At 43.8% G+C, this 50,935-nt stretch overlaps 1 protein-coding gene across 2 annotated transcripts; it reads right to left on the bottom strand.

Annotated features, from left to right (window-relative positions):
* Nucleotides 1-1,207: 1,207 nt before the first annotated feature.
* Nucleotides 1,208-49,658, bottom strand: DISP1 (dispatched RND transporter family member 1). Of its 2 annotated transcripts, XM_053460019.1 has the most exons (9): nt 49,535-49,658; nt 48,634-48,734; nt 20,665-21,188; nt 11,232-11,261; nt 9,955-10,078; nt 8,096-8,223; nt 7,017-7,114; nt 6,279-6,376; nt 1,208-4,602 (listed from the first exon to the last, which is right to left on the bottom strand). In XM_053460019.1, the coding sequence occupies exons 3-9, from the start codon at nt 21,156-21,158 to the stop codon at nt 1,975-1,977; spliced, it is 3,600 nt and encodes a 1,199-aa protein (XP_053315994.1). In that variant the 5' UTR covers nt 21,159-21,188; nt 48,634-48,734; nt 49,535-49,658; the 3' UTR covers nt 1,208-1,974. The 2 variants fall into 2 exon arrangements, with proteins under 2 accessions (XP_053315994.1, XP_053315995.1); XM_053460020.1 differs by lacking the exons at nt 48,634-48,734; nt 49,535-49,658 and adding an exon at nt 26,706-26,845.
* Between the last annotated feature and the right edge of the window lie 1,277 nt (nt 49,659-50,935).

Genomic DNA, 50,935 nt, shown 5'->3' with positions numbered 1-50,935 from the left:
GTTCCAAAGGCCCTTTATCACTCCCATCACTCCTGTGCTCCAATGGCCATTTATCACTCCCATCACTCCTGTGCTCCAATGGCCCTTTATCCCTCCCATCACTCCTGTGTTCCAATGGCCCTTTATCACTCCCATCACTCCTGTGTTCCAATGGCCCTTTATCACTCCCATCACTCCTGTGTTCCAATGGCACGTTGTGTTCACTGATCCAAGAATAAGTTTAAAAGGCCGATTGATGGTTAGAAACCCCTTTTGTAATTATGTTACAGCCAGAAATGTCCTTGTTTTCCATGAAAACAGGTGAGTGACCCCAAACCTTTGCACGGTACTGTATACGCATAAAAAATGGGAATGTCTAGATGTCTATTCCTTATACCTACCTCCAGAGTTATTTCCAGTAATGCTGCATTTCATAATCCTAATAGAAGGTTGTATTTCACAGCCTGATGCCCCCTGGACAGTACCGAGTGACTCCGGTGTCTTATCTCCCAATTTGAACTATAAAGGGGAAAAATGGTGGATCTCTGGTGCTTCTAGAATATTATTATTATATTAAATTTATTTATAAAGTGTCAATCACTTAGTGATCCATTCACCATCATCTCCACCGATTAAAAAACTGAAATATTTGAAACAAATCATGAATTCAGTGAATATCTTTAAAAACCCGGGAATCTGAACGTTTATGCCTTTTATGTTTTCAGGTTGTGCGCTCCCGTTTTCGTATACGATTTTTAGCGTGAGATATAAATGCCGGGCTGCAGAGTTCAGCTAAAGGATCCAGCACCGGATTTAGGATAGTTTCTACTGCTCACCGAAAAGTCTAATTCAGAATTTTGCATCTGACCCGCCACCTATTGCTAGCGAAAAAAATAAAAAGTTCTTCATGCGCTCCCTTAAGGGTTAAAAAATGCAATTCCTAAAAAGGGCATTTTATGGTGGTGAAGGGAAGCAAAGTAGAATTGGGTGACTAAGCTGGCACGCCATCCGCCAGGAATTTCGGTTTAAATGTTTACAAATGATTTGCTGGTCATCAATGTATTTGGCTTTAAAAATGGCAGAATAAACAATTCCCAGACTGTGTCACTTTCTGAAGAAGAACAAAGCCCGACGCGGGCATCAACCCCAAGTCACTGACCTTCTGATGCCCTTCTGCACACACTAACGACATTAACGACTAACGACATGAATTCACTCATCCATACCATTTGATTGGCGTAAGTTTTTTATTTAATAGATCTAAACCTCTTAATACAGCAGGCACATCGGCTTCAACGTTTGGCATAGAACAATGCAATCAATTGCACGTAACCATCAGTCCCACCACTAGGCGGCGCCGTCCACTCACAGGCTTTACGGTTTAGCGTTAAAGTTCTCGTTTTGGTTTTTCATAATAAATCAATTAGAACACAGGTCACTTATTATAGTACAGAAGTGCTTTTTGATTATTTGTTAATAATCTTGTATCACCCATATCGCTTGATATAACGCTGTGCAGTCCTGACTTTTTTTATTTATTTTTTTTTAGGTGCAAATTAGTTTTTGTATTGAAAAAAGAAACGGTTTTGTTCAGCAATTTGGCAAATATTAAGTCGATAAAAACGTTTTATGCCATTTTAGTCCGTGCTATGGAGGCTGTGTGGCAAACGATGAATGAAGAAGGTTCCTCGTGGCGGATCAATGAAAGATCTCATTCCGTAAGCAGGTAAATCGGACCGTATGGCATTTGGTAAAACGTTACACGGTATTAACAGCCGCCGTAAACAAAATAAAACACGCTTAATATGTCAGGGCAGTACAGGCGGGACACGGACATTCGTCGGAAACACAGGTGGCTCGATCTTGTCCAGTTTTACCTTGGAAAGCGTTGAGCGGGGATTTCGGTCGGTCCACAGGTATAAGCGTGTGTAAACGGGTGTACTTCGTGACACGGAGGTGCAGGTGCTTTCAATGTCTTTTTATATAAAGTCAGTGTTAGGAGGTGCTGCTGTTATGAGACGCCAAAGGCTCCAATTCGTAATGCTCATGTTCAACTTCGTTTTTTGCCCCCCTTGGATCCAGCTGGTATTTAGAGTGGTTGGTTTTGTTCTGCCCTCTTTCTGTAGCGCTTGACGACAACGCCTGAGAAAAGGCTTTGAATTGCAGTCTTTTCGGCAGCGGTATCTGGCCGCAGGTCCCCTGTGGGCCGAGGCACCTGCACATACATTGGAAGAAGAAGGTGGCAAAAGCCCAGCTGATGCACATAATCAACATCATGAAGGTGCCCAGTTGGGTGTAAGCAAGAACCGTAGAGGGCATCATCATTGCTCCTGCCACAAAGGTGGTTAGAGCGGCCATGGCGATGGCAGACCCCATACGGCTCAGAGAAAAGACCACTTTTCCTTCTCGGTCTGGCTCTGGCGCGAGGCGATAGGCAACACCATAGTGCACGGCAAAATCCACAGACAAGCCCACGGCCACAGATATAGTGACCGATTCTAAAACGTTTAACTCCCACCCGAGGAGGACAAGAGAGCCGACCGTTACGAATATCGTACCGGCTATCGAAACGATGGCGTAGAGGCTTATAATTATGTTCCAAGTGGTAATGAGCATAACGCTAAATGCGACGGCAACCGACAATCCCATGGCAATGAGGGTCCCGTCAGAAAGACTGTCCTGAAGGTCATAGAATTCCAGGTTGCTTACAAACCATCCATTGCTGAGGCCTTCGGGAGCAAACTGAAGCTCGTTGGTAATCCACGCGTCGACCTCCTTATAGAACTGGTGCATCTTTTCGTAGGCCAGGGTGAAAAGGTAGGTGCTTTGAAATTCGAGGACCACAGCCCGGATCGTGTCGTTGATGTCGAACCTCGGACCCGGGGTTTTGCTGTCCAAGTGATAACCGGTGCTTCTTTCGAGCTCCATAATGGCCCTTTTGATGCAGAGCTCGAAAACCTCTTGTTTGTACGGAAAGCCTGACTGGCTGCAACAGGGGTACAGCAAAGGTTCGTCGCAGTCTTGGTTTTCCATCCATTGTTTAAACGTCTCGATAAAACAGCTGGTGAAGTCCTGCTCGTCCGTTTGGTAAAAGAAAGTCTGGTTTTTCAACTTTTGGCAGAAATGCAAGAGCCACCTTTGCGACGCCGGGCTGGCAATATTAAAGCTGCTGTCTAACTTGAGTTTGCCTTTGCTTTTCGGATTAAGCGGATCCCCGTTGTCTTCCGGCGACACCCCCCAGACTATAGTAATGGGCATGTGAAGTTCTTCCCCGTGGTGAACGCGCTCGAACATGAAGATCTTCTTGTACTCCGAGTCGTAACGTTCGAAGGGGTGAGAGGACCTGAAAACCTGGAACTCCGAAAGCTCCAGCGAAGGGAGCTTCATCTTTGGATTGACGCAAACGATATACGCTCCGCCGATCGTCATGGACAGGAACCAGAACACCCAAACGTATCGGAATTTTATGACGATGCACGGCAAAACTTTCTCAAAGAATATCCTCGAGGCTTCGGAAATCGCAAAGAGAAGCTTGCGCACTTTCTGGCACGCTGCGCTCCAGCAGCTGGTCTTATCGAAGTGTTGCTGCTGGGTCTTGTTAAAGCAACCGAATATGTTTTGCAGATATCGCTCGTGTAGAACAACTACAGCGGGCAGCCAGGTGACCATCAATAAATAATTAACCAATATGGCGGTGCCGGCATAGACGCCAAAACACCTGATCGCGGTGATATTACTGACGTAATTCGCATAAAAGGCAGCAGCGGTGGTGAAGCTGGTGACGAACATGGAGAGAGCAGCATGTTGGAGGGCGACGCTGACCGTCTCGGACGTTTCCGCGTGAGGTTTGTCGAACTTCGTGTAGTTCCACACGTCGCACAAGACGAAGGCGTCATCCGCCCCGATTCCGACGAGGATTATCAGTGCAGTGAGGTTCATGAAGGGGAAAAACTCAAAGTTAAATACCACACGATAGAGAAAATACGACACGATCAACGAACTAATGATGGCGAACATGGTCATCAGGGTAATAAACATCGACCTGGTATACACGCACATGACCAGCAGAACGATTACAATGGCGATGGCCGGATACACGGTATCCATTAAGAGATAGTCTTGAAATAAACTGTGTTTGATTCCAAACTCGATTCCCGTGATGGTGGTTATACCATCGGAGCAGTTCCAGTTCTCAAAATGATCCAGATACACGTTCATCATAGATTCCCCCTTTTCAGTCGGGGAGAAAAGCATGCTGTGCTTCAGAGCTGGTATCACGTTTTCCGCGGCCTTCGGGCCTATAAAGTCTTTATCTACTAAGTAGTGGAGAATCTGGTAAACGGCGTTATACTTGGTGCATTTACGAGGCACGTTCGTACACTTCAGCTGGTCCTTCCTCTTGGCCGCCATGTCCCAGCAGTCCGGCCCCAGCGTGCCGTTGTGATAGTATTTGGCGCACGTACGAACGAGCTTCAGCGTGTGGGAGACGTCCCGCTCTACAATCTTCTGACACGACGATCGGTTATTGAGGATCGCAATGTAATTTCCGAGAGTCCAGCTGGGGCAACAGGAGTCGGCAGTGGCTCTCTGGCACAAATCGGCAAACTGCGGGTGAGATCTGATCTACAACGAGGGTAAAAAAAATAAGAAAAATATAAATATATACACAACCCGAAAACCGAGTTAATTTGTCCGTTTCCAGACACGCCTGTCTTGGCGTATAATTTTGTGACCACCGGTCCTTTGAGAATTTTCATGTTAATTAACGCAATTATAAAACGCCTGAACTTTCTCCTTACCGAGACCGTGTGATTTATTCCTCAGAGGCAGATAGCTAAGCAGTGTCGCAAATTACCTCCGGGGGTCTCTGATAGAGGGATAGTGGGGTAAACAAGCTACGGGCTACCTCATTAAAGTCTCCTCCACAACTGGAATTATGACATCATCACCCATCTCCCTAATATAAACCAATAATTATGACGCAACTGCCCTGAAGACCGGCAATAAGCTCTCAAACAACGAGGTCTTCGGAGCACTGCTGGAGTGAAACAGGCATGAAGAGAACGTATGGTTTTATCCTATAGATTTCCCCAACACAAGCCGCTCCGACGCTAGATGCATTAGAAATAAAAAAAAGGATTTACAGTAAAAAATACTCTATATTCAGGCCAATACTGTTCGTGAATTGGGGGGGGGGTTAGAAAATTAAAGGAAGGCGATGCCTTACGGGCAAAGGGGGTTGGGGATGAGACAAACCGAGAGACGGGGGTGGCGACTGCCTGCGGAGGTATTGTGCACGCGCGGAACGCCCGCGGCTATGTATATTACTGTCCATTATTATACGGAAACGGTAAACTATTAATGGAACTTCTCTTTTCCTTTCGGTATTATACCTTCACTGTTTTTTTGGCCCCTTCCTCCTCTTCTATTTAGGATAAAATAATTATACGTTAGAATCGGCAAACTCGAGGTTTTAAGATAAATCCGGTGCCGTTTTAGAAAGCAGCGGTTATCGCTGTTACCGATCGGACGGCACGAAGCCGTTCTCCCTCTGTGACGGATTATAATTCAGCCGCGCTCTTTAATGAGGCCGTTTTTATTGCTTTTTCGTGAACCATAACTAAAACGCCCGAGCAGTTTGTATTTCATGTTTAATTGGCTGTGTGTCCTTCAATAATCTTCGGACATCTGAGTTCCATTAGCGAGCGCACCACAATTACCTTTAATATACAACCCCTAACAAGGAACGCCTGCGGTGAAACGAGACGCACTCCTTCCGCGGGAGTCATCCTCGCCGAGTAACCGGACGTGACTCCTAACGCCGTGTTAACCCTTTCCGTACCGGGGGGGGGGTGAACAAGCAGGCCGGCAAATCGCTAAAAGTGTATTCGTGTACGTGGTCGGCCCAAAGCGATTTCCGAAAGTTTTTTTCAGCTAAGAATCTAAATATCTAAACTGGAAAACACAAAAAACTTCAGCGACATCTCTCTGACCGAATTCTGGGTTTCGGGAAGCCTCATTTAACCCTTTGAGAGCAGGGGGACACTTCTCCCTCCGAGAGGGTGGGCCAGTATTTGTACATTTTTGTATTTAGATTAAGGAGACAACCTTAGAAATAAAATTTTAACCAGAAGAACAGAGAAATATGCAAAAAAACACCAATCAGTAGTCTTATCTTTGTGAGAAAGCCATGTTTCTGCCGCTGGCACCTTAGGGGTTAATGACTGATCGGAGATATGACCCGCGGACAAACTCCACCATCACGTTTCAAACAAATATTTGTGTTCTTCGGTACTTACTCTTGTATTATCTATATTGCACATGGACTTGATCGCCCTCAGATTCCAAAGAGACTCCCCATCCACGGACGTAAAGACTACTCTGGAATAATGATTACCTGCAGGTCAAAACACAGGAAAAAATCAACCGCGGACATTATTCCTTACATGGATTCATCACACACGCACGTATATATACACACACAGTAGAGTACATACAAATGTATGCGTGTTTATGACGTGAAAGATGTTGATTGTACACATGATACACGCCTCTATATACACTATACCTCAATCGAGCCAGAAATAAAAAAAAAAAAGTCTTCCTACCTCCAATTATGGGGTAAATCGTGTGTTTGCGGATAGGACATTGGGGTTTAATAACTTAACAGCAAGCTGCGCGCACTAACGTGAGTGTTGTCAGGAGAGTTGTGGTTTTAACGCCCTCACTTTTGGCGTGAGGGTCAGCACTATAGGTTCCCTTGGTGTAAAAGGCTGAGCTGACCGCTTATAAATGCATGAATCCATGAGCGAGGAGACTCACTCGCTGATTCAACTATACATTATACAGGGCTAGACAAGCGCTCCCTGCAGCAGAAGCTCACTGGAGCCGTCTGCAAGCTCTCCCTTTAATGAATAGACCCAAGAGAGTCCATCCATGCTGCAGCGAGATTTTTAGTGCATAAACCCAATACTCATCATTGCAGGGTCTCCATATAAAACGACGAACGCAGGGAAGCCAGTTACAGGTCGACTTACTCGGGACGGCACAGAAGAAGCTGTCCTTGTGAAAGTTCCAGTCCGCCTGTCTCTTCTCCCTTTCATAATGATCTTCCGGCCACCTGCCGTCTTGATGGCTGAAATAAAACGTTTAACGTGATTCACTTCATAACTAAATCAACTTCACGAAGTTCCGTCCTACGGCGTTCAGCCATACTTAGGAACACTTCCAGGATTGCGCAAGTCCCATGCAAGAAGTGTCCCATTCAGTCCGCCAAGGTCCCTTACCCTGTCTGAAAAACCCAAACTGTATTTCAGTATGGATCTAAAAGGGAGTCTCTCCATCCGAACAGTAAAATCACAGTAATACGATCCAGCCGGAAGGCAGAGAGCCGACACGCAAGAAAAAAAAAAAAAAAAAGCGTGCCTTTGATAAAGCATTATTAATGAATTTGTGAGATTCCGCGCAGCGAGGCACTCCGAGTCGGGAGTGGATTTATGAAACATGAGGACGGTGAGAACACTTAGAGAGTAATTCCAGACCCACGCGGTCAAACAGTTTACAAACTTTGCAAAGCAATGCCTTTGACCAAATGCCCTCGGGGACAGACCGCGTAAGGGCGCTAATCCCCGGTCTCCGCCAACATTTGTTCTTTTTTGTTATGGCCATCAGATGCACTTTAATTCATATGGTAGTTGTGCGGCTGCTTCGGGGGAAGGCTGTGGGTCGGGGGTCTGCCCGGACCCCTGTGGGTGGAAAGCCCTTCCATTGACTACAATGAGAGCACCTTCACTGATTGAAGCAGCCAATCAGTGACGAGAACCGTCGGACCACGGAGGAGGAGAGCGGCTGGAGCAGGACTAACATTTGCGTCAGGTAAGAGGGTTAGGGATGCCCACAGAGTTCTTTAATATGCATATCGGGGGTGTCAGGGGCAATTAACTGTCCCTTTAAAGCGGACGGCAACGCATTGATTTTTTAGGCTTTTTTTTATTTTTTTTTTTTTAAACACACACTGAATTTTATTAAGTAATCGAACCGGGACGTACAATTACCACAAGAAAAAAATAAGTAAATTAAAATACAAGTAAACGCTTAGACAATACAAAGGAATTACTTTTTTGCCTGCTCGTCTGCGTATTTAAACGGATAATTGGCCAGCGTTGCCTTGTAGCCCGTGTTTTTCACCATGTTGTTCCAGGTCACCAGTCTCTGGCCGATCGCTGTCCCCCTGGGCTCAAAGCCCTTCAAAAAAGAAAAGGAAAGAATGTAATGGATCCCGTCTTCTGTGGCATTAGCGTTAACAAAAGAAGCACAAATAACAGCGAACACACCGGCCCTTACTACAAAACAAAAAGGTCAGGTCGCAGGGGTCAGGGGTGACTGCTTCTTAACAGGTGGATGACAAGTGACGGCCTCAGGCTGGGTGTAGATCCCCTCTGTGCCGTAACACGCCTGGGGTTACAAATACCAGAGCCCGATTGTCATCTCATGTGTCCATTTACCCTTTCAATGCCAGAGGCAGGCAGGCAGGCTCACTGCTCCTCTACGGCACGGACTGGTCCCCGAGACCATATTTTATCCCTCTCTATGACGATTGCCTTTGGAGTATTTAAACGGCGGTTCTGCTCTGCAAACTTAAATCTATTTACTGTCAAATATATAAGAAGGGGGAAAAAAGACAAAGCAGACTTGTCACTTTAACGTCCAATAATTTAGAGATCGAAAAGGCACTGGACTGAAAATTAACGTCCATGAAACATTTTCTGAATATTCCAGTGCGTGATAAACCCTGAAGATATCCGACTACCGCTCTACCTGCCAAGAATTAACGCAAAATTCAAGATTATAATCTGAAAATTAAGTCTTTTTTAATCATGTTAGATGACTTTAAAATAAAAAATACTGATTTAAAAAGTTTTTTTTTTTATCCTAAAGAATAAACTTTTATATACATATAAAATACCATCCCTCTTCTAGTGAATATATATATATATATATATATGAATAATATTATTTATATAATAGAATGATATTATATATATAAAAAGGATTATATAATATATTTTAATATAATTTTTTTTATATATATATAATTATATATATATATTATAAATAGAAAAAACTTAATATTCCTCCACAAAAGGCGCTGCATGTGTTTCTCTTGTTCTGATAAAAGGGCGCCTTCTGATTTTTAGATTATCAGACATAAGGAATGCTGAGAAGTTTCATTATGAGCACAGCAGAAACATTTTGAAAAATTAATTGATCTCATTATTCCGCACTAAGAGGATTACTCTTGACAAAGCCCAAAGTACTCTCAGATTGTGTGAATTAAATACCCCGCGTAGCGGCTTCCTGGTTGCCATGGCAGCGCGGACGCTCTCAGGAACGGACTGAAAGCCGGAAAGGTTTTTATTACGTTTCATTATGACATTTCGAGGAATTTGGAATTTAACAAGCAAGCTTTGTCTATTATGTGAATCTGATCTCATTATGCAGATCTGGCAAAAATAAATCTTGTAAATTACACAGAACTGATTTCTGATCAAAAATAGTTTATTATAGATTCACTTGATACATAAATAGAAGTCTCTAGTCTATTTGAAGAGCCTTTCGACGTCCGCATATAAATAAAAGTATTTCCCAGGTATGTATTTAACTTCCACGCTGCCCTAGGCATGACCCGGGGGCAGCACCCTCAGCCACCCCCCCTCTGTGGTGCGCCGCGTCTTCTAATGGAGTCCGTGCTGAGCCCGGACGGCCTCCATAGAATAAATGGGCCAGTTGGGGAGCTTAAAGATCCCATCTGTAACTGGCCCATTCGGCAGCAGACCCCAAGGGGGGCCTGATCATCCAAGCGGGTCACCGGTTTTGCAGCAGGACTGCTGCCCTAGTCTAGGATACATCACTGGTACAGTCAGCAGGAACGCACAGAAGAACCGACACGGATACGGAACCCGAGATCCTACTTACCAGAAGCGGGTCAGAAAAATCCGGCAGATCCGGCACTAAAATTCCAACCAGGGCACAGACGACTATCAGTACCGTGCACATGCCCAGGACCACCACCGGCCAATCAGCTATCAGAGCCGCGTAGCTGCAAAACAGGAGAGGAAATCACGCTTAGAACACGGATAATTCATACTAAACATTCCACCTTCATAATCCGCAGAGTTCCCGTTCACGCACAATGGGGGTATGTACTTATTTTTAAATATATGTCTTCAGAAGACACCTTTTGAAACTGGAGATGCTCCAGAAGCCCAGTAATTTCCCCGAAGAACTATAATTTTTGTATTAGTGCTTTTGGAGTCTACAGAACGACTTCAGTCAGGAGAAGGAATGGAGACGAAGCGCGAGAAGCTTCTTAACAGACTCCAAGAACTTCAAAGAGACCCTAATTTAACGGCGTGAACGCGAGAGAAAGGACGGCCCCGCCGGTAGATTAGACAGGAGCCAAAAATGATATCATTGATGGCTGAACGAGAGGATAGTATTTTTTGAAAGCCTTCAGGACACGGATGTCTCTTCTTCAGGCATAATTAAACAAATAAGACGAAACATGGCGCATAAATGCAGATTATACAAAAACATATTTAATCGGGATACTCCAAGTGAAAAGCAGAGGGTTAAATCACATAGAAAGCCCTGCCTAGGTGATATTTCATATTAATGTGCATATGACGGCTGGAGGGTCCCTTTAAAGTTTTGTTACCAGTTTGAGATAATATGAAGCCATCGTGCTACGGGTTCTAGAAAGGAAGGGTAAAGATCTCGAGGCGATGTGATTTACAGACGGTTTCTGCGCTCATAACTACATTAAGTTATATAAATCTGCCCCCCCCCCGCCCGGATCCAGTACAAACGTAAACCAAGATGCCCTTACTGCTGTCAATGAGCCAGGACCGCTTATCCAAGCCGAGCCAGGAATGCTAAACTTTCCATAGATTATATCAATGTGTACAACGCAGAGCTATGCCCGCGCGTCCTAAACTTTCCGAAACACAGGCCTGGCGGACGCCACTCCGAAAGCCAAGAGACATTCGCTAAACAAGAGACGGACCCCCCGCTTCTCCGGCACCGGTCACAATGTCTTAATATCTGTTCGTGTTCCTGTTCATTTTGTATGGTGTAAATTTCAACATTATAGCCAATTCTATATTCTCCACTTCAGTAATAACGCTACGGAAATAAAACGCAATACGTAAAGATAAGAGCCCGGCACCACATCCCAGAAATACTAGTCTTACCTTTTGGGTAACTGGAATGGTTTGGTGGTCCTGCAAATAAAAAAATACATATGGATTAATAAAACGAAAGCAACAGCAATAGCTACAGAAAACATTTAACTCTACTAGCCGAGAAGACAAGGACAATAACGAAACGGAGCCGATTATATCGTTCTATATCATAAAACAGCAATTGTTTATATAATACCATAAAGCCGGTCATAACGTTAATGTTGGGAGGAAAGGGATAATGGAGTTTTGTTTAGTGAGACTCGATAGAAAATATACTGGATATGCCTTGGTGGATACTCATCTTCTCCGAGGGCCATATTTTAACCCATTAAAAACAATACATGTACGGGCTTTGTCATGAAGGGGTTAATGGTTACAAGAATGTTGGAGAAGGTCCGTTAGCATTGGGGTTCTATCAATCACTACATTGTCTATACTTCTGAGGTTTTGAGCTATTATTACCATACGATCAATAGGAGGAAAAAGAATAAATAAGACCACGAAACATCTTCTCGTCTGGCTACATTTGGATGAATTCTCGAGGCTTTATGATCTAGCCGATGCGTCTCATGCCGCAGGCGGAAATAAACCACCTCTAGACACATCTAAGCCGAATCTAATTCCTGCCGTGAGTTAATATTCTGGTTTTCATTTAAGCCGAGGAAGGGCTCGGCAGCCCCGACCCAGCATGAGCAGAGAAGCTGAAGCCGCCCTCCGTAGGACATGAAGGCCCGGGGCAGGACGGTGGTGGGAATCCATCGGCAATACGGCAGACACGAAGCTTTAGAAATAGAATAGCTTTTCCAGATAAAGACCCTGGAAAGGATCCTTCGTCAGATGCCACTTTGCTAATCCATTTAGACATGAGATGCTAAACCACAAACGAATGCCTGCTTCTAATTACCCAGGTAATAAAACAGATAGCACATCTGACAGCCATAGCGGCCGCAGAGACCGTTTCAGGAGGGGCCGGAGATTCCTTTGAAGATTTGGGAGAATGTGCCAACAGATGCTGAACAGCTTTAGGTCATTTCTCTTTTTTTTTGGATCTGATTTCTTCCAACCTAAAACACGCCATAGATATTATTCAGGAGGTTTCACCCCCCTCCCCGCCTTTCCTCTCATGGAAAAGAGCCGTAAAAAGGTGCTTAATTATGTTGTCATTGGGTTCGCAGGTATTTTAGTGGGAAAAGATTGTTAATAAGATAATGGACTGGAATGAACTTTGACATGCGGGGGGGGGGCAATGGCTGCTACTGTTCTCCTCTAGATTGAATTACACGGAAGAAACGTGAAAAGGGCAGGGAAGAGAGACGTCCGAATACAAACTATTATAAGTCTCTATTATTCGCCGGTGCTGAGCTACGGGAAGGCGACACGCAGTGAGAGACCAAAGACGTCGGACGGACATCATAAATAATATGTAAAAATATAAAAACTTTGACGCTTGTCAGTTTTGCCTAAAGCGAGAGAAATAATCAACCATTTACGTGAAACTGTGCAGCAATGAACACTTTTTCTTGCCAAAAGTCTGGTTCCTTCTTAAAAGTCCCCCCCCGGAGTCCCGGTGGTAACAGTGTCTGAAGACGGCGCATTCCGCAGCTTTATAGCCCTCGCTGTGAAGAACGCCGCGCTCTGATTATTAAAGGGCAGCACCTCGAATTGTAAGGGCTTGCAGAAAACACGAGTCCGAGACGCTCCAGCCATCAAATGCCCTTTAATGCACGTGATTTCAATGTTCATGGCCTGGAGAACACACTGGGTGGGGGTCTAACAAGACCCTCGTGCTCATCTCTCTGCGGTTGTGTTATCGAAGGTATGGGAATCGTCAGAGCTCCGCGATGTACCCCGAGAAGCGGACAGTCCGGGAAGCGACTCCCAACGTATCCCCTGCGCTTTTTGGGATCTCAACCTGTACTTTTTATTAAGTAAAACAGGACCTGAGACTTAAAGGGAGGTTAAAGGTCACACCTGCCATCATGAAATATTTTTGCTTCAAAAAGCATGCGTAACGATCTGCATACTCCAAAGGCATTCCAGCCGGGAAAGCAATACCCTGCAGCTGTTACGATGATGACTTTATTACGCTAGTCAATAAGCGATATTATCCCCTGAAACCTCCACCAAATTGTTTTGCTATGCTATTAACTTCAAAAATGCAGGGAAATCTTTCACATAGAAATGCGCTTATTTCTAAATATATATATTTACACGCACCCAGGAATTTTTCTTGGAGAAGTATAATTTTAGATTTGTGGGTTTTTTTAGTTGATCTCAAAATAAATAATAATATTAAAAAAAGACAGGGAAAAAGGAGAAATTGTGGAGCTTCCTAAAGAACACCAAGAACTAAATTTGAAATTAAAAACAGCCACTTGTAAAGTAACCATCTATACATTACATTTGGGGGGGAAAAACTAAATATAATTAGAAATAATAATAATAAAAATCTTTTATACGATTAATAAGCACGGCAGCGGTTTTAATCTATGACGGCACCGTACAATTTCCGTAATTGGGTTGTAAGGGGCGCGTCTGCCCCTCCCCCGCAGGCGCCATATAACCGCGGGGAGCTTCGGCGGATTCCTGCAGCCGGAATTCTATCGTTTTAAGGAAACTTGTCATGTTTACTCAACAGAAAATTACACTTTACTACTTAAGGCGCTGTTTAAAAAGTAAATTGGATTACGTAAAGGCTTCACGACAGATGCCTTCACATAACATTGACACTTAAAAGGCTAACACATGCGCACGCACACACACGCGCGCGCACGCACACACCGAGAGATTAATAACATGCCCGTCGGCAGCAGGGTTCTAGCGAGCGTTCACCTCATCCAAGCGCCCCTAGACACTCTACCGCTTCTAACCCCTAGGAAGAGGCATTACGGGGTCTATTCACTAAAGGCTTATCACGTGTGGTTTCAGCTCCTTCGCTTTAATATACATTATGAATGGCAAAACCCAGGGAGCTTCTGCTGCATGAAGAGCTTGGCTGGCCCCGTACAATGTATTGTTAAATCTTCCTCCATTGGATTACAGGAGGCTAGCTCAGCCCTTCTTGCTGGAGAAAGCTGCCAGCGACGGACCTTCGTAACGTATCGTGAAGTCAAGGAGCTGGCTGATGTCTGATGTTTCCGTTTAGTGAATAAACCTCTATGTAATTTCGAGGTATGGGGCAGCCCGGCCAGCACGCCGGATCCAGAACGATATTACCGGGAAACCATAGACTTAACCGACGGCTTACATAGAATTAGCGTTATGCCGCTCTGTTCCATACACACAAAATAAATGATAAGAACATTCCGTTAACCATGCGCGTATCTCGCCTTTTAGTTCTGCGATGAAAGAAAACAGACGCAGAGCGTTACTCGCCCTAATATTCTGTGCCTCACAACGACCGGATCCCCGGCTCCACAAATAACCCGGCCCATGGCATCTAAATCGTTCACTCATCGCCAACGCAGGCCTGAGAACGTCAGCTAAAGCAAAACAAACGCCGGGGGTCTCACGCCCGACTTTGGGCTCCCCGTTAAAAGCACCGGGTACCCCCACTTGGCTTACTCTAAAATATAGGAGAGAGAGTAACCGCCCCCCCGATTTATAGGCTTCCTGGGGAACCCAATTATTTAAAGTAATGAAGGGGTTAATGGCAGGTTACCCGCTGCCAGCGCAGACGTAATGAATCCTCTTGACATCTCTGGCATACAAAAAACGGCGCATAATATGACTGCAGTTGTATGCAAACTCTGAGCACCCTCAGCCAAATTTGTTGATTTTCAGAGTGAAAAGAAGTTAAATCGACTCCCGCAAACCATTTAATTCTCCTGCTGTAAAGACGCGGACCTTTAATCAGTCGTCGGTCTCGTCGAGCCGTATGTCTATCCCACGCATGTTTAAATTCCCTTACTGTATTAGCCTCTACCACATCTGCTGGGAGGCTGTTTCCACTTACCCACCACCCCTGTCATCAGCAAAATTGCATACTCTCACCTCCATATATCTCTAAGCTTTGCACCTTTGTTGATGTAACAGAACGTAGAGCCGCTTTACAGGCATGACATCATACCGAGCCGAGCCAAGTCTGCAGAGGTCGCATTGCGACATCTCACACGTTTTTACGAGCTGTGAACCCTCGCGCTCCGCATAACGTTACATTGTCCCGGGGTCTGGCCCGCTTTCAGCGTCTCGGGGGCCCCGCACCTGCTCTCGGCTGATTAAAATCACGGCGATGTTTTTAAACACTTTCAGGGGCTGTAAAGCTGCCATGTGCTTCGCTCGGCAGTCCTGACATCAACCAGTTTTATGGAACAGTCCGGGACGGCGAAACACAGGACTGTTTATTCAAACTGTACCAACGCGCAGCGGGCGGCTTTGGGGGGTCTTTGGGCGACCAGATAAAGCAGGGGCTGCGTACAGACCGCTCTCTGATCACCCGGCACTTCAGAAACACCCCAATAATTAAAACATTCAGAACTGAAACAAAGTTATTTCCACGTGAAAATAATTCCTTTCAATCAATCAGAAAGTTAAAGGGACGCTCGGCCATCATGTGGATCGCTGCATGGTCCCTTTAAATTCTCATGCCCTGCTTGCAAATGCATGCAACCCCTCCTATATGCGTTTGCCCCTTTCCCCACCCCCCACGATGCCCCTACTGCCGCTCAGCCCCCAGCGAACACTCCGAGCCGGGTCTGACCCAAAGTGCGGAAAGAGCCCCCACTGAGGTCAATAAGAGCGTCAATGCTGCGGATTGGGTGCTTGCAGCAGCCAATCAGTGTGAAGAATCACTTGGCAACGGAGAAAGGAGGGCAGCTGCAGCTTCTGCCTCAGCCAAGTTGTTAAAGAATACATGTTAGTATACTCAGATCTGGATCTGCACAGAGAGTCCTGTCGCTATGACTTAATACTGAGCCCAATAAAGCGGCTTGATATAAAACGATTGGGCGAGGACACGGACTGCGGGCAGCGGATCGCGCACACCGGTCCCTTATTCAGAGCGAGCTCCATAACTCGGCTTTAACGGCCTCAGACGCTCCGCAATGCAGCTAAGCGAGCGAGTGAGTGGAGACGAGGACACGATGACATCATAACAGAGGGAGAAGGCAGCCGAACGCCACCTGCTGCCATGTAATGCATTCAGTGAGATCACCTCGTCTGAAAACGTTCTACTAAAACCTCAGAAGGCCTCGTCTGCAAAGAATACAAACAGAAAAAATAAACGTTTAAAATGTTTCAGGGGAATCGGCTCTTTGGGGATTATTCACTAAATGGAGAGCTGTTCACTATTATGAATTAGGGAATTTTCTCCAGCGCAAGGTCAAGATGGCCCTGCATAATGTATACGTCAAAAGGTGAGGAAATCTCACTGATTTAACTATACATTATACAGGGCCAGTCGCAACTTCCCAGGAATGCTGGGGGGGGCAGATTTTGGGAGGTAGAGTGTCGCTCAAACTGGGGCACTGCTGCGCACAACTCTGCGAATGAAACGGGGGCCGCAGGATCGCTGCCCCGAATTCCGCAGCGCCACGGAGCTCTGTCCTGAAAAGCGACACAGTGGCAGAGCTCACCAGGAGACAGACAAAATTGGGACTGTCCCACGAAAAGCAGGACAGTTAGGATGTATGCCATGTACACACACTATAGATATATATATATATATAAGGTCGGTACTGTGATACGATGCAGTACATAACGCGCAGAAGATCTGGCCACAGATGTCCTCATTTCGTAACCTCTCAACGCTATAAAAAGGTCCAGACAGGAATATTTCTCGAAGCTGCTTAGTCCTCCCCGGTGGAGGAGTGCAAAGCTCCCATCAGGCTTTTGAAGTATGGAAGGAGGACAGTAAAAAGCTTTTTCCTGACGCTGCGTGACTCACTTGCTGAAAACGCGCCAGAAAGCGAACACGAGCTCTTTGCTGCGTGAAGATTCTCGTAATTTACGATCCCAAATCCTTGCTTTATTGGACCGATCCCAAAGAAACGCAACCCCCTGCTTGAGAAAAGGTGCTCGCTCGGCTGCGGATGGCTAGCGGATTCTCTCAGGTGGAGTTTGGATCTCACGCAGAGAATATTAACTCATAAAACAGAGTAACGTGTCTATGTGCTAACAGCGCAGCTACGATGACATCATCACGCAAACGTTTCAATAAATGACTTTGCTTTGAATGCACTGCAAGAATCCAATGATGAAACGGGGAAGACTGACCCCCCCCCCGGGCGGTTATTTCCCCGTCATTTACTTTGCATCTCCTCGGTAGAGTAAAACTAGTGAAATAACAGGCATTTACCCCGATATGGACGCGTTTAACGCAGAAACGCACGCAAGAAGGTGGAATATTTACTGACGGGAGAGTTGTGGCTTTAGCGGGCCCTGTATAATGTATAGTTCACTTACTGGTTTCAGTAAACACAATCAGCGGCGGGGAAAATAAGGCATAAGTCAATTTCTAACCCAAAACATCCTCCAAAAAGGATCCATTCATTCACTGAAAACACACATTTTTAGATGTAATCATCATTACGTCGGTTTGCTTGGTGCGCAGGAGACGGCAAATGCGGGATTTAGGAAAAAGTTGAATTTCCGCTTTAAATTGCCCACGGTTCAGGCAGGATTGGTTACAGGCGGCTGATGACTTCAGGTTCAGACATTTGCCACATTCAATGCATGCAAGTTTATTGCCCCCCCATCGATCTTTATCTCCGTCGCTAAATCCCGAGTTCGCACGAGGACGCGATATTATTCTTGTTTCTTGTCCAATTTTTACACCCACAGCACTAAAAGCTATCGATCTGTTTCTTTTCATCTTGGTTCTGCCGGTTCAGTCGGATCCTGGCGCGCTTTAAATCCATCAGCCTTATTAATAAACCTCTGGTAATAAACCTCTCGTGATAAACCTCTCGTATTCGATCAAGTCTAAATAATGCCCCCCCAAAAAATATACAATCCTGGAGCTTCCGTATGATTGGATAATATAACGCGGCAGGCGCAGTAGAGAACGTTCCGGACATTTCAGCGCAAGGAAGCGTATAAGATATGAATAATAAAGCGAGCTTCTTAAAAGTTTATCGTTTTGGGTTTCTGGCTGTAAGGCTCCGTAGCAACCAATTTCTCTGTGTTAACCCATCGACGGCCACAGACACACGGATCCGGGTGACAAAAGCCCACGGCGCCTCCGCCTCGTAACCGGTCTGAACACATTACGGAGCACAGTCTCCACGCCCCGTACGCATCACGCCGGGAGTATGACATCATACCCCGTCACTCAGCGCGGTACATGGCTGCCACGGAGGTAAGTCGTTGGCAGAGGCAGTACCAAGCCAAGATACGTCACCGTTGGAGCCGATACAATCATATAGACTTGTGGATTTGATACATATTGCACTTTTTTTTACCACTGTTGAATTCAACATTTTGATCACATAATTAAGCGCCTGAATTAACTGTAAATCCTCGTAACACAGCTTGACTTTATACCCAGCACCTGACCTCCACGGATCAATACCCAAGGAGATATTATCTCACGCATTACCCTGCAGGTTAGAAGTAGATCTGATTATCCGGATTAAGGTAATGTCCCCCCCCCTCCCCCGCCTTATATCTCTAATACCCCTAGGAAAAAAACACCAACAAAAAAAAATTACGCCTGAAGCATTAAAGGTCAAAAAGAAGTATTTAGACTAAAGTGATTAGAGCGCTTTACCGCCCCCCCCCAGTATGACAGATTTGACTTTGTTTCACCTTCTGTCATCTGAAAGCCTAAAGCCGTTCTTTTAAAGCACAGAATATGACAAGGAAAACAAGCGTTTAAGAAGTTTTATGGTTCCATAATGGGAGTTGATCGGCTGTCAGGGAAGAATGCGCTGCTGTGAACACGCGGGGTAATATTTCGGAGATCGTAAGGCTTTCTCTCACTCATAAAGGATCGCTTCATTTCAAAGAGAGCTCATTACGGAGAAAACATTCAGCTATTATTGGTTTTGTGATCTTTTCAGCGGCGAGCAAACAGCTCATTCATTCGCTTATTGTGATAAAAGTCGACGCGCAAACCTCAGACTCCACAAGCACTTCATTGTTTGCGTCGCCACAAACGGCTACTCGCCCCGAAGCAGCTAAAAGAGCGATGTTTGCCTAAAGCTACAAAGAAAAGGGATTTCAACAAAGACTTCAACTCAAAACCGTCTATTCCTGATACGCCGACGGTAACGATTTCAAAAATAGAAGATATTTAAAGCGTTCCTGTATTTGGGAGATCGGAATAAGTGCTGTATACAGTAATATAACCCCCAGCGCTGTATACAGTAATATACCCTGCCCCAGCGCTGTATACAGTAATATACCCTGCCCCAGCGCTGTATACAGTAATATAACCCCTGAGCGCTGTATACAGTAATATACCCTGCCCCAGCGCTGTATACAGTAATATACCCTGCCCCAGCGCTGTATACAGTAATATAACCCCCAGCGCTGTATATAGTAATATAACCCCCAGCACTGTATACAGTAATATAACCCCCCAGCGCTGTATAGTAATATAACCCCCAGCACTGTATACAGTAATATAACCCCCAGCGCTGTATACAGCAATATAACCCCCAGCGCTGTATACAGTAATATAACCCCCAGCGCTGTATACAGTAATATAACCCCCAGCGCTGTATACAGTAATAACCCCCAGCACTGTATACAGTAATATAACCCCCAGCGCTGTATATAGTAATAACCCCCAGCGCTGTATACAGTAATATAACCCCCAGTGCTGTATACAGTAATATAACCCCCAGCACTGTATACAGTAATATAACCCCCAGCGCTGTATATAGTAATATAACCCCCAGCGCTGTATACAGTAATATAACCCCCAGCGCTGTATACAGTAATATAACCCCCAGCGCTGTATACAGTAATATACCCCCAGCGCTGTATATAGTAATATAACCCCCAGCGCTGTATACAGTAATATAACCCCCAGCGCTGTATATAGTAATGCAAAATCTCATTTTGTTCCAATCTTCACCTGCAGGCCGCCATTGACTTTCTCAGCTCAATCACCCCACTAAGCTAACTCTTTATGCCAACGCTAATAAAGTCTGTCGCCCCAATAAGTGTCTGTCTGAGCCTTATCTATTCTCACAGGCAGTATGATAAGGAGTCGGGGGGGGGGGTTAGTAGATTGGGGCTCAGATAACAGAGCGAGAACTCGGATATGCAGCTGCCTTACGAGCCAAAAACAGCCAAATATTTTCCAACACTCAATTTTAGGGAGATCACCTTTAAGATGAAAATAGATGAAAATACATCAGAAAGTACGACTAATAAATAAAATCAGAGCCGGGAGCCGCGCTTTTCTGTTGAAAAACGAAACCAATAAGATAAAAGACTGAAAAGATAACGGATGAACAAAACTGAACGTTACAACAGGACGTTACTCACTGACCTCAGGTTCACTAAGTGGTGCGGCACTTGCTGATGCTGGAAATGATCACTCCACTGATGAAGGCAAAAGGGCTGGGGGGGCTGCACGCAGCAGGCCGGGTGGTACATGGGTGGGTGGCTCTGACAACCCAAGTTCGTGGGGAATTCGGTATGCAGCGGCAAACAGGCAGGACTGCCGGCTCCACAAGTCCGGGGAACGCAGTCTTGCTGGTTATGTGAGGGATGATGATGGTGGTGGTGGTGATGGTGGTGGTGGTATGAGCATGGCTGGCAGCACTGGGAGATAACTGGAGCTCTTTGGTTGTCGGGAAACGAGCAGGGCTTGGCCGCCCCGTTGTGTGAAAGGCATCCGTTGGGACTCACTTTGATCCGCGGCTCGTCGCTGGGTGGAGGCTGTTGGTCTCCATCGGTTGGGCGACTTGTGGCGGGAGCGCTGGATGGGACGATGCCATTGCAGAGAGCCTCGCATCCGCTGCTTCTGCTGTCCACAGCCATCCTCCAGACCTCTCACATGCGCGGAAATGTCTAGGAGAGAAAAACAAGCATAAGATGATGTTACAGATTCTCATTAAATGTTTAAATCTGGTTAAAGACGCATAATTAGAGCATTTAATGAACAATAGCCATTTGCAGTTAGTCGGCCCTACAATGCTTGGAGGGGTCCTGCATTAAATGATTGGGGGAAAATGTAAATTACAATCATGGCGATTCACCGGTGGGGTGGCAATCATACATTTCTTCAATGATCCCGATCTCAAAAGGGAAGCCCAACTCTTAAATCTGCTCCTCGCTAATAGAGCGTGCGCGAGTTCGCTCGGTCCCCGTTATTTATTGGATTATATAGCGCCATCATATTCCACATCGCTGTACAAGGGGCGTACAGGATACAAGCATCGAATCCCGTAAAGATTTGGACTTTTAGAGAAAAACGCTACGGAGGGCGCTGTTCGAACGAGCTTACATCTAGATTGTCAGCCCCTGCGCTAAAACAAGAGGAGGCACCAAGATCCCCCCATATGTGCTTTTGCCCCTCCACTCGCCGTGTACGAGATGGGTTGGGATGAACATCTGCCACACGCCGGCTCGCTGAGTGTTGAGTCTGATGAGTGCCCCCTGTGCACGTGGAACACGCTCCTACTGATTGGCTGATTGAAGCAGCCAATCGGTGTCTCAAATCCTCAGACCATGGAGAAGGCAGGGAGCTGCAGCTTCTCCCTAAACTATTTACTACTACTAATAAAAATTAAAAGAACGCATCTCAAACTACTAGTGTAATATACATTCTTATTTGGTGAGGTTACATTAAACTGACCTAAATTTTAACCCAATAACAGTATATTTTTGGGACACTATTTTAGCTGGCATATTTAAAAATAAGTTATTTGGGGGGTAAAATGTAACATTTACTACTTATTATTCATTAATGGTGCATATGTTTCGGGACACTCGTCCTCACGATCAGGGCAGAAAAAAAGAAAAAGCTCATCTTTCAAACCGACTGGGGTGGAATTTTAACAAAACGGAAACAGAATTTGACTCAGTGAATGTGTTTCTTAGAAGCGGCTAAAATATTTTCTTTTCCCTTCACGAAGCGTTACAATAACGGTACCCGTAAAGAATTTGGGGGAATGTGAAACACGAACCTACAGAGCAAACGGAGAAACGCTCAAAGCATTCGTACGAATCCCGGGTTCCTTCCTAATACAAAACGGCAGCAACCAGCAGGCGCCACCTGTTCCCCCGCGAACCTTCAACAGCCAGGAGAGGGAACCGAGCAGAGAAACCAGTGGATCTCCAGAGACCCGGAGTGCGGGGGATGCCTCGCTCCACGTGGGATCTGTCGCTCATTCTTTTTTTTTTTTCTTTTTTTTCAATTCACCGTTTATTTAAAAGAAAAACAGACATAGCCATACATCCAAAGGACAAAGCACAAAGGCGATGATATATGAACATACAGAGAGAAATCAGGATGCAAGAAACCACAGTGGATACATGGCAACTCATTCTTTAACTACTACAGAAATGAGGCTTATCCTTAAATCAGGGTATCCGGCGGTAGTAAAATGTGGATTTCTAGCATTTGCCGACCGTACCGGGGAACTCTCCTTGCGGATCACCACAGAGAGACTCCGGGTCGAGACAGCGGCACGCCGGACTCCCCGTCCGCTTCCCCTGCAACCAAGCCGGTTCCCTGTGTACGGGGCGAACCCCAAACCCAACCTCGGCGGGACCGCGTGCCCACGTCACAGGGTGCAAAAGAGGTAAAGGCATCATCTTCACAAATCGAACGAAACTAATAAAACAGACTGACCTCCCAGACCGAATGACTACATGACATTTATCCAAACCATTGCTTGGCCTTTTCTCTTTAAACCGGTATAAGCGAGATTTAATTTAAAAGATTGCACCGTGTATGCTTAAGGCTGTCTCAACCAATCACCAACAAGCAGAAACTTAACAGGGGAGAGAACTTAATGGGGAGGAATAATCAAGCAGATGTGGTGCACACGGCGGAGGCAGCTTCCCTCCCATGGCATTCAAAGAAACGCACATTTGTACCGCTGGTCGCCCGTCTCTCCTGCTGTAAAGACTCAGACCTTAATCAGTCGTTGGTCTCGTCTTAGATTCAGGAGCCGTATGTCTATCCCACGCATGTTTAATCTCCTCACTGTATTACCCTCTACCACTTCTGCTGGGATGTTGTTCCACTTATCTACTACCCTGGTAAAAACTTCCTTACATTCCATCTAAGCCTCTGACCCTCTAGTCCTCCTTCGAAAGGAGGAGATGAGTTTTAAACACACACAACGCTTAAATCTGTGAAGACCATTACATGGGCGTATTTGGTGTAAAGAACTCTAAATATGTAGGATTTGGGAAAGCGACAGATCCGCTTTAGCAGAACAGGTCTTTATGGGGTGGGGGGTACGGGGCGTCTGGGGGGTACGGTACACAAAGCCGAATTGTTTGCCGGCGGCCGCGTGTTCTATGCAGAAGAGCTGCGCGGGTTACGCGTTTTCCGCTCTAGGAAATGAATGGACTTTCTGTCGGACGTTTCGTACGGAACCTTCGCTAATCGTTTGGCCTCTTTAAAGCTGGAAAACGTTAACGCAGCGAGTACTTGTTACGGCGGCTGCAAACGAGAAGCACAAAATCATTCTTTTTTTATTTTTTTATTTAAAAAAAAAAAAAAAAAAGGGGGGCTACGTCATCACGTGGCAATTTGCCAGCATGTCTAGCACTTAAAAATGATTTAATTTCCTTTATGGGCAGCCAAAGGGGGAAAATACGTGACGGGTCTTTTTCCAACATAAGGCTGCTGCAAAAAAAATAAAAAACGTGTTTAATGGTTTAGGATTTCGTATCAGGATCGCGTAGCTCTAACAAACAAAATATATTTACACCCTCCCCAAAAAACATAAGGACTTTGCTTCTCTCTCATTCTTTCCAGGCGCTGTGGATGCCGACGTTAAAAGCCTTTGCGTTCCAGGAACCAAGTTTACCGGGAGAAAAAAACAAAAACAAACAAAAAAAACAGGGTGGAGAGAGAAAAGAAATGTAAAAAATATATATATTTGGATTTATTTCCAGCCCCCGACACCAATTTTGGGATTACTTTGTGCTCTATGAAGAATCCGTGTCCTGCGTCTACATCCCATCTCTCGGTCAATAAAATATGACTTAAGTTAAAGCAAATATGAATATTTTACCGATTTTCTGAAACCAGAGGACTGAAAAAAACACTGCAGAGGCAGCACCGGCAGTAACAAGCTGTCGGCTCTGACGGGGCTGATTAGCACTTAGTAAATAGCACTTCTCGTCTAATCTCAGGAGCCTTCAGTACTTGTGCGGGGGGGGGGGGGGGGATTTGGTTTACAGCACATTCCAAAATAGAACCTATAGCCCCTATAGGCGTCAATAAACAGCCATTTCCCTTAATTGAAACTGGACTATAAAACTAGAACAAACTACTTAAATTAAATTATGCCTCTCGCCCCAACTCAAAAAACCTGATTTTCAGCCGAGTTAAAACATCCAAAGTTCTCAGTTTTATACAAATTGTATCCAAAACAAAGTATTTGCGGCAGTGCCATTATTTAGCTGGATTATATCGGGGGCGACATATAGTTTTAATATATCACACGGCATGTCCCAAGTCTGACAAAAACTACAAATTCAGATAAAATCTAACAAACTAAAAACGGAGCTTTTCTATACAAATCACGCCGAGGATCCTGGCAGCTTTCCCCCGTTAGGACTGTTAAACTGTAGTTATATTTTCCAGGTCTGAACTTGGCCCGAGTTCCGTTACCAGACATTCCAAGCAGAAATCCGAAATCGGGAACAGAGATTTAGAAAGAAGAGGGTTAGAGGCTTAGAAGAAATGTAAAGTTTGACTTTACTGAGAGGGTGGAAGATAAGTGGAAGAGCCTCCCTGCAGAAGTGGTAAAGAGTAATACAGTGAGGGGATTTAAACATGCATGGGATAGGCATACGGTTCCTGAATCTAAGACGAGACCGACGACTGATTAAGGTTTGAGTCTTTACAGCAGGAGAAACCGGCGACTAGACGGGGGCCGATCTGCAGTTAAATTGTGTGTTTCTGAGACAAAAATAAAATCGGCTGTAAGACAAGACTTTCCCAAACAGAATATAAAGCGGCCGCCTGTTAGAGAAAGTGCGGGTTTCGTATCCGGTGATGTATGAAGAGCCAGCGTGGGGTTAACGGCCGCAGTGAGAAGTAACACAACGCAGAGCCCGGGGCTGGAAGCAAAGCGCATACCGAGACCCCCACGACTCGTCACAAAAGGAACATTTCTCCTCATTACACAAAACACACGAAGCCAAGAGATCCGAGGACTGCGGCCAGAAGCGAGGTCTGCTCTCTGAAACCATAAAGACCCGGCAGACAGGAATCCGGCGTTCGCAGAAATAACAGAGCGAGCACAAAGACGGCACAAAGACGGCACAAAGACGGCACAAAGACGGTGTTTGCACAAGGAGCTGGAGTCCTCCGGGGCCACAACACTTACAGAAAACTCTCTTCTACTGGGAACTGAAACCGCACGGCATTCCATAACCAGAACACGCTCGCTGGAAACATACATCACACACACATATATATACACACATACACACATACATAATATACACACACACATACACACACACACATATATACACACACAAAGACATAATTATATAAAAACGAGGGCATTTCTACAGCACAAAATACATTTACAGCTTTGATTACTTTTCCGCATACATTCTCTCTCTTTTGTTGTAGCAACTTAACCCATTCAGTACCACTAGAAAGGGAACCTAAGCAGCAGCAGCAACGAAAAGCACTAATAGTCTATTTGCAGCAGTCAAATAACAAAACAAGCAAATATCACTGCGGAATATGACCGAGTTATACAAATCAATCATAATTAATAATTAATAGATCCGTCTTTACACGGCAGGGAAATGAAAATCTGAGTGACGCGGCGTTAGGATCAGCGTCAGGGTTGCAGCTTCCGCTACTTGATGCTTAAGCAGAAGGTTGACTTTAGACCAAATCCACAAAAACGCCATCGATGCGTCTTCCCCGGATGACAGACGCTGCGACGCGCATTCACTACTCAATCAGAGAAGAAACGTGCAATCGCCCTGAAGGGACGCCACAACGGAAGAAACCACCAGTCAGCTGCAAGCGAGCCGTCTTTATTAAAGGAGACGCATTAAACATCCAGGTTCTGAGACGAAGCCTGGATGGAGGCAGAGCTGGGACAAAGGCGGCACAACGCACGGGACGTCGCCCCACGAATGCCAAATGTCAATACCCCGCAGCCTCTGCCCAAGAGCTAAACAAAACCTGACCCACAACAATGGGGGCCACAACAATGGGGGCCACCACCCGCCATTCACAAAAGCAGAGGGGGTCCTGGACTGCACAACAATGACGCGGCGCGAGCGCATCCCTAAACGTCTACCCTGCAAACAGGAGGCTAATCCGGACCCGTGCAGCACGAAGCCAGGTATCGCTATACGATCCCATACCTTTAAGTGAGGAGTCGGCCAAAAGTCTTCAAAGGGTCCTCCAAAGAGACACAAAGTTTAGCCCAACATTCCACAAGCGCGGAGAAAAAGAACGCAAGAGAAAAGCATGAAAGCAGGTTGTTTGCGAAGTTCCTTCTTCTCCGCGGCGCTCGGCATGAATGACAGGCACATGTTGATTTCTTGAACTGGTCATACTGGGGGGCTGAGACTTCTTGTTCTTCTCAGCCAATCCGGCGAGCGGAGAGAATTCTCTTTTTCTCATTTAACCCCCGGGGCCACGGCTTTAGTAGTAACAGCTGGAGCAGGGAGGGATCGGTGCGGGCACAAGGTCAGCGAGTCAGGATATGAAGGTGACATGTAATTTCTAGCCTTTTCCTGCTTCCAAGGAGGAGGGAGGGAAAAAAAAAAAAAAAGAAAAAGAGAAAAAGATCCATACTGCTGTTTTTTGTTATTCCTGCCTTTGATGTCATGCTTGGGAGCAGTTAATAATTCTCCGAGCGTGGAGACGCCGAGATGCGGTGGATCAGACCAAAAGCAAATCTCACATGTAAGCGTCTGGAAACATTCTTTAAGATGCAAACGCCGATTCGGTTCTACGAGATTAAAATGTAATGGCATATGTTAACCGCTTCATGACAAAGCCCGTACATGTCAGACCATTTGAGTGTATGGACTGTAAGAAGCGCTGCGGACATTGTTGGCTATATATATATATATATATATATATATATATATATATATATATATATATATATATATATATATATATATATATATATATATATATATATATATATATATATATATATATATATATATATATATATATATATATACTGTAGTTTGGGGTAGCCGTATTAGTCCAGTGTAAACGAATGCAAAAAACAGAAAGTTGCAAAATCTTGTAATACCTTTTTTATTGGACTAACAGTATTAAAATAATAGACGAGCTTTCGGGAGTCCTCCTTTAGGTCAGAAATGCTTTTGACTTGATAAAGGGAGGACTCCCGAAAGCTCGTCTATTATTTTAATACTGTTAGTCCAATAAAAAAGGTATTACAAGATTTTGCAACTTTCTGTTTTTTGCATTCATTTATATATATATATATATATATATATATATATATATATATATATATATATATATATATATATATATATATATATATATATATATATATATATATATATATATATATGCAGTTTATACAGGTCATGAAACTTTAGCTCTGCGCTCCACTCCTGATACAGATCTAACTGCCTGATTGAACACCTTTGCCTTAAGGGGACGTCACAGGGGCAGAAGTTCAAACTTTTCTAACAATACACCGATAGTTATTAAAACCACTAGTAAGGTCCTTTTTTTTCACGCCGTGTCAACAGCACTTTTACCCAACGTGGGGTGAATTGGCCGCGACGCGTTCAGTAAGCGAATCGCCAACCAGAAAAATCCCAGGTGCCTCTAAAGCGTTACTCGCGGCGCCGGTCCTTTTCTGTTATTTTATACCGATGTCAGGTCCACTTTTAAAAGTTAACACGTGAGCATCAGATAAAACGGTTTATTTACCGGTTACTTAGTATGTGTCCATTTAAATTACATCTCAGCGCCCCCCCCCCCCGCTGACACGTACAATCATGGAAACATGGAAATTTTTTGCATGGTTTATATTCCGGTTTAAAGACAAGGATCCTCAACTAGGATATTTACTAAAGCATCTCCAGAGACAGCAGACTCCAACACAAAATCAAGAAGCATGTTCAGATCAACTTCTTCGGCAGATCGGCCCCATTCGGCCCCCGTCTAGTTGCCCGTTTCTCCTGCTGTAAAGACTCAAACCTTAATCAGTCGTTGGTCTCGTCTTAGATTCAGGAGACGTGTCTATCCCATGCATGTGTAATTCCCCTCGCTGTATTACCCTCTACTACTTATTTAGATTACGGTCTCTTTTGAAATAAACTCTCTCTTCTCCAAGCCGGACACATTGAGATCCGTTCATCTTTTCTAATATTTTTTTTCCTGCAAACCATTTATTATTTTAGTCGCCCCTCCTCTGGATGTCAATAACCTTGTGGAGACGGGGTCTCCAGAACTCCGGAGATCTATAAAGAGTCAGAACCAGCGCCCTCATTCTGCTACTAATGCGTCTCACCGTACAACCCGCTACAATTCAACAATAAACACCCCGAACCCCAAAACAGGCAACGTACTTACAGGTAATTATAGTCAACCCAGGCGGTTTCTTAAGAAAGCCAAACCAGCTCGGTGATCGCAGATTCGAACGCGGAGACTGCTATGTGCGGGTTTCCAGAAATATACCCTTTTCTAGAGTAAATGTTTCACGTCCCGCGTCACAATAACCTCCGTTACAGAACGCTGCCGAGCGTTACACGAAGCCGATAAACTCTGGCAACTTCTGGGATTAAGTGCTTTTCGCGGGGATTAGAAAAAGTGGAAAACTGTCTCTTATATCAAGTGGCCTCGAGGAATCCATCGTCATCACTGAACGCGCACCTGTCACACCGTAACCGGCCAACATTTATTCTGTAGAATCATGACAGCCCGGCCCATTAGGATTGTTTAACCGTTCATTTTGGTTTAAAAAAACAAAAAAAAAACACAACCCTAAAAGGAACCTTTTCATACGCTTTGGTAGGGCAGCCTTTAAGAGGTATCTCCCGTCTGGAAGGGCACACTCAGACCTTCAACACGCTCACTCACATTCATCACCCAAAGGGAAACTCAAGGCTTTATGGCATGAAAGCATGAGGTCTCTCCTTTCTCTGGGTTTATATCGATTGGGTTTCTAACCGTCTTCTCTTGGTTCTCAAGGTTTTTACTTTCTAGTTCGAGTTTCATAAACTAGGGAGAGGAAGCCAAGTGACATAAAAACTTTGTTGGGTGTTTGTTTTTTTTTTAAACTTCAGAACCTGATTCATCTCCTTACTTATATGAAAACGGTTGAACGTACGCTGAATGGTTCCATACCGTACCACCAAGCACTTCTGGCTGCCTGTTGCCTCTCTCTGACACCGCGGGTAACGCGATCCTTGCCTGCGCCTGCGCGGTATGGACACCGCCAGTGTTCTTCCTTCCCTTTAGAGGATGGACTCCGATAGCCTTTGTAACGATGTAACAGGTTTCTGACCTAGACCAGTTGTCGGTAGCTTCATAAATGAACGTAATTACGCTTATATACTGTGTAAGTAACACTAAAGTCTTTGCTTGTATGTCTGCAAGGGATAAAAATAAACCAGGGGCCACTTTCTCTAATCCAACTTGGTGATTAAGATCTCTTTAGCCAACAAGAGGTCAGCCATCTTTCCTTCTTATGGAAGGTGGGGGGTAAATTATTTGTTTTATATAGAGCCATCATGTTCTGGAGCGCTGTACGACGGGTAGAAAGGACATAGGTAACATAGAACAATTTGATTTACAGAAACAGGCGAGTAGGGATCTAGAGATCTACGTCTTCACAAAGGTTTTAGTGAATGGACGCAGCACCACGGAGCGCCCTGACCCCAGCAGAGGGTAAAAAGAGGGAGATGGAATAAAGAAATACAAAATTCTGACCCTCTAATGAGTATTGGCCCACCGGCCCATCATTAAACGATGCACCAACTTTTTTTTTTTGACCAAAAACTCCCAGTCACAAGCCATATGCGGCCGGTCCATCAGAACGTTGGCACTTTCCTCTCTCGTGTAATATACCCCAACTCCTTGTAGATAATAAACTCGTCTGAGCACGGCCCTCCTTTTGTTTCATAAATGCAAACCTTTGTGTTATGAACGGCTTGTTATCTCCTGTATACCCCTGTTGTACATCGACGCAGAATACGATGGTGCTATATAGATCAATCCACAATATTAAATATAAAAGGGCTTTGCATGCAAACAGTTAAGCGGCTTTAACGTCTTTACCATTTCATGCTCACCAAGTGGTAAGGATGATATTCCAAAGCCGCGGGATATGCCGGATACTGTCTCGGCTTAACGGACCGGCAGCGTGGAGCGATAGAAGCCGCCGGTGGAAGCGTCTGACGGCGCCAAGTCCTTCCGAACAGAATCCACGCGCTGGCATTAAAAGCCGTGTAACGGCAGAGCTGATAACGCGGGGCGAGAAGGGCGACTTCGCACACACCGCTCCTCCAGCTGTTACGAATTAGTCCGAGAGCGAAAGTGAAGCTAATTAAATCCATCTTCCCCGCTAAAGAGCATAAAGTCATTAAAAACAAACAATTACTTACTGGTGTTTACATCGGCATCAAACAGAATAAACATACATGGAAAATCTGCACATGCGTGTAACCCTTGCAGCGCTCGAGACAAATGTTTGCCCGTGGGGGGGGGCGGGAAAATTTACACCGTTTTTGCTAGATTTAGGGGATAAACTGAACGTACTCTTTAACTAGGGAAACCAGATAAATTTTACCTGGATGATCTTAGCTATCCATGGTTTAAGGCAAACAAATAAAAATTACCCAATTATAGCAAAATTTTAAAGAAAATAAATAAAAAATGTCATTTGCTTAAAGCCTCTGTCGCTCTTTATGGATCGGCAAACCTAATGGGATTACAATGAATAATTAACCTAAAGAAACAGGACTATAGAGATAAAACTACACATTTCCCAGAATGCACCTGCGGCTTCTGAAAGCTACGACTCCCATCAGGGAACAGGGAATGTAAAAAATGAGAATATCAAAATAATAACATTACCTTCTGGATGAAACAAAAGTTTTATTAAAAAACAGTTACAATACAGAATATGTAAAGAAAAAGAAAAAATGTATCGTGATATACGATAAAGAAACATATAATAACTTAGTATGAAGCCATACCTGCTTGCGTGAATTTATATTATAACCGCTACGTCTCATATCTAATAGGGGTTTGTGCGATAAATATTCGGTAAGAAAATAACAAAACGGTCATCCAATTATATGAGAGATACCACGCTCTACTTTTATAGCGGATGGGGTAGGGCTTCGGGACTCGTGCCGATCTAGATAGTGGTTAATGAATAAACGAGGTTACCCCCCCCCCGAAGAGATATTTTGTTGGTAAAAGCGTCGTTTAGTTGACATGGTTACATTGATAGAATTTACAAAATATCTGTTTGAGGGCAACCCCATTTATTCATTAACTACTAAGCCCATCCGCTATAAACTATTAGAGCATGATATCTATAATAAAATTGGATGACTGTTTTGTTATTTCTATATCGGATATTTTTCACACAAACCCCTATCTTTGTTATTTCTACATTTAAAATATATATATATATATATATATATATATATATATATATATATATATATATATATATATATATATACACATACACACACACAGATCCCTATTAGATATGAAACATAGCGGTTATAATATCAGACTGTTTTATATTAAAAAAAAAATTTCTTTATCACAGTGTCACTATAGACATTTTTGCTTTTTTATTTTATTGCAGCAATTATTTTTTTTATTATTTTTAATAATCCAGGAGGAAATATCACTATTTTCCTTGATATAATATCTGTCTTTGGGTTATTCCCAGTCTATGTTTTCATTCCTGAAGCTCTTTAGGTATCTCACAATAAAATGTATGGGGGGGATCATGCCTTTTTACCAAGTATTTAACCACAACACGCAAAAAAGAGCGAGGTTAAACAGATTGCAACAGGCCTTTTCTATGTTTCATCGAGTATTTGGCAAGGAAGGTCACTCATCTGAGCCAAAATATGCAGAGGAGACCAGGAGATGGTCCCGCTCCCTGCCGGCAGCTTCACGCAGGAGGATGCGAAGCAGCGGGAGAAAACAAACAGGGGGACACGTTTACACGCAGTCGTACATGCGCGAGAGGATAAGAAAACACACTAGAATTAGGTTATCACTGGATTGATTGACTAATGTCGCCGTCACCCTACGTAGGAAGGCATTTTCAAGTACCTCGAGTAACCCTGACCCGTCTGTGGGGATTGAAATATAGGCTCTTCCAAAAATTAAAGAAGGAAACAAAGCGCTTACTCGCCACAGAAGATGCAGCCATGCTGCTGCAGCTGCCTTCTTCCTCTGTGGTCCAAAATTTGTCACACGCAGGGGAGTCTGACCAAATCTAGCGCTGGAGCGGACTAGCACCAAGTATACCTTGAGTTCAGCCGAACACATCTCCTGGGCTCCATTTAGCTGGGAGGTGGGGAAAGGGGCAAACACATGGGGGGGCCTCTATAGAATCCCCCCCATCTGCTTGCAAAAGTGACACCATGAGAAATTAAAGGAGCTGCACAGCTATTACACGCACTGAAGGACATCCGGTGGCTGAAGAGTCCCGGTAATCGGCTCAGATCGGTGCCATACGCCACATGATGCAGGTTAACGGCAATATACACGGCGAAAAAAAGGGCCATTTCTCTCCCACCCCAGGACAGATCGGATTAGGACGAATGTAAATGCCCCCGCCCCCCCCGGCAAAAAAACACAACACCCCAGCAAGTAATTAGCTGAATATCTTAGATTCCTAGCACAGGGCTCCAGGGAACACCATAGCGGGTGTTGGGTTTACGGAGGTGATTCCGGCACCTAAGAGTAATCCTAGAAGTTCCAAAGGCTGCGCTTTCCAGACTCAGCATTTACAAAGCAAACGCAAAAACACCGGGAATCGGGGAAAAAAAATCTGAGCCCAGATCCTGGAAAACATTTTTTTAGCTAAACATCTTCCGATAACCGAGTTATCAGAATTCAGCTCCTTAACGGGATTAAAACCCCAGAATCGCAGAGATTCCCCGCAGGGTGGATTTCCGGGTCTCACCAGCGGTTATGCCGGCTGCCTGGAACGCGTTTGCGCCGTTAAGCAGACATTACACAAGATACGAGATAATTGTCCACTTAATGTGAACAGTGCCTGCCGGCAGTCTCTTGGTCTGGGATTGGAGATACCCTGGCGCTACGCCGACCTGGTTCCGAATACGTTAAATTTTTACCCTAAATTGCACCTTCAGAGGGCATGGAGGTAAACGAGGGGTACATTTTAGGGGGTTGTATTGATTGCAAACAATTGCTCGGGCAGCCATAGTATGAGGGGGTCTATTTCCCTAGCTGAGGAAAGCAACCTCACCAGGCCCTGGAGCACGGGGGCGCTTTAAACATTTATAGGGCAAAACACTCAAACATTCAATATAAAGAGGAATGGTGGTGTAAAGCGGAGCAAGCAGAAAGACACGTCATTGGCTAAAAACGAACGCTTTTCAAATGAATTTATCCTTGACCAATCAGTACCACTGACGAGCTTGCAGTATCATCTGCAGCAGGGCTGAAGTTTCCAACTCGTGTAAGTGCGTTTATTTCTCAGAGTACGTTAATCATCATTCTTCTTTGGTAGGGCTGTCCCTTTAATCACAAACACCAATTACAAAGGGGGGGCAGAATCCCGTAAGCCGAGATCTGATCAATTAGCTGCCAATAAGAAGGTAAACAGCCATGATATCCCCGCAAACAGCGATTCGTTTCCATGTGTACTTCCCAACCGACTTCACCAAGCCTTCATTTCCTCCGTTCTGCTCTATTGTTATGCGATTGCTAAATATTTGTCCTTCCCAGATCAGCCGCCTGACAAGGATTGCTTTGTAGTGGAGATTGTAAGAACGATTTGACGGTCCAGATGTATTCTCACGCAGTCAGGGAAATGCAGGCAGATACGCAACAAAAAAAAGAATGCAGGCGCAGGCAGAGACACGTATTCATTAAGGGGGTCTATTTCGATTCTCGGCTCTATTTACATCTTATGATTATGACGGCTTAAAACCAGAAGCCCCGGCTCCTGCTAGATATTATTACGCCTTTTTTTTTTTTTTTTTTTACTGTATTTAAATTTACGGATTTATCGCGTTCCGTCATATTTCGCGCTTTCCCTCTACAGAAGAATGCATATTGTACTTTGTGAGAATAAGGAATTACTTGAGGTAGAAGCTGCAGCCTTGCACTTGCCACCCTTTGTATCCTGACAGTTTTCGACCACCGATTGGCTGCTCGAAGCCAATCAATGCGAAAGATTTCCGAGCATGCGCACTGGGGTAAGAATATGACGAGTTATATTAGGGGCCATGAAGATGGAGGTGGGTGACTGCGATGCAATATGGGCGATTATTGCAGGGGGTGGAAATGAGTTATAATGTGTGGGGGGGGTACGATGATGGTCAATTAATGACCCCCCCCCACCCTTAATCATCAAAAAACCTGAGTGGGATTTCTCCCCTGCCGTGCGATTATGTTGAACGTATAGCAGCGGGGACGCGATTATATTAAGATTAAGCGTAGGAAAGAACAGAGGAGCCCCTCGGATGTAACAAGGTGCTGCCAGACTTTAGGTCCCGGGAATTTAGATCAAATAATGCCCTTTGACCCCGCAAAACAGAAGCAGCTCTGTTATACTTTGCACCTATCGCCCAGGTGCTCATTAGGGACGGCAGCTTTGGAAAAAAAATTTTTTTTATCCTAACCGAAAAGCTCACAAAATTGATTTTCGTTGCCATTTCTTCAAATAATATTTCCTCCTCCTTTTTTTTTTTGTCCTCCGCAAACCAACAACAGATGTTTTTGCAACTCCTTTAGCTAATGTTTTGAATACACGCGGTCCCCGAGCAGTTCACCGAAACCCAGGAGAATCCTTATAAATGTAAAGCAGTTGGTTTAAGCCTGGAAACCATTAACCCTTTGCTGCCGAGACCCTCGCGCGCTAAAAGTGTAATATCCAAAAGTGTATATATATACAGAATAATAATGGAGAGCTTCATTAAATGCCGAGAGTGAGATAATATAATATATATATATATAAAGCATTAGCATTCTCACATTACAATCCAGTTCCCACTTTGCGATATCTTTCTCTGGGTAGTAAGGACTCGAGAGCCGTTATTTCCCAGCGATGCTGCCAGGGAATCCCGAACGCCAAGATGTTTGCAAACAGACCAAGGATGAAACACCAGGCCGATTCCTCCAACGGAAACCAAAGTCTCCATCTGTAGAGCGTGAAATCAGCGATCGCATAACGCTGCTCTAATACTCAATATCAGCCGGGAATACAGAAGCGGCTTCCAACCGTGCAGACGTTACTTACAACAAAAAGGCAGTAAGGTGCAGGAACGATACTTGGAAGAACTAGACTTTGCTTAGAATAGTCTTATCCTAAAGGGAAGTCCCACAGAAAAATATATTTTCTCCTTGAGCGTTAAACCCGGTGCTGTATACAGCAGCAACAACCCCCCCCCCCGTGCACTGTATACACAGCAACACCCCCAACCCCCCCCCCCCCCGTGTGCTGTAATATATGTTGGTATTGACAGAAACCTGGTTTTATCTCATATGGATTTTTAGCTTACGAGCCGTGCACAAAAAAGATTACCGCTGAACTATACGCGCCTACGGATGTATACACGCCTATGGATGTATGCGCGCCTATGGACGTATGCGCGCCTATGAATGTATGCGCCCACAGGCTGCACACATATTGTGGGAAGCTATTTTCTTCAAACAAAAGGCCGCCTGCTTTTTTTTTGTTGTTGCCATATGTACATACATCATCCCGTGAAATTATTAGCAGCTGCTAACTTTCTATTGTGCATTTTTGCTTTATTCAAAATTATTTACAGCTTGCGACGTTTCCCAAAACATTCAGAATAAGCTGGGGGGGTGAGATTCCCGGAGCTCCGTGTACACAGCGCAGGCACGGATTTCACCGCCAGGCTGCTGCCTCGCGATGGGGGTTCCATTAAATTATGGTGAGGATCCTTAAACATCATATACACAGGGCGACGGTGATCAGCCCAAGCCTTACGGTCTCAAACAGGTCTCCGGGATGATACGTAAACGCTGTTTAGCGATCAGCAATGTTAATCGCTTCCACCAGGTAAATACCGTATCGGTCAGGTTTGTGGCCCCTGTGGGAGGCGCTGGAAATCTTTGGCTCAGGGGCAAACCATAAAACCAATTTCATTGGCGCAGGAAATCCACAAACTATAACAAAACGTATTGAACAAAAGCGCTATTAGAGCAGAGGAGATTAAAAATACTGTCACGGAGGCCGTAAACTAATATATTTCTCCCGGAGCGATCCCCCGTTGTCCACGTCTGGTTTTATTAGGAAGGTTCTTGTCTACAGACCGTTCTGCGAAGCCCTGAGAGGCGAGATATTCAAACTGAAGCCGTGGAGCGTGAAGGTGGATATAGTTTTGTAAAATAATAACAACCGAAGAGTGCTAGAAATGCACAACATTAGAAAGGGACTCTGCAGCCATACTGCTTTAACGCGTATAACTGCTCGGCCCCTTCACGTTTTCATGCCGACAGACCACCGAGCGGAGGTGGAGAAAGTTCTCCCGCTGATTTCAGTAGGACCACTTCTCAGCCATTGATTGACAGCTTCAAGTAGAAGGATGGCTCTCCAGCATCAGTTAAATAAATATATATATTTGTTTTGGAAGAATGCATATTAAAATGACTCACAAAGGGCTAGGGTTACCTACAAAATACTTGAATATGCGTCCGTCTGTATAGGGGGTGCCTGGGGGATATTGTGCCTTTAAAAATGTATATTCTACCATACAAAATTCAGTCCGACGCTTTAGAACCTGTACTGTAGGATGGGGATATGCGATCTACAGTGTCCCATATATAAAGAATATTCTGAGCAAATAAATAAACCTAAAGATATTTTAAGGAGCACTAATAGAAAAAAACGGCATCATTTATACAATTTCCGGTTGCCAAAAATTCCTATTTTTATTCAAAACAAAAGTAGCTTGAAAAGCAGACTAAAAGTCCTGACTTGCAAGATCATCATTCCCATCATATTAATCACCCAAAGACCCGATATTAGGCAATATTTCATTCGCTGTTGTGCTTCGGGTCGTCGGAATTGAGAAGAAAGTATGTTTTGTGAGACTGGCCATTTAACATTTTTATGACATTAATGTGCACGGTAACGGAGCTTCAGTTATACAATGTATAAAAATCATAAATTTAACTGAACTCCTAAAATAAGAAAGAGATTTTAAATTTAGAAGGAAAAAAACAAAGCAGATCTGTTCCAGAAGCCACCCACTGTTGACTGCATACTCCAACCTGGTACACAACATTTTTAAATGCCTCCGACGCCTAGGCTGGCTGGAATAACGGTGGCAGCGAAACAAAAATTTCAAAAAAGAAAATGTATTTGCTAGATTGGATGGAATCTAAAGGGTAATAAATCCCGTAAAGGAATAGCTGAATCCTCACCAAAGAAGACACAATAGAGTACTTTGTGAGGAGCATTCATTTTTTTTTTGTTTAAAAAAATAAATAAAAAAGATAAAAAAATAAAAAATTGCATACGTAAAGGAGAAGTTGCCGCTCCAGCCTCCTCCGTCTTCCGACGGTTTGCGCCACTCACTGACTGTTTGAGGCAGCCAATCAGTGGCAGGAAAATGCTTCCAATTAAATCAGCAGAAGCACATTTCTCATGACCATCTCTGGAGCTTGCTGGTGGCAAGTAAACCACTATATACATATATTACAGATATGAACGGCACATTTCACCGAAATAACAGTCTTCTGAATAAAAATGGAGTTCACTGGAATTCAGAGTGATCCTTACCAGACACAACATACAGGAGATGCGGAGGGAATGTGTCAAGATTTCACAATACCGTGCAAGATAGCAGGGAGTGAATGCAGGTATGTCGAATGCAGTGCATGGCACACAGAGGAATGCGCGGCTCTCCCACGCCACTCTGCTTTGTTTCTGCAAACGCCATGGTGATTGTGCGTCATGTCTGCTAGATTGACTTCAAGAATGCCGGTGGGATCCTCAATGGAGAGATCACACCCTACGGTAAACCAGTAGGTGGTCTAGCCGGGATTAACACTTTACGTTTTGATCCACCTTCTAGTTTAAGAGCAGATAGGAAATGCATGCAAATAATCCTGAAAGACATTTATCCCTTAAACAAATATGCCCCCCTTGCTTTTCCCCCCCTCAATCAGCCTCAAATATTAGCATTTGTCACTTACCCCTCCCCCTCTAGTCATACATGCAGGGACACGATGGACAAACGGACATGGAATTTAGAAGCTTAACAGGAAACTTTACAATCCAAGAAGAGATCCATAACTGGTACAAAGGGAACATTTTGAAGCCATGACTACCTGAACTCATTCAACACCAACAATTGCCTAGATGTCTTTGCATTTAAGTGGAATGAGCCTTACATTAACCCCTTCCTTTGACCCCCAACTATTTTTTGTGCTGGCTCAGTGAATGCTGTGGGCCTTGCTCATTTGCAGAAAGAGCTCCCACTGCAGGCTGATCACAGGTACTGCGATTAGCAATGCAGCCCTGCTCATTGACCACTCTGATCAGTAAAATATAAAATCTTACAAAATATATAAATAAAAAAAGTTTAATAAATAAAATGTAAAAATAGGTGGCCAAACAACTTGTGGCCAAGAATACTAAAAAAATAAACTTTCCCCCAAAGTACAAAAAAAAAAAAAAAAAAGAGAAAATAGTGTTTTACGCCATTATAAAAAAAAAAAATCAATACGCTACTTAGTAACATTACTACTTATGGCCCTATAAACTGCAAACAAAAACTAAATATTAGTTTCTAAACAGACTATTTAGCAAGGTTTTTTTATCAGCTTCTGTAGATGTTTTTTAGTTTTTTAATTTTTTAAACGTTTCACATTTTTTTTTTTGTTTTTTTTTATAATATACAATCTAAATAACGTCTTTCTTGGGCCAAAAAAGTAAATTTGTATGGGTGCAGTAAATGAGAAAACAAGAAAAATACAACAAAAGGGGTACCAAATTAAACCTCCCGGTCACGAAGGGTTTAAAATAGGAAAGAAGGTCAAATCCTGATGTTGGCAAAAAAAACACAGACCTGCTGATAGGTGCATTTTCCACTGGTAATACATTATTTTCTATGGTTAGGTTATAAAAGCCAGGCTGAGCTGGGGGGGGGCAGAGATGAATATGGCAGATACAATTCAGAGAATTTAACTTTTGCCAAATTGCTCAAAGTCCTGCTGATTTAAAAAAGGAACGCGTGAGATAAAACTGTAATTGGATCCAGCGCTGGAAACCACCTACCTTTTGTGTTTCTGTTATTAGAAGAAGTTCTGCTTTGAAATTCTTCAGATTTAGGTTTTCAAACTCGGATATCCATTAAATACATAGCTAGGGCTATCTCGTATTCATTTCCAGTGAATCTTCGATTGTGGCAACAATTGCCAGACCACAAAGAAGGATGGAAGCTGTGGCTCTGTAGCTGCACCTTCTACCTTAGGTAAATTGCCCCCCCACCCTTTTTTTGAGCACTTGTACCTGGTAACAAAGAATGTACATTAAACTATCCCCGTCACAGTTCCGAATACTATTCCATAAGGAAGCCATGCAAGACACGGTGATGGGGGGGATTACTGTTACTTTAATTTAGGCGGCACTATGTTGCAAACTTAAATTTCCAGCAAAGAATGCTTTTGGGTCTATTTATAATAAAAAAAATAAAAAAAACCCCAGCGACTCCATTAGACACAAATAGTTAATAGGATTTGTAGAAAACTTAACAATTCTCAGAATTTCTTCTGTTTTACCGAAACTTCAAATCACTAATAATGGTTCCTCCTTAATGAGAAACATTTAATGGGTCAGTGACTTAATCCGAAGAGCTCGATTTCTTGGAATGCATGAGTAACTTTATTATGTCTATCGTTACAGCCGGAAAAAAAAAATCCAATTTGGTTTTGTTTTACAAAAACAACTCATCTTTACAAAAGATGATGAACAATATCCACATATTATCCGGTCTCTTTCCGTACAAAGAGCCGCCAAATGATCACCAACGATCCGATGATCGTTCCACGGTTACACTTTACTCTTTCAAAAACCTACACAATTCTCTATCCAATGTATTATTTCTGAAGAGGGATGGAAGAGAAAAGAATTGTGGGTATTAAAGTTGATTTTAAAAAAATATTTAAATATATATCTATCTATAAGAACCCAGAAGTAGCAGAGTGGCGTGAAGGTTGCGTTCTGAATGTCTATTCTGGTTTAGAACACGTTAGCTACAGGAATTATCTTCTGGAACTTTATCGGGCTCCTGGCGTCTCTAAAGCCTTCTAGAAATGGTAAAAATAAATAAATAAAAGGAAAATACACTTCTTTGCACGCTGCGCACAATGCGTCTGGATACAAATCCTCACTTAAATTAGTTCAGAATTCCATTTTGCCAACAAAAATTGTAACATTTGCAGCCCATTAGTGCTAGACAAACAGAAATTTGTAACGGTTCCAGCAGAATCCGCCGGTTAATGTGTGACTCTGTTGGACGGAGATTTAAGTAGTGCTAGCGGCCTAACCCTGAAGCTCTGCCAAATCCTCAAAGCGATTATCAAGCAGATTATTAAAACCCAAAATCATTGCGGCTCTTTCAAGTTTTTTTTTTTTTTTGGTGGGGGGGGTTGTTGAACAAGAAATAATGAGCTGCTCGGCACTAAAACAGTGAAGAAAAAAAAAGATCAGCATATTTTCAGCTAAATACATTAAAAAAAATATGGGAAGATGCCGTTCCGGTGATTTTATATAAATGGAAACCATAACAAGTGGACTCAATGCATTCGCTACAGATGTTTTAACTTTGGTAATCTGATCTATTTTGCTTGAGGATCTCAGTACATCGCTAGGGATAAAAAGGTATTTGCAGGGTCAAACTTGAGTAAATGTCACCCCCTCCCGGGCAACATTCTTTTAAGCTCCATTCCATGGTATCATTAAATATGAATACAAGCCCCCCTCCCTCCCACCCCCAAAAAATGGATCAAGCTTCGCTTGTCCCAGATCTTGGCATCTGGGAGCGGTAACGGTTTGTGGCGATTCCCGGAATTAGAGCGTCCCGGGCAGTCTAACGTCAAAACAATATGATATCGGGGTGGAAGGCAGAATTATTCACAGTGATGTAGGATGTAGCGCTGCGGAGATTATAGACGGTCTGTGTAACATATGATGTTAAGCCCCTCTTTGTTCAGACGTGCCTGTCTGCTAATACCCAGCGGTGCTTCTGCAACTCCAAATAATGTCAGACATTCACGCAGCATATGCCTGCTTCCCGCTGAACGGCTGTCTATTCTAATATTACCAGAACCGACGTTTCAAAGGAAAAAGAAAAAGGTAAGGAGGGAAGGGAATTACGAGTTCGCTTCTCTCTGCATTCCAAGAATGGCTCAATGCCACCCCCCCCCCCCAAAAAAAATAACACATGCGAATACAATTGCAGCTACTCAAAAGCCAACGCGTGACGGGCAAAAAGGTAAGGAAATGAGGATGGAACGGAAAGTTAATAATTCTAAGAAAAAGATGTCAGCATGGGAACCGTGTGGAAATAGTCTTTGGGGTCACAGTTGATGTCACCGGATGGGTAACCGGATTTAAGTTCCTGCAGAACCAGAACGTGAGGAAGAGAGACCAACCAAATCAATGCTTCCTTCAAATGGAAAATTCCATCAAAATGGTCAGTGATACAGGGGCTTTATGATCGTACATGCACGTTCTTCTTAGAGGACAGTAGCTCGGGCCATGAATGTCCCGGTCGGTTTCCGACGTGGAGTCACGAACACTGATCTTTCTGACATGAGAGGGGCCGTCAGATCCTTACATGTTGTTCAGCAGTCATCATTTGGGTTTATTCACTATAGGGAGAGTTGTGGCTTCGACTCCTTGACTTCATTATGATAATGTGTTATGATGAGCAAGTACAAAAGGTTTTCCCATCAAAGCCTCAGTTGGTTCTGTATAATGCATAATCCAGGTGTTAAGGAGACTTTGAAGAAACTTCATTGAATGAATTATGCATGATACAGGGCCAACCAAGCTCCTATTAGGCAGAAGTGCAACAGAGTTTGACCTTCATGATGTATAATGAAGTGAGGGAGTTGAAACGGAAATCTCTGTCCTTAGAGAAGAGACCCCTTCGATTTCCAATCCAGGCCGAAGATTCTGGACGGTGACCCAAACACGAGGAGTAATTAATATCACGGTATTATGAAAAACTAACTCCCCTTTTGTGGAGAGGGGCACCGAAGGGAAAGTTCATAAGACTCAGGATTTGTAAGGTGAGGTGTATTAGGTTTTTTTATTCCAACAATTTTTCTTTGTTTTGTTTTTATTGTTACATTTATTGTTTTTTTCCCCATTTTTAATGTTCATGACAGTCTGGTTTTACATGTATAGCCGCTCCATGATCTGGTTTTATTTGTAGATGTTCTCCTTTAAATGAACTTTCATTATTTGGTTTCTTTGCATCAGTCGTTGTCTTTAGACCTAGCTTTATTTTAACCTAGTGAAATGAAAACGCATGCTCATTTGCTGCATATATAAAGCCAATAAGATAGATTTTTATTTATTTATTTTTGACTTATTATGTTTGCATTCTTTGGCAAGATATATTATATACAACTTTATTATTGAACTCACACCTTTCTCTTTGGTGATTTTTGCAGGGAGGCCCCTCCAGCCCACAGTATCAGAGCCTTAAAAACGGCTGTAATGCCAGACTAATAGGCACCGCAAACTGCTTTACATTAAAGCGTGTACTTAGAATATGGCATAATAATCCCTAATGATGTAATATACTGCATATATAGATACACACCCGACAATTGCATGTTCGATCCGTGTAATGCTACAACCCACAGAATGAGCCGACCAAAACATGTAAGCGTGAAGCGCTAAGTCATAAGATTTATAGAGATGAAAAAACAGAACTTGAACACTTTCCCTGCGAAAAGTTATGATCAGCCCAGTTATATTTGGATATGCAGGATATACTTAGAATGACCTCATCTATGAGCTAAATGTGAATCATGTCTTATCTACAAGTAAGTTTTTATGATTCAAGAGACTGCTGTAAATCCATTATTTGGAGAAAGGGGGGGGGAAAGAAAAACACCGTACACTAAAAATTCTTGGGAATATGCAAAAGTAGCACCAACGTCACACTCTACATGATATAGACCCAAGAAACCAGCTGTACGTTTCCATATAACAGACTTTTCTGCAGCACGTGTTGGATGCGAACGCCTAAACTCTTCGAGGGAATGACTGCAGGAGCTTCATGAGCTGTTTTTCCAGCGGGCAGCAAGTCTCCGGTTCCAAAATCGCAGACAACAGAGCCCTACACAGCTAAAAATGGCAATTTAACCTATTTTAAAAAAAATCTGTCACCATAACCTTTCAGTTAGAATCTTTGGTTGAAGTTAATACTTCAGCGAGCCAAAAAGAGATAAGGTAGATCCATTTTACTCATCAATGTTACAACTGATCTAAACGAAACGCGGTTTTTGTATCCATCCGAGACGTCAGGATTACAATTTAAAAATGATGGTTTTGTTTTTTTCTTGGTGATAGCAGGTACAATAGAGTAACAATTAAACAGAGCAGAGTTATCGTCCTGCTTATGCTTCAGAACCAAGAATTTGAAGAATATTTTTCACATTCCACATACACCGGCTTCATAGCTTCAATAAAAATTATAAATTCACTCAACGGCCGCGCTCTGCTGGCAATTATTCTCCCCAATAGAAGCAGAGTATTTCCTGAATGTGTCCTCATTGCGGTCTATGAGCTGGCTTCCCGGGGGATCAGGAAAGCCTGTCCTAAAACACAAGCAGGAAACACACAAAGGGCAGACAATCCAACATCCAAAAAAAGAAACCCGCTATAAATATGGGATACGAGGCGCACACGAAGCGCGAGTGTCTGAGCGCCACCGGCAGCCTTCACATCCTCCTCTGGCAGTTTGTGTCCGAGGCAGACGGCTCCGAGACCGGCAGACTACGTGCTCTCCTGCGGAAATGCTCCAAATTCCCCGAGCTTAGCTGGTGAAATTGTTGGCGTTGCCGTCGTCTTCATTTGTTTTGAGCTTCCAGATGCGAGCTCCGCGCTCCATACCCTTTCCAAGTGTGACTGTTCATAATTTCACTCAATGATACGTATCAGATGCTGAGAACAGTTCTACGGACGGGAAAGGCCCTTAATCCAACTACAATCGCATCCCAATTTTATACTTCGATTTTTATTAACCCCTTCGTGACAAAGGCTGATTTTACTTTTTGTACCCTTCGTGACAATGGCCTTTTTAACATTTCTGCGCTGCTTGTGTTTAGCTGTAATTTTCTTCTTTCCCGTTTACTGAACCCACACACATTAGATATTGTTTTTTTCAGGACAAGAAGGGCTTTCTTTAGATGACATTGTTTTGATTGTATCGTATTATTTACTATTAAAAAAAGTATAAAATATGGTGAAAAATTTAGAAAAAAAAGACTGTTTCTAACTTTTAGTTGAAAAATCTTTTACTCATCTATAAAAGGTAATGGAGAAACCTGCTAAATAGATTCTACTATTTGTCCTGAGTTTGGAAATACCCAATGTTTTTATGTTTTTTTGCTTTTTTCTACCCATTATGGGGCAATAAGTACAGGTAGCGTTTTGCTATTTCAAAGCCATTTTTTCCAAATCTGGTAATTCTTCCCCCGTGTGCCATTTCGGGTATCTTTGAAGCCAGCCAATGCATTTTACCCCATCAAGTCATATATTTTTGAAAACTAGACAGCCCAGGGTATTTCAAATGCTGGTATTTTAACTCTTTCCATGCACTTATTCTACCAGCAGCCTATGTCAAACTTTATGGTAGTCATTTTTTTGCATTTGTTTTGCCACACACATTTTACTTCAGGTATGAATAAACAGGTTCTGGTATATGTCACAATCATAAAACACCTCAATATGTGTTTAGCAACATCTCCTGAGCGCAGTGATACCCCACATGAATGATTTTGCCTGGCTGTTTGGGGGCAAAAGGGCCACATTTGGGGCATGCGCATTTTTCAATGTTGAACTTTGGCATTTGGGGATCCACTGCCCATGCCCTATTTGGTACATCTTTGAGCCGGGCCATTTCAGTGTGCCCAACAAAACCATATATTTTTGAAAACTAGACACCCCAGGGTATTTTAAATGCTGGTATTTTAACTCTTTGCATGCACACATTTTACCACCAGCATTTTTTCAAAGTTTGCAGTAGTATTTTTGTGTGTGTATTTTTCCCACACACACCTACTTTATGTATGAATTTACAGCTCCTGGTATATGCCGCTGTCACACGACACCCCAATATGTGTTCAGCAACATCTCCTGAGTGCAGTGATACCCCACATGCATGGGTTTGTCATTTTTGGGGGGAACTAAAAGGCCACATTTGTACGTGTGCATTTTTCTAATTGGAAATTAGGTGTGTGGCCATCCTTCCCCCGGTGTTAATTGGGACCTTGTTGAACCCGGCCAATTCAATTTACCCCATCAAATCATACATTTTTTAAAAGTAGACACCCCACGGGCATTTAATATGCTAGTATTTTAACTCTTTCCATGCGAGAATTGTTTTAAGCTAATATGCTAATTTTAGGACTTGCTCACAAAAATATATTTTTTATATATATATTTTAATTTTTTTTGCCTTTTTTAAAAAAAAAATGTCACTTTTTTTTTAACTTGGAGGTTCCCCTGATAGTGACATCAGTGGGAAATGATTTTTACATTTTACTGGTTTTTTACTATTTTTTTCTAATTATTATTAATTTTATTTTATTTTTTAATTTATTTTTACTAATCACACTGTGATTAGAAAGCTGGGCTCCATTGACTTGCATGGTGAATGCAGTACCTGTATTCAACCTGCAAGTGGAGCCAGAGTTCTCTAGATGGTCTGGACCATCTAGCGAACTTCAAACTTGTTTGTATCTCTTGCAGGGCGGCGGCCATCTTGCTTGATGGCGAAGATCACGGGCAGCTGCGGCTGTGACCGCTCTCCGGAGCGGTCACAGCCCATCGAAAGGTAAGTGTTTGGTGTCGCTGGATGCCTCCTGATCGAGGCATTCCAGCGACACCATTTAAGTTTAGGAGGCGATCGTTGATCGCCTCCTAAACGCTTTTAAAACGGGCGTCCGCCGCCATACAAAGTACGGCGGATGTTGACGCCCCGTGGAGGGGCCAGAGATGGCCCCTTCGTGCCGATCGCGGCGTTGCTGAATGCCTCGAGGTCGAGGCATTCAGCAACGCTTTTTGGGTGCAGAAAGCGAAAGTAAATCGCTTTCTGCACCCGTTTAAAGACGTGCCGGTCCTGGCACGTCAATTGTCGTAAAGCACATGCTTTTCCGTGTCGTGCCAGGACCGGCAATTGTCGTTAAGGGGTTAAAGAATAAATCATTGCTTCCAATTAAATTGAAAATTATTATTTTTTTTTTAAATTATTTTTTATTTATTACACCATTACAGAAACAGACGATCCCTCCAGGACGCACTTACGCAGGTTCTTTCCCTAAACCGCAGAGTTCAGGATACAAATATGATTTATCTCATACAACCTATTATAGCGCTTATTAATATTAAAGGGCTCGCTTCTTGTACGCCTTAAAAAAATCTACAGTTGAGCTGCACTGGTTAAAGGCTCCATGTAATGATCGTGTTAACTCATTATAAACGCACATCATAGCCACTGATAACCAATATCAGGTAAAACATTTTATGGCCAACCTACAGTAAACAGGTAGAGACCCCATAGTCCATATGGATCACGACAAGAGGCTCGGAGCAGGGCTTCAATTCACGTGGCGGATAAAGGTGTAAAGGACAAAATGGGATTTGTGACCGGCACGTATATCAGATACAAAGCAATGATCTCTACCCACGGGGGTCTCTGGCACGGAGAGAATTAGGGGGCCCTGGAGAGACTGTACATTTTTATTAATTGAGTGCTAATCTCTGGAAAACACGGTTATCGCTGATATTGAGTGAGAACACTGAGCGGGCCAAGTTACAGAACGCCGCTACAGAACAACATCAAACGGCACTGAACACACGGAACGCGCCCCCAAACGCAGCCGAGAGAGATTTCTTCCTAAAGATTCGCTTAATTCTTTATGCCGAGAGATACACAGAACAAGAAGATGAAAGAAACGCGGGGGATAGGTCAGCGAGTAGAGGATATTCAGCCCTCGTCACTCCGGCCGGTCAGAAATCCTGCGGCAGACGGAGCAACAAACAGCGAAGACAGATCGCAGATTCGCGACACTACAAGCCGTACATAAAAGAAACTGCAGCTCACGGCTTTGGCTTCTTCTATGCCATGAAGCTCATCATAAGCAGGTTCCACAACGGGCCTCGATAAGCCAACAAACACACCAAAACCAAATGGGGTTTATTCACTAAAGGGAGAGCTGGCAGGTGTAAACGATCTCACTTCACTATTCACTACATTGGTTAGATGTAACGTAAGGGAGGTTTACTTTACTGAGAGGGTGGTAGATACGTGAAACAGACTCCCATCAGAAGCCGTAGAGGCCACCCTCCTTAATGTATAGCGAAGGTAAGGAGCTGAAACAACTCTCTGCAAACTCACCCTTTAGTGAATAGACCCCCTTGGAAGCGACTGTAAGCAAAACATTATTACACAGAAGGAACACAAGTTTCTGAGCAGCAGCCGATACAGAAGCCACAGCGGGCACAAACCAGACAAATTCCATTAAGCCACATATCTGGCACATAATAGCCCCTTTTATATAAACATCTAGCTGCTGAAAGCAGGGAGCATACTTCAGTACGCTTCTCACACATGCTCAGTAGAACCCTAATCAATGGAACCAGAAATCTCACACGCGAGCCACGTAACGCTGATGCTTTGCTAGCCCATGTGCTGCTGGCCGCTGAGTGTATACAACACGCTAATGAATTAGAATCCATGCAAAATGGGCTACAATATGCATTTAAACATAAACATACTGGTATCGAGACTTGGATACGAACGTGCATTGTGGTTATCAGGGTGAAGCGTGCTTTACCTGTATGGAATTTCCTAGGTGTATTGTCAGGTATGAGAAGGTCAAGGTAACCACCAGAGCAGATCACCGGGCTTCCTGCCAGCACTCGATATCTTGGGCTCCTAGGAAACAAAAAGTAAATATGTAACCGCGTCTTTATCATTTAGTCAGAAGAGGAAACGTCTAATGCAGTAAATACAGGCAACAACCTGAGTTACAGCCACTCGCCAGTTATGTTACCTTATACCATATACATTTATTTAACACATGTAAATACATACAGGACCCTCTCTATACATCTGCACCCTCCCACCTCTTGGTTTACAGGAGGAGCTTAATCAGTCATTGGTCTCGTCTTAGATTCAGGAACCATATGCCTATCCCATGCATGTTTAAATCTACTCGCTGTATTAGCCTCTACCACTTCTGCTGGGAGGATGTTCCAATTATATACCACTCTCTCAGTACAGTAAAACTTCCTTACATTACATCTAAGCCTCTGACCCTCTACTTTAAGATTAAAGCACAGTTGCCATGGTGATTTCACACACTCCATCTCATCTTTACTCATGTTTTGGTGAATAACCCCCCCTCCCAAACTATGCTGCAAAGTACCACAAATTATGGGTGCCGGTAGGCCTTCCCCCGGGAGCTGTAAGAGGTTAGCAATGTAATTAAACGATCCGAATTAACAGGGTCGGGCTGAACTGTAAGCTACCCGTAGGACTACCTCTGCAGGTCGCAATGGACTGTTACCCAAACTCACCCGGCAGCCCCTGCCCCGTACCCCCCAGGCCTATGACAGGACACAATGCAAGAGTAACAGGAGTACCCCATCCGCCCCCAAAGCATGAGGAGGTGCGTCAGGGGGACCTCCCAAAAATAAAACCCGAAACCACCGAGGGGTACGATGTCTCCATACCATGAGCCGCAGGGTCTGCGCCGCCGCTCTAACACCTCCCTCAGCTATCGATACCAGGGCACAAGTTCCGCGGCGGTCGGTGGCAAGACAAAACGGAGCTCCGATAACGAAAGCGCGCGAGAGCCGCTAAGCCTAGCTCCGCCCCCGGCCCGGCATTCCAAAGCGCGCGAGAGAGAAACCTCGTTACCACAGCAACCGCCACGCATCTCACACTTCTCCCAATCGCAGGGCAGGCGAGGCAAAGAAGCGCTTGTGTTATTGTCGCTATTACAGAACGCCCACTTTTCTCCAGTCGTGTTATGTGATTGGATGAAGTCAGAAGCTCCATATTAGGAAGCTAGCATTGGTTGGAACGACAGCCGCCATATTGTGACTGGCAAATCTTATAAAAAGCGCTAGCTGGCTATTTATGAACACAGCTATCTGTACTGCACTCCCTCATTTGAAGTCTCATTCTATTTTATAAAGCTTACTTAACTGCCCTTACTGAAACCAGGAAGCGTTCTCCAGTACACGTCTTGCTTATCCCCAGTTCCTTATCAGTAAAGGGAGTCGAGTTCCTATTGAATTCTGTGGGTGTAAAAGGCCTGTACACTAGCAAAACATCAGTGTTTAGAAAGCACATATGTGATTGGCTGCTGCTATTCTCATAACTTTCAATGAGAGCTCATCTCCCATTCACTAGAATGGAAGTTCTACTGAGCATGTGCAAGAAGCGTACAGTTGCATGCTTCCTGTATTGAGAAGATGCAGCTGGGGAGGGGCTAAATGCGCTCACCACCCACACTGTTGGAGAAAGTGTATGTCATACCACATTGGACACGCTGGAGAACTTTTATTTGTTGTTTTGTTTATTATTTTGCTTGGAACCAGTTTTTTTAATTTATAAGTTTTGGTCACATGGGTGCTTCAGAATTACTATGACTTGTGTTTGATGTTTCAGCCTCGTTTGTCATTATTGTCGTCCTATAATCAGGGTTGTCTTATAATCGAGCAAACACGGTATATTACCAGAACCGATCAATAACAACTGGCAATTCCACAATAAAGAGAAGGCAATGGGGAGGAATAACCATGGACAAGCTAAGAAAGGGTAGTGTAGTGATATTAAAAAATACAATTTCTTCTGTACATTGTGCTAGGCACTAGAAAACGTAGAGTTAAGATGTTAGCTGGAAGGCTTTGTGGTTGCAGATACTCATACCCCCCCCAAATATTTCAATAAATAAATCTGATAAATCTTTTAAATATCTGTTTTCTTTAATTATTAAACCCAACGGATTAAAAAATACAAAGAACTCTTGAATTTGTCTTTTTTTTTTTTTGCGGTCGTGTAAAAAAGTGTGCGTGCCCCTTTGGATAATGCCTGGAAACCTGAGAGAGGGGATACAGAGGGAACAT

The sequence above is a fragment of the Spea bombifrons genome, chromosome 3, assembly GCF_027358695.1.
Source record: "Spea bombifrons isolate aSpeBom1 chromosome 3, aSpeBom1.2.pri, whole genome shotgun sequence".
Taxonomy (NCBI): domain Eukaryota; kingdom Metazoa; phylum Chordata; class Amphibia; order Anura; family Pelobatidae; genus Spea; species Spea bombifrons.
Note: the sequence above shows the minus strand (reverse complement) of the source record. Positions and strands in the feature narration are given on the sequence as shown.

Coding starts and splice junctions, on each gene's coding strand:
- DISP1 (XM_053460019.1), bottom strand. CDS start 21,158: ATGGCTGTGGACAGCAGAAGCAGCGGATGCGAGGCTCTCTGCAATGGC. Junction 11,262..20,664: donor CACCACTTAGTGAACCTGAG/GTCAGTGAGTAA, acceptor TTTTATTTGCAG/GACCACCAAACCATTCCAGT. Junction 8,224..9,954: donor ATTTTTCTGACCCGCTTCTG/GTAAGTAGGATC, acceptor TCTTTTTTGAAG/GGCTTTGAGCCCAGGGGGAC.